The sequence below is a fragment of the Paroedura picta genome, chromosome 1 (assembly GCF_049243985.1).
Source record: "Paroedura picta isolate Pp20150507F chromosome 1, Ppicta_v3.0, whole genome shotgun sequence".
In the NCBI taxonomy this organism is placed as follows: domain Eukaryota; kingdom Metazoa; phylum Chordata; class Lepidosauria; order Squamata; family Gekkonidae; genus Paroedura; species Paroedura picta.
Genome location: NC_135369.1, coordinates 108802211 through 108874299, shown reverse-complemented (window position 1 = coordinate 108874299; position 72089 = coordinate 108802211). Strand labels below are relative to the sequence as shown.

General features: G+C 43.5%; 1 long non-coding RNA gene across 1 annotated transcript; it reads left to right on the top strand.

Moving 5' to 3' along the window:
• Positions 1-18799: 18799 nt before the first annotated feature.
• On the top strand, positions 18800-45626 carry LOC143844712 (uncharacterized). Its single transcript, XR_013234112.1, has 3 exons — positions 18800-18959; positions 19355-19479; positions 40082-45626. It is a non-coding gene; the product is annotated as an uncharacterized LOC143844712 (long non-coding RNA).
• Positions 45627-72089: the final 26463 nt, after the last annotated feature.

The following is a 72089-nucleotide window of genomic DNA, read 5'->3' as shown; positions in this document are numbered from 1 at the left end:
CTGCCCTAGTTTGGTGTAGTGGTTAAGAGCAGTGGCCTCTAATCTGAGAACCAGGTTTGATTCTACCACTCCTCCACATGCAGCCAGCTGGGTGACCTTAGGTGAGTCAAAGCGTCTCTCAGAGCTCTCTTGGCCTCACCTCACAGGGTGTCTGTTGTGGGGAAAAGAAGAGAAAAGTAATTGTAAGCCACTTTGAGACTCCTTCTGGTGGAGAAAAGTGGGGTATAAAAAGCCAGCTCTTTTTCTTATTCTTATAGTATCAGCTGAGACTCCCCTCAGTAGCCCTATACATTATAAATGTAAATGTATAGGGTGTGGAAATCTGAAGGGCAAGAGATCTGACTGGGATTGTAGTTGCATTAGGAGATCATGTTGCAGAATGTGATTGTGGCTTTCCATCACCCTCTCAGAAGAAATAATGCACTTTTTAGGGCTTGCAACTGATGGGGAAAGGGCATATCAAAACATTGATGGGACTTTTCTTAATGCTTGTTTATTTTGAACTTGTCAGCTTCCCGCCTAGCATTTCATTGAATGATCCCATCATCCCTGCTATGAGGTGACCCAAATGTAATCTCTTGTGGTCACAATCTGTGCAGAGCTCCTATTGTAAAGAGATGCAACCATCAACAGTAAACCTCTCACCTCTTGTTTATTTTGCATCAGGGACTGATGGCTGACACAACTGACTGGCAAAGAAAAACAAACACCCACTCAAAATTCAAAGATGTTGTTTATAGTAAAACTATTGTTTTGTGATGACAATGATGAGTTTTGGACAGGAAAGCATTTATGATCCATTAGTTCTGGACATTTCTACTCCAACTATTTGACAGTAGAACCTGAGCACTGCAATAAGCTGCTGAAAGATGGCAGAACCTGGAGGGCACTCTTGTTCCCATTGCCATGCCCTTGTCCTTGACCCAGCATGCATGCAATCCCTGTGGGGCAAATAGTGCCCCCCTGGGTCATTTCAGGTCAAGAAAATAGAGGGAAAGTCTAAGCCCCTACTTTCCTCATGCTGTGGTCCCCATCCTACTTTGGGATGCCCATGCCTGATAAGCATGGGACAGGACATACTATTCTATCCACTCTAGTGGCATTTGTGGGGAGACTATAATGTGTCGTTAGGCCCTCATATGCCTTGCCCTATCAAAAAAATCCAATAGTCTGAGGAATATGTAGAGCACTATTCTCCATACCTTTCTGCCTGAAAGCACTATGGAAAAAAAGAGATTGTCTTCAAACAGTATAAATATAGAATAATTTATTGCTCACCCTTTTATTGCAGGGTGAAACTTTGTAAAAGCAACAAATACATTGTGATTCGAACATCATGTTCTGGATTGTTTCCTGAACTGATTTCAGTATTTACCCATGAGTACTGAATTGGAGCAATACATGCATCATGCAGTTATATTTGCACAATACCTATTGCACAATTTATTAGCCTTTGCTAGTTTTAATCCTTCTAGTAGCATGGAGGTTGTCACCAAGGTCCATTATGCACGGAGTGGAAGGTCCGCATTCAGGGTGGAATGGCAGTGGCTAATATCACCAATTATGCATGCTGCAGGCGGCAATCGGGCGCAGAGTCAAAGTATGCTGCCGAAAAAGCCGCGTTAGCGAGACGCGGAAGAAAGTGGAGCTTCCCAGGCGGAGGGTGCAACCAGAAGCGGCTCCGGAGTAGCCGTGTGCATAATCAGATACTCTGGGTTTTGCTGCCATTGCGTTCTGTCCCGTGCGTAAGCGGTTTGCTTCGCTTCTTCCTCCTCTGCGTTCTCCATGCTGCTGTTTCAGCGGCTGTGCATAATAGGCCCAAGTGACATACCAGAAGATCCATTCATCTAGGATTTTTCCTTTGAAGTCCTAGCTTTTTGGGTGTATTTTCCCACCTTTCAATTAGATACAAATCTATGGAACTAACAGCATAATTTAGGTTGGAATATGCCAAGGAAGAACTGGAAGCAGCCTTGTCATTGCATTTGCCCTGAAAAGCATGCTCCTTAAACCTAAACATATTGGGGGCAGGATGTGGTCACCCTGCTCATGACTATAGATGTGGGTTTTTTCTCCCCAGCTTAACTTCACTTTGTGGAATATGAATCTACATCATCATTGGCATTCTGACCCTGAATTAGGAAGCAGTTAACCATGTCAGCAGCTTGCTGGGGGGTAAACGGTCATGACTGGGGAAGGCACTGGCAAACCACCCCGTATTGAGTCTGCCATGAAAATGCTAGAGGGCGTCACCCCAAGGGTCAGATATGACTCGGTGCTTGCACAGGGGATACCTTTACCTTTACCTAACCATGTCAGCAAAGGGAAAACACTGTATTCATTCTCCTTTTGTTGTCTCACTGTTCACCATGAATCTCTGAGTTGACTGTAATTTGAGGTTGCAGTGTTCTTTAGATCTCACCACCCTGAACTTCTGTTGTGGGTGACTTAAGAAGGGTACATACTCAATATGACTTGCGGGGAGGGGGGGAATCAAAAACCGAGCTACATGCATTCCTATGTAACAAGAATTCAAAGCACATTTTTCTGAAGTAGAAATGCTTGGTCAATTCTAAAGAGACTTGGCTTCTCCTCTGAGAAGCCCTACGCTTTTCAGACTTGGGCAGAGGATAAAAATCATGTACATTTCTTCCTCTTGGATGCCTTTTCTCACAGAACATGTGATACTGAAACATCTGATTTTATTCCATGAATCAAAATGCAGTCTTATGTTCTTTGAAACTTAAAAATGGTTGCAGAGATTGTTTCCTAGAACTGCTGTAGAGCCAACATGCTGGCACTGCAATTAATTTATTAATGTATTAATTATTGTTGAATTTTTAGCCCATCACTCTTCGGAGACTTGTGGCGGGTTACAATATATAAACCCCCATAAAAGCCCAATAACCATCAAACTCCCCACTCCCCCCTCTTAAACAAGATTATCAGCATAAATTCCCCCCTTAACCCCACAGCAGTCTACCCCAGGGTGGGGTGCACAAGATATTAATGCATAGCCTGAGGAGGTCCTCTATTGTTATTGTTATGAGAGCCAGTTTGGTGTAGTGGTTAGGAGTGCTGACTTCTAATCTGGCATGCCAGGTTCGATTCTGCGCTCCCCCACATGCAACCAGCTGGGTGACCTTGGGCTCGCCACGGCACTGATAAAATTGTTCTGACCGGGCAGTGATATCAGCGCTCTCTCAGCCTCACTCACCCCACAGGGTGTCTGTTGTGGGGAGAGGAAAAGGAAGGCGACTGTAAGCCGCTTTGAGCCTCCTTCGGGTAGGGAAAAGCGGCATATAAGAACCAACTCTTCTTCTTCTTCTTCTATTAACCCTGACCTCAATCAAAGACCTTGTGGAAGAGCTCCATCTTACAGGCCCTGCAAAACAGTGTTAGCTCCATCAGGGCCCTCAGCTCTCCTGGGAGCTCATTCCACTATGCCACAACCAAAAAGGCCCTGGCCTGGGTCAAGGCCAGGTGTGCTTCCTTAGGGCCAGGGACTTCCAGCAGATTAGCACCCGCAGAGTGAAAGGCCCTACAAGGGGCATAAGGAGACAGGTAGGTAGGGGCCAAACCGTGGATGGCCATGAAGGTAAGCACCAGAGCCTTGAACTTGATCTGGTCCACAACTAGCAACCAATGTGGCTACATTAGACCAGGCTGGAGACGGGCTCTCAAAGATGTACCTGTGAGGACCCTAGCCGCTGAAATATACATGAGAATATTTAGACTAGATTTTGAACTTTCAGAACTGGAAACTGTAACAGGCCAGTTCTGTGTAATGCTGATGTTTGCCATTTGCATCCAGCCACTATTTTCCAGTCCTAGAATGGTACTTCCAAAGAGAAGGAAGTGATTTCCAGTGCAGATTGTTACTGTGTTGTCCCATAGAATTTTGTGAAGATCAAGGTGAGAGTGAGGGGAGGGGGCGGTTAGCAGGGAAATCTCATTCTGAGAGTTTGATGCACTCATGGTTCATTGTATATAGCATTATTCTATTTGCTACTATACCTATTTTAATTAAATGCTACTTTTAAAAAATCATGTGTCTAATGTGTTTGACTTGCAGGCTGGCATTGTGTCAAGTAAGTCGTGACTCAGGAATGGCATTAACAAGTTCACAGCTTTATTTATGACCAACCCAGAACAGAGGGTTGGCCCCAATTAAGGCAAGAAGGAGGAAGTCCGTAACCCACAGCTGTCAGGCTGCAACAACCTGGAGCCCAGAGGCAACCAGGTACTGTCTTTCCCAGTCGGGAAAAATGGCCCTTGCCTCTGAAGTTCTCCACGCGGGACATGGCCCTTACAAAGAGCCAACAGACACCCATCTCATTTGGCTCCCCAGGCCAGTTGGCTTTGAGCCCCTGACCACCCAGCTGGATCAGCTGCACTCTTGTCAGCTGGCCCCTTAATGGGACCCCCAGCACCTCAGGGAGTCTGGTGCACAGGGAGTCTGGTGCACAAAGCTCCTCCTTGAAACTCGAACGAATGAACCAGAACAAACCCTCACCCAACAATGAGCAAACCAGGAGGGTGGGCAGGGAAGCTGTCCCATCGGCATCTGGGGGCGAAGAGGCCAAGCCTGCCACACATGGCACCTTTAAAGGCACCTGGTGGCCCCGTCCCCAATTGCTGCTGTGCGTGCTGCTGGCACACACGTTCCGGCTGTGACCAGCTGTGGCATCAACCGGCAGCCATTCTTAATGGCGGCCGCTCTTTATGTCCTTATATATTATATTCTATTGATCACATGTTTTTCTTCGAAACTCTGCCTGTGTTCATGGCATTCTGCTCATCTGAACACCCCCTTCCCCCAACACTACAAAAATTGTTCTTAGTTTGACCTATCAGCATATTTTATGATGAACATATACGTTTTGTTCAGATTGACCAATGTTATTTATATATGATTCATTCCATTCCCATTGTTCTTTGCTCATTTGTTCTACACTAGACAAACAAAAGCACCTTGTATTTTTCAAACACAGCAAATATTGTTCTTTTGAGTAACAATCTTGGACTACAGCTACTGTGATTCTGATTTACAGGAAGGCTTCCTATATGAGAAGAAAAACTAAAACCCTCAAAGCAACCACATAACCAGCATGTATATATTGTGGTATTAGCTATATCTCAAAAGCTCTCTGTTAGCATTGTGCCCAATAGTGTGTTTTTGCCTATGGCAGGACCTTTATGAAAACATCAACCATGTTAGTCTTCATGACTAACCATAATAGTCTTCATGAAGCCATAAACCTTTTCAAAATACCATTCCCCATTATTTAACCAGGCACTGTATCTAAAGGAGATAACCAGTGAGTTTTTCTGAAGCATACTTGGGACTTTTCTCAATGATTTCCCCCATTGGTTCTAGGCCCATACCTCTTCAATTTTTCCCAATCCCCACATACATTTATGTGCCTTTAGACTTTGCTTCATTCCTCCTCCCCACTCTTGTCTCCTTCCCCCCATTCCTTTGAAACCATTTTTACCATCATCATCTTCTGGAATCTTTGAGTTGCTTTTTCTTTGTGTAATTTTTTTGTCAAGTTTTCTTTATTGCACCTGATCCCACCCACCTCCAGCCCATTTTTCAATGATTAGATTGTCATCATTGTCAAACCTTCTCCCCCCACCCCAACCCTGAAGATGTGGTTTGATTTAAAAAATTTTTTTGCTTTAAAAGGTACTAAAAGATAGATTGAAATACTGTTGTATTGATAGGCCCAGCATGTTCCCTGAATTTCCCCTTTCACTTATATTTCCATGATATTTCCACTTCCTTTTTTATTTAGCCTTCTCTCTTCCAAATCAATGTGGTTTTGTATTATCTAGTTGAGGCTGCAGTGAAATGTGGAATGGAAGGTACTTAAACACTACAGTTTGTGTTAAGTAATTCCACAAGTGCCCCACTACCTATATCATTTTTAACACCCATGTCACAAATTATCTGCTCATGTTTGGCTATCCATGAGCTGTAGCTTCACAAGGTAGTTCTAAGCACAGATTCTGGCATTGTACAGGGGGTTGGATTAGATGACCCTGGAGTTCCCTTCCAACTCTATGATTTTATGATCCTATGATTCTAAAGTAGTTCTACCTCCATATGGACCAACAGACCAATTTTCTATGTCCTCTTTTATGGTTCCCTTCGTTTAAAAAAACAGAACAAAATACAATTGGTAGCAGTAGAAAAAACACAGTATGGCATATAAACATCACAGTATTAATGGGTGTGAATGGAATGTTTTTATTAACTCCTGTAAAAGGAGTTTACCTTTGGCCACCCTGCCCACCCGCTGGTGGAAGGTCAGGGGGCCGTGCTGGAGGAGCCGCGCCGAGCCGAGCCCAGCAGCTACCTCCTGCCCTCCAGCCCGCCCGCAGCCAGTTTCTCCCTCGTCCTGGCACACCCAGGTAGGCCATGGGGCAGGGGGGGAAGGACGACTCGCCGCCGCCTCACAGGCTGCCCACCGCCTGGCCTCGAGTCCGTGCTCTCACCCCGCGTCACCCCCAAACTCACCAGCCCCGCTAGCTAGCACCCACTGTATTTCGATTACAGCGGGCTTAGTTTCTAGTAACTATATAATAACTATAACTATTCATATTATTAACTGATATAACCGGGTAACGCTATAACATAAAAATCTTTTAGCAATAAAATCCCCAAATCTTACCCCAATAAAATGAAATACAGATGAACAATAAAAAACAACAGAACAAGATGGCGGTACAACTAAAAGATCTCCCCAGCCTCCAATGCAGTTGATTCAGTGGGAATACAACAGGGCAGTTCTATATAGGTCTAATACCCAAGAACCGGGGGTGGGTTGAAATTCCCTAGTACTCATTGTGCCCAGCCTCAACCAAATGCCTAGTGGAAGTGCTCTATTTTGCAGGCCCTGTGGAACTACGAGAGCTCCCCTTTAATCAGGTTGCACAACCTCACTGCGTTATTTACTCTGCTAATATTAATTGCCATTCTCAACTGTAGCCTTTGAATCTCCTATCATTCAGACTGGGTTTAAGCATTAATCATTTACTGTCCATTACACAACCATATCCCCTCATCCCCTGCCAATGGCCAGGGGGAACTGGGCAACCATTTCAGGAGAAGTTTTATTTTTGAAACTGGACTTTTAGGTACATACAGTGGTCTTGTGTAATCTGCTCCAGAGTTATCAAAATGGTTGTCTGAAGGCCTATGAAACTGGACTCCTCTTCTGGGCTCCATCTCCAGGCTCCACCATTTTTTTGTGATGGTGCTTTCAAGACTCTACTTAATGGTCAGGTTCTCTTCCCAGGCTGTCCTCCAAATGAGCAGTATAATAATTGGTACTTTAATTATTTAATTAGCCTCTCTGTGTATGTCATATAAGTGTTACAGCAATTGGGATTAAAGGAACAGAAACATGAAAGCACTGGTAATGAACTTGATGGATTTGCACCAGTCATGTGTAGGGCATGCCCCTACAAAGGACATGAACAAATGCTATTTTGGTGTAAAATGGGCCACAGTGGCAAAAGCCCCCTCACCAAAGGGGTTCAGATGCATTTGCCTTGCACATGGGGTATGCACGCCCTGACAAAGGACACCATGCCCCAAATCCAAATTTTTGGCAACTCTGGAGCCAAACCTGTAAAATGAAGAATATTAAAGAGGGATATCTGGCCGCTCAAAAGGCCTATATACAGCTGACTTCCACTGCCCAACAGCCTGCTGCTTGCATTGCTGCCCTTATCCTAAAGGAATGTAACCCATAATTTCTAGGCTACAGCCCAATTCTCTTCAAGGCTGCCTTCATAACCACCACAAATTAGTAGTGAGAGAGGCATTTCCCATCAGCATGTATAAAAAACAGATCCGCAATGTCAGGTCAAACTTCCATAAAAGCTTACACCCTACCTACAGAACAGGTCCATAAAAGCTTGCACCCTACCTACAGGACAGGTCACCCTCCTGCCAGTCTCCTGCAATAGCACATGCATTCATCTTCCCATTTGGTCAGTTTTTGATAGTCTTAAGTATATATGCAACTCAGTGCCAACCAATGTGCCATCTTCATGGGCTAATGCCCTCCCTTCGCTGCCCACTTTACTGGCAACCACCACCTCATTGCATCTAAAGGCACCATGGAACGACACAGTGTAGACTGCAACAAATAGCTTGTATTCGTGATCAGCTGAACACATCTCAGAAAGTTGTAGTAGCATATTCTGTAGGACATGCGATGATATCGGTCTCCTGCAGGCCTTTCTAGGAAGGGCTGACCATCTCCAACCTGCAACTGCCCTTTTCACCCAAAAGGATGATGCTGGGTCCCACCAGTTTAATCTCTGTTATATAAAAGATTGTCCAGATAGTGGCACCACAGTTGTCTTAGGTGTTGCCCCTAGCAAGTGCAAATGTGCCAAATAACACAGTATTAATTCTTCATTTGGGGGGAAAGAGGAGGAGCTTCCCCAAGATTGAACCCAGCACCTATAGTTTGCTAAAGCACCATAATTTGCTTGTTGCATTGCTGGTGCGAGGAAACTGGTCACAGCTTGCTCGATGCCAAGGTTCCACAAGTCTTCCGGGAAAGGATCCGGTGTCTGATTTGCTGTTGGAGCCAGTTACTAGAATCTGGTTTCCTGGAATAGAGACAAAGTATCTTCTATGCTGATATCAGTCCCCGGTATATGTCTTGCGCTAAAAGATAAATTATTCCTCAAGCACGCTAAAACAAATGCCCACACTGGTCGCATCATACACTCTGATCTGCTTGATTGTCTATTAATTATCCTTACCAACGATTGTTTATCACACTAGAATAATATCCAGTGGTTCCTAAATACTTCCCTCCACATTTTAACAGCCACCAGTATAGGAAAAAGTTCTTTGAAGGTTAAATCTCTCAGGATATTTTTCTCCTTCCACTGTGGTGGCCACCACTGAGCACACCAGCAGTCTTGAAAGTACACCCCAAAACCTAGACTTCCAGACACATCAGAACCTGAAAGGAGTTTCCTGGCAGAATTTGGGTTTGCCAAATTGCCACTCCATTGTAGTCTTCCAAGAACTTCTTCCAAGAACTTCTTCCAGTTTGGTGTAGTGGTTAGGAGTGCGGACTTCTAATCTGGCATGCCAGGTTCGATTCTGCGCTTCCCCACATGCAACCAGCTGGGTGACCTTGGGCTCGCTATGGCACTGATAAAACTGTTCTGACCGGGCAGTGATATCAGCACTCTCTCAGCCTCACCTACCCCAAAGGGGTAGGAATGGGAAGGTGGGGAGAGGAATGGGAATGGGAAGGGGAATGGGAAGGTGTGCTGCCCTAGGGTTAGTGCAAGGGCAAGCACGGTTACAGAGTCAAGCAAGTTCAAAGCGCGTACCAGAGAGTGGTCAAAAGTCCAGTCCAGGTCTTATCAGTAATTGTTAACAGACGAAGTCCAAAGGAGAACCGAAAGAGTTGTCATTTATCTTTGCCAAGGTCAAGCCGGGAATCTGTGGAGCATTCAATCAAAGCGTAGTCTAGTCGGGTGAAGCAAGGGTCAAGCCGGGAATCAGTCAAACAGAGCTTCGCTGAAGCGTCAGTGAGCAGGAAATTAGTCAAGGCAACGGGTGGACATGTGCACAAGGTTGTACCCACACTGAGAAGCACTTCTGCTGTGCTTAAGAACAAGCTGAGCTGTCACACCAAGTGGTTGCACCTGGCACTCAGCCTTCCTCCGATGAATGAGCCCCACCTGAGCCCAACCTAGCCTGATGCTTTAGTCTAAGCCGAGCACTTTGCCTGCGTGTTGCCAACGTTGTCCTCCTGCATTCCCTCCTGCGCTCTGGAGATGAGTCTGGGCTGTTCAGGGGTGTTGCTGCCGGCTGAGGTAATGCTGGTGCAGAGGGCATGGTGCTTGTCTGGCTGGGACCTGGTTGTGGCTCCCTATCGGGACTTGCCTCTCTAAGCAGCACCCTGCTGCTTTGCTCCAGCTCCTCCACTTCTTCCTCTGAGGGAGCTGGCAGAATGAGCTCAGGCAGTGGTGCAGAAGCACCCTCTGGAGACAGGGCCATGATAGAAGGCGACTGTAAGCCGCTTTGAGCCTCCTTCGGGTAGGGAAAAGTGGCATATAAGAACCAACTCTTCTTCTTCATATCCTTAAGTCCTCCTTAATACAACTAGTTAGGCCAATACGATGATGATGTGTCTGGACCTCTGCCATTGACCTAGCCAATCTAGCACAAAAAGCCCTCCCAGGGGAAATGGCCTTACATGCAAAATTTAGATGATGATGCAAAATCTGGAAGTCCTTTAACATGCATTTCCTATTCTGCAGCATTTCCTACAATAATGTTTGCAGCTTGTGTAATTTGTCTTGTTGAAGCTGAGATAAACCAGCTACCGAGTCTAGCACTATCCCCAGATATGTCAATCGAATTGAAGGCCCCTCTGTTTTTTCTCCCACTAATGGAACCCCAACTCTTCCATTAATGTCATGAATGCATTTTACCTTTCCTGACACTCCTCTGTATTTTCAGCCTCCACAAACATCCATTTAATATGTTATGTTAGGGCTTTGGGTTTTCTCCTTTACCATCTATTCTAAGAAAGTACTGAATGCCTCACAGACAGAACATGGTATGGAGCATCCCATAGGCATTGTCTTATCGACATCCCAGCACCTTTGAAATTGTCATCCCAAAAACAGAAATCTTCTGGATGCACTGGGAGGAAACGAAATGCTGACTTAATATTGCACTTTGACATTAACAAGTACACACCACATGTTCTCACTATCACTACCGCATGATCCAGGGATGCATACTTTACAGAGCATAATTCTGGATCTATCCCGTCATTAACTGACGACCCTATAAGGTATGATAGATGCTGGATCATCCAGTAATCCCCAGGTGTTTTCTTTGGAACCACCTCAAGTGGTGATACCCACAGATTGGGTAATGGTGGAGCATCGTAAGGACCCGCCATGTGACCAGCGGCACAATTCTTACCAATTGTTTGGGCTAGCACCTCCGGGAGATCAGCTGCTGACTTCAGGTTTCTGCAAGACATTCCTACCTTCTCTCCCAGGTATGGTATTCAGAAGCTAGTGGCAGATCCCAAAGCCAAATATGCTGTCTGGCTTCTGTCTGGATAATTCTCTAATACCCAGAGTAATACATTCAATCTAACCGGTGTTACTTCCAAAGTTCTTAATTCTGGGGGTGTTTAAGTTAGACTTTTGATTAGTGTTAGAGGCTGACCCCCCTCCTTTCTTTGAGGAGGGTCAGCCCCCATGAAAGGGCTGCTGGGCCCCAGACTGCTAATCACAGTCCTGTTTACCATGACTCCCACCACAGTTCTCACAGCAGTGCTCGAATCGGCACCTACGCCAAAGGCAAGTTCCCCTGTTATATTCCCAACATGCACCCCATCACAATCCTGACCATCTCCACTCCTGATCCGTTTTCCTAACATATAGCCCTACATAGCCCTATAGCCAACCATCATAGTCTTTTAACTCCCACTGTGCTTGGCTGTTGTTCCCTTTCCCTCGCTAGTGTATCGTAGGTTATAGCTGCCACTTCTCCTGCTAGAGCCTTGGCTTCCAACATGCTGGCCAGGTGCTGCACCAGATGGCAAGCACACTCTGGATATGCAGCAACTATCGAACCCAAGTACTCTGTATAGCCCTGCAACCAATTCAAAAACGACCATTCTTCAGGACTTGACTCCTTGTTTTTCCTCTCCTTTCTGGATCCAGTCTTAGGGGCATCCCCCTCTGGGTAAAACATTCTAAATACAGCAATATAATACCCATCCAGGGCTCTGTCCTGCAACTTCCGAGACAGATGGATCCCCAATGGGTTATCTCCAGCAGAATACCCAGTAGGTGGACACCCAGTGAAGCCCTCCCCTCTATGCTCTTTAAAGTACTCCTTGGTGGCCTCATGCCTATTTCCTAACCAGCAGGGTATCCCAGGGACTAAAGCCCCTTTTAACCAGTAGGTACTATCCCGCTATCGCTCAGCCATTTCGTTCACAGACAAAGATGACTCACAGAATGTATTGAGATCCCTATACGCCCTTTCTCGCTTAGCTCCACCTCTCCTTGTATGCTGTCTCCTGTGACTCATTTGCTGTTCCTCTCCTGTGCTCTGTGTTGCAGTGGGCACTGATTGCTTCTCAATCTCTGCTGCTTTCATGGTTTGTGAGGCCGCCACCCCACTTGGCTGGGCCCCCAAAGCTACAGGCTAGAACTGCCGATATAACAGTCCCCTTTGATCACCATAATCACACATTCCTGGCATTTGCCAGCTACATCCTGGTACTGCCCAGGGCCTCTCCATGGCTGGAGATTCTGCCTCCTGACCCATACCACTACTGTGATACTAGGAAAGTGTGGCGTGTCTTTGTGCCAAACCATTCGCAGCTGGCTGTTCCATTTGGGCAAACTGCTCTGGCACCCTCTGAACTATGCCAGGACACTTGCAAGGTTGCTGAAAGCCTGGACCCTGTGGCATGTGTGTTGGCCATTGCCCACTGTTACACATTCTGGATACACTTGGCATGTGATCCTCCCCTGTTTGACATGGCAAAGTATTGCCCACCACCATCTGCCATACCTACTCCTTGCCAGGCACCTGCTGCTGGATAATGGCTTATTGATGAACCATGAAGGGCCTTGTGACAAGTATCCATAAGGCATGGCTGGTAATGTGTCCCTATTCTGTGCTACCCTATTCTGATTGGCTGCCTGACCTAACCTACTATCAATATTAGGGTAGTAACATTGCCCAGGCATGAATCACAAATTGTAAAGCTCCCCACCCCCTATTGTCATGCCCTGCCTCCTGGAGCTGTTCAACATCTGCAGAGATTCCCCCTGCTGGCTCTTCCACATTACTTTGTGCTGCCTTGCTCTCTGTCCTATGCCTCTTCCCTATATTGTTGTAAGCCCCCTCCCTTCTTCCAGGGAGCTGGAATTGGCCTTGTGACAGCTCTCTAAGTTAGGTTTGCTAAGAAACAGTATATCTAACCCATGGACACCCATTCAGACCTTGAAGGGATTTGAGCCAGATGTTCCCACATCAAGACCTATCGCTCAGTTCAGAACACCACACAATATTCATTGTGCTTCATCTCGAATACCTTCATCTCAAATAATTTCTCATTTTCCCAGATTTCTTTAGAGAATTTCTAAACCCTTTCCAAAGACAATATTAAAAAAAGAAATGATTGCTACTCTAATTAATTTCCAAAGTATCTTAATCACAATTCAATAGATGAATTCAATGTCTGTTTCCATAGCAAACTGCCTTCATTAGCATGACCTATATTTGGTCATACTTAGAATTTTGAGTCAGTTCTCTGGAGAGGAATTTTTATTTGGGGGAAAGAGCCCTGCATTCATTTTGAGCTGGTGCTTCATTTCTGTAGGAAAATCATGCTTAACATTTTAATTGGTTTATGGTCCAATTCTCTATTCAGTTAAAGCAACATCCTTACCTTTAAGCTGCTGCAAGATCTATGGGATCCAACCAAACTTTTTGTTACTTAGTTTTTCAATCTCTTCTTTAGCACCTCATAGAATATTTATATAATCTAACTGAAAAAAATGATAAATAATACATAGCTGATTAAAACAACCAAAATTGAGGCCAGAATCCTAAGGATTCTTTCCTGGGAGTAAGCCAGAACATGGGACTTATTTTAGAACAGACCTATTTAGAATTGTTCCCTAATTCACTGCCCAGCTTGGACCACCAAAGGTTTCACATGTCCTTACATGACTGGAAATGTGGGGGAAATAGCCCTTACACTAGCCACTTGCACTAAGTTCAGCACTCCATTTCTCAGATTGCTCCCTGTTTGTTCCAGGTATTATGCAAGCAGCCTTAAGGCGCTATAAGACTCAGGCTGGAAAGCACAAAGTATTGCAAAAGGTCTTGACAAGCTATACTGTATGCTCATCTCTGTATCCAAAGTCTAATTTCTGAGAAGTTTGGAGGAGTGGTCAGTAATGAGACAGAAATAATGCTTTGACATTTTTAATTTCAAACATTTTGTTCATTCCCATCCTATTTAGAATAATAGAATCATAGAAACATAGAGTTGGAAGGGGAAACAAAGGCCATCTAGTCCAACCCCCTGCTCAACGCAGGTTCAGCCCAAAGCATCCTAAAGCATCCAAGAAAAGTGTGTATCCAACCTTTGCTTGAAGACTGCCAGTGAGGGGGAGCTCACCACCGCCTTAGGCAGCCTATTCCACTGCAGAACTACTCTGTGAAAAGGCATGTGTTTGTTTGCATGGATGCATTTCTTTTTGCTCCTACAAGCTTAAAAGTAGAAGCCTCCCCTCCATTTTTTCAGCTCCCCTCCCAACACCATCACTGTACTTGTTGTGTTTCAGGGAACGAGCACCCCTGCCAATGCTCCTTCAGCAGCATCTGAGGCTCTGTGCAACTGTTGCTACCAAAACAGCACCTGTGGCACTGGTGAAGACTGGGACAGGGAGGCAACATTGGGTTCTCTGTTCTCCCAGCTGTCAGCCCCCTGATCAGCTGGTGAACTGCTGCTTCACTGGCAGACTGTCACTGCTGCGTCAAGCGTGACACTCATAGAGTTACTAACCTCAGGGTGGGATCTGAAGTTCTCCCAAAATCACAATTGATCTCCAGACTAAAGAAATCAATTTCCCTGGCAAAAATGGCTGCTTCCAAGGGTTGGCTCTATATAGCATCATATCCTTGCTGATCTCCCACCCCTTCACAGACTCCCCTCACCAGGCGCTGTCCCTGAACCCCCAGGAAGCTCCCCATGCCCAAGGGGGCAATCTTCTTCTGCTTTAAAAGGGACAACAGAACAGGTGGAAAGAGGGGAAGAAGAAGGGAAATCTCTTTCCTTCCCAATGATCCAGGGACAGACTGGTCATCAAGACAAGTGGGGTAAAGTACTCGTCCATTGATTGCCTGGGACCCCATGCTGACTTCTCAACCACAAGCAAGGGGCAGGCACAATCTGTCATAAGGCTCAGTGAGAGACAGACTCAACCACACTGTTGTGCACAGCACAGCAAATGATGGGCTTTTAGCCAAACCTTATGTACATGGCAAGGAACAGGCCTAGCCAACCTCACTCACTTGTATAAGCAGTGAGGAGCCTCACTTGTGTATGGAGGGATGGACCCGGCTATCCTTGCTCGTGCTCACAGTGAGGGATGGGCTGAGCCTCACTGACATGGTGAGAGATGGACCCAACTACTTCTTTCTCCTTCCTTTCTTTCTCCAACTTTCTCCTTGTTTTTTTTGGGGGGTGGGGGTGGAACCAAGGTAGACTGGGAAGGGACTGCCCTCAAGGGATGATTGTTTTCCTCCCTGTCCCCCCCTCCCCTGTTTATCTCTAATTCACAACTAGCTTTTAGGGAAATAGTGTTTGCTCATTTATTTATTTTTATTTGTTTATTACATTTGTATACCATCCTTCCCATTTATGGGCGGCTCACAAAATCATCATTTAAAACATCCATGATGTAATTAAAATTAAAACATCAACAGTCAATTAAATAATTAGAATGATAAACATCTAAAATCAATTTTCCAGCATGTCATTTTTACAGATAATTCCAAGAAAAGAAGAGGGGAAAAAATAAAGGGGGATCTCTTGCCTTCCCAATTACTGTTTTTTGCCCTGTCCAGTTTTATCTTGATAAAACAATGCGACGGCTTATATTCTGTTTTCCTTTTTCCTTTATTTAAAAATGAATGCAAATCCATACTTCCCAAGTGATATACGTATAATTTACTGGCATTGTTAGGGGTGAGTTTGTGATTTTAGATCATTGTTGTGAGTCGCCTTGAGCTGACTGAGAGATTGGATACAAATGTTTAAAGTAATATTAATTAAATTTAGAAAGAATGGGTTCTAACACATTATTGAGGAATCCTACAAGAGAGGGCATGGTCTCAAACTGAGGCCATCTTCTTCTGGCTCATATTTGGAGGTTTTTGTTTTGATTTGAATGCACAATTGAGATGTGTGAGTCAGAGCAGAATACTAATAGTACAGCCCTAACCACAATTACATCTTTCATAGTCAATTAGAGTCAGTGATCTGTACCTGTGCTGTAACTGTGCTTACCGTGTCACTGTAAATGGCATAAAATACAGATTTGGCACTGATGAACAGACCAAAGCCACAGGGTAATTTTTTCCCATTCACATACAGAAGGTTGTTTTTTTAAATGCAAATTGCTATGTTTGGACAAAATCCTGTTCTGCAATCCGTCCTCACAGAACATTCTGTTTGAGGCATTCAGAAATCACCAAGGAACTGACTAGGCATTGACCCAATTCTTTGTGGAAGTGTATGTAATATCACATTAAGGGGGAAATGGAAAAGAAGGGCAGTGAGTTTCTTGAGTAGGAGAAACATAAAAAACATGGAATGATGCCATGGTATACTTCTGGTGTGCCTTTAATAGATCCAGGAATGACATGCAAAATATGTGCATGACTCAGAGCTGGCCAGCATTGCTGAATGCTTGAATATAATTCAATTCACATGGTACATAACCAAACAGAAGAACATGCAAGAAGAATACTTTGGATGGGAGATGAGAATGTTATATGGTTTCCAGACTTGGTCTGTGGATGTCATTTCCTGTCAAATAGCCAGAGTACCATACATTAAGGAATATCTGTGGGAAGAGCTAGTCTCCTGCACAGCAGACACATTGCAAAAATTGTTGTCTTGAGTGATATTAGGTATGTTTCTGTTTTGATGAACTCATTCCATACCCCTAGGTTCTATCACAGCCTTTTAGATCTTCTGGGAACAAGCTCACCTCCGATGTGCCAAGTTAGTGAGACAAAAGTCTGCAGGTGAGTATTCTTAGTGGCTACTCCTGCAATCTGTATTTCCTTTCCCTTGAAGACAGGCCATATTCTAGAAGCTGGTTCACATATTCTAGCACATCCTCCAATGACTCTGTATTTATGAATTCTATTACCAGTTATTCTAAATCCATCGTGCAACCCCAATGACCAGCAGCTAGGGCTGCCAAGCCCCCACTGCAGGTAAGGGATTCCCATCCCCAGTTACTGTTTTCCACCATTACTACTGTGGGCAATGGGAGAAAAACAATCATTTAAAAATCACCATTGGGTGACATTGCAGCATTACCTCTGGTGACAATCCAGAAGATGTCAGTCCTCTATAGGTTTTACCATAGGGTTTCTGGCAATTCTTAGAAAGGATCAATCTCCCTTCCAGGTTTTCTATGAAAATGGCAATGATGGCTCTCTTCTATGCCCCTCCCCCCAGGTCTCCTGGCAGCAGCTAACATATGAACTAGCTGAATTGAAAGCATCAACTATTTCTTTATTTAAAGTATTTACATTTCACATGTATGAAAAATGCAAAAAGCAGTCCAACAAATCTGACAAGAATATCAAAGCATAATGGCAGACTCTCTGCAAACATGTTGGCCTATTTTGTGCATGGTATAAGAGGATATGAAATGTTTATCTGCAAAGTGAAATCTGCAGTGGACCATTCAGATACCTGCAAGTTGTTACTAGATGTTACTAATATCCAATGATTAAATTCTTTGCTATTGCCTGTTTTATTTCAGAAGGATTTTTTACACTGTTTTGCTCCCCCCAGGGAGCTTACAAAATCCAGTTTATACAAACAAACAGAAAAACTAAAAAATGCAAAACTACATTCCAGTCACACTTTATTCTTGTACCCGCCTATGAGCAGAGCACTCTCCTTGGAGTCAGGCTAGCCCTGTGCATAACTGGAGGACGCCTCTCGCCTCCGCAGAATTTATAAGAGCATGCTGCTCCCTGTCACCGTACAGTGGGGGCCCAGTGCCCCCACTCCCCCCCCACACCGCTTCGAAGCGCTCCCGGCACCTCTGGCCCCGCATTACGTGCATTGGGCCATTACGCCAAGGCAGCCAGCATGTGCTGGGGACCCCCTTCCCCATACATATACGGGGAAATGTGGGGTTTTTTGCCCTACTGCTATGGAATGGCAGCAGCCTGGCATAGCTAACACCATGCACAATAGGTCTGTGGGTGGGCAGGTAGTGAATTTCCTGCATTCTGCATGGGAATGGACTAGATGATCCTTCAGGTCCCTTCCAACTCTATGATTCTGTGATTCATAGCACCTTCAGCTAAGGGCTAACTTTTCAATTCATTTTGCCCACACAACACCTGCAGGCAATGTTGTAGTAAAAGTCTGCAGAGGTCTGTTTCCGCTCTGGTCTATGGTTGCCAGGTCTCTGTTGACCACTGATGGGAGATGGAGGGGGCATACCATAGCATAGGAGGAAAGCAAGAGCCCCTCATTCCCCCTAAATGTGGTCTCCAACCAAACTGGGCCTCTTTAAAATGATGTTTCACACAGCTGCTGTGTGGCTCTGGGACAAGCAGGTCAGGTCATAGACTCCACCGTTTTCAAAGCTTATTGCGTAGTTTGCCCCTAATTATCCTCTTTATGTAATTCATTAATAAAAAACAAAGGTAATTAATTTTACAGATTTTCCTACACAAATAATGGCTAGACAGGACTAGACAGGACTAGTAAGCTGGTCCTTCCTCTTGTCCCTCTTAGGTTCTATGCAGACAAATGCAGACGTGCAGTATGAGTACTTGCTAAGCAAGGATGTTTATAACATAGATGACAAAATGGCTTTCCCATTGTTTATCCAGTGTAAAAGAGAATGATGGAGAACATCTGGCATCAAGGTCTTTGCACACAGCCCTCAGTTATACTGGAGAGAGATTACCCCTTTCACAAAAGAAATCTGCTACAGATGCATGCGTGAAAAGACACAAGGGTTGCAGAACAGGAAAGTACAAACTTAAGTGGTGCTTGAGGGAGGGAAAGAAAAGACCATTTGTAGAACTGTTTGTTTACAACTTATAAAAGGTTTCTAGCATTGGAATGCTGTAGAAGAAAGACAAGGTAAGACCTTTTCAGATTTTGCAGTAAAATGTCTCTAATTGGTTTTCTACAGGGTGGGGCAACATGATCTTCCCAGCAAGGCCAGATAGTATTTCTCCTCTGTTTAATTTTACTTGAAATATAGACCCCTCAAGAAATGTTTTAAGTAATTCAAAAGCTTAGTTTTAGCATTTTGAACCTCCATTTGTCCACTAAAACAACATGTCCATCATTTAAAAAGGGGGGGGGCAGGGGAGAAATCTACTTTGCTTTTAGAGCTCTGACCCAACTTAAAAGAAAAACCAAAACAAGCTTGAACTAGTTTCATGCTATTGTCCCAACTCAACTAGGCATGTTTTTCTGTCAGGAAACAAGGGTTGCTTTTGTAATGCTTTTGTATGTGACGTTCCTTCTAGCATAACTATGTGATGGGCATCATCAGTTAGAAGGTTGCGACAAAGTAAGAAGAGGATTTATGGTTTTGCTGAGGTAACCACTGGCAAGCACGCAGGTACATGCTGGAAAGAATGCCAACTCTGAGGTAAAAGATGGAATGCATGATGCACCCTTGTACAGCACAGCATGTGCACTTGTGTATTTACAGCTGTTCATTGTTGTGTATCTACAAGAGCAGGGAAAATACTTTCTAACTTGGGTATATCAGTTCATTGGCATATACGCATAGAAACTCCAAAACAGACTTGAACTGAGACAGAGGCTGACTTGTTTTTTAAAAGGAAGCCACTTGGCCCATTTCTAATCTGCCTTCCCCCATACAACCCAACACAATTAAGGCCAAATGAAATTATATAGAGGAAAATGCCTGGTCAATATTTGCTGTCATAACAAGCCATGAATTATACTGAGGCAAAAGTCTTGAAAGAGAGGGATCTGGCCATTTCCCTACATTCAGTCAAAGACTCCAGAGCTACCATTTGCATGATAGCCAGTGTTGTGTAATGGTTAAAGTGTTGGACTTGGATCTGGAAAACCCAAGTTCAAATCCTCATTCACTGCGTGATCTCTGGCCAGTTACAAACTTTAAGCCTAGCTTATCTTGTGAGGGTAAAACAGAAGATAGAAGAATGAAAGTTGTTTTGGGGAGAAATGTGAGATACAAATGAAGCCTTTTCAGCCCTGCTACAGTCTGGTGGAGTGAGCTGCCAGCAGAAACATGGGCCCTTACAGAGCTCTCAAAGTTCCTAAAGGCCTACAAAATGTTGCTCTTCCATCAGGCATTTGATTGAGGCCAGGGCTGCACCTCAACTATCCATCTAGGCCCCCTGCCTACCACCATTTGGGGGGGGGGGTTACTGTTGGATGAGTACCTCCCCTTTGGGCCAGGCTCTTCTGAAATATGTCTCAGTTTGTCTGCCTGGCCAGCTGGATTGCTTATCTAGAACAAAGTGATTTAACAGGATTTAGGATCTGATTTTAATTGAATTTTAGAACTTTTACTTATGTTTTTGTAATTTATATTTTTTACTGTTCTATACCACCACACCTGGGGACCAATTCCTAAACCATTTCCGAACAAGTAATTTTCCCCTGCACAGCCTCTTATTGCTCGTAGGTTTTAGTGCTGCTTCCACATGACATCAGCAGCAACCCGCGGCTGTGCAGAAGTTGGTGCCAGTTTTTTCCAGTTTGCTCCGCAATGAGGGAAATTGCAAAAAAACCAATTTCCCTTTCTTGTTGCACTACAAATCGAGGCACAAACAGGGGCAAGCCTGTCTGAAGGGAGAAACGTGTGGCAGTCTTGGTAGCGTTTTGCTTGCCCTTGTACCTGCCCTGCCCTCTCCATTTCTGGATCCCATTCTTTTTTTAATGGCATGGTCCACGTTACTATGGGACCGCAAAGCGACATGCCCTCACTTCAAATAAAATGTTCTTTTCATTCTGCACAATAATATTGGGATTGGGCAGCTAAAATATATTCCTTTTTGTGTTTTCTGGTGTTGAAGTATGAATGAGGAAAGGAGGGGGGGGGCTTTGATAAGGCAGCCCTCTCCCTATTAGCTTGGCATCTGTGCTCTGTGTTTTATATCGTTATCATAAACACACAATCATCAGGGTCCAGTTCCCATGGCCAGCCTATCACAAATCTACCTGAACATAAAGAGAGACCATTATACAAAGTATCCTGAAAAGAAATCTAAGGAAATGTTTTATTGTTGTGGCGTGATGCCGTAGCAATGTGGAAGTGAACTTAAAAAAAAAAAGTTTTAGTGTTGTGACGTTTCCCCACAGCAATGTGGAAGTATATCTTTTTAAAATTAATTTCAGGACACTGGGGGGTGGGGTGGAGGTTTGAGTCCCCAAAACAACTGCTGTGAAGGAATTGATGGTTTGCATTGATTGACATCCTGAGAAGGGGGAGAGAAGTGCAGGTGTCCACACTTTAGGCTTCTCTGCCACCTTGTCAGGAAGGGAAAAGCCATAACAAGGTGGCAGGATAACATGGGAGGGGTCTCCTGTTAGGAAGCATGCAAACACACACTTGCAAGTAGGAGGCACACATGGGGTGTGATGAATGGGAAGCAAACTTGGAGCCAATGAAGAAGAAGAAGAGCTGGGAGTTTGTACCCCATTTTTTCTACCTGAAGGAGTCTCAAAGCAGCTTACAATTGCCTACCCTTTGTGAGATTCTAGTCGATATTCCCAACAAGCTGACTTTGGTGAAGAAAAACTCTTTATTCAGGAACAAGTGAAGCAAGACATCCCCAATTTCTTGCTAAGACTAAAGTATGGCTACACAATCACCCCTATATCTCCAAATCCTCCTCCTTCCCTCACCAATTCCAAATTCAGGTACAAAAACAACAGCAAGAAAGACAAAATGGAGACACAATAGACATGGCAAAAAAAAAGGAGAGATATTGATAGATACATGGTTTTGACATCCAGACACCCCCCCCACCAAGCAGCAGGCTTATCAGGGAAATATTTGTGGAACCCCCAGGCCAGCCTGGGTGCCTTCACATGCCCTGCATCCACCCACTCCCTTTTAGCATCAGGGAATGTAAACCATGTCCCCCACTTGCAGGGGACGTTCAGGAGCCTGATTTTATCTTCCTGTTGTCTGTAAACCTCCTTGTCAGAGTTCAGAGTAGGCATCAGGTGAGGCCAAGCATTTTTTTCAGCCCATTTGCCAGGGTTGGCTAACTTGGCTTAAGAGTTGGCAAAGGTTTTGCCCCCACACTTTATACCAGTTCTAAGGGGGACATCCTTGCACTTTGATGCATGGCATTATTATAAGCATACCCAGCAAATGGGCGGAGTGCCACCCAATTGTCCCGCTGTTAATAAAGCATTGCAAAGATTGTTCCAGCACCTGATTAACCCTTTTGGTCTGGCCATTTGTCTCTGGGTGGTAACCTGAGAGGAGATTTTGCTCTACCCCTAACAGTTTCAAAAATGCCTGCCAGAATTTGGCAACAACTTAATACAATGATCTGAGATTATCCTGATAGGTGAGGAGTGCAATTGACATATGTGCTGCACAAATACACACATCAGTAGTAGGCAAAAAACACAGGGTATAAAATGAGCTTGTTTAGATAACAGAACCACAAAAATAACCATTTTTTCCATGACTGGAAGGCAGGTCAGTAATAAAATCCATAGCAATGACTGCCTATGGAAAGGCAGGAGTTTTTTTCCCCTGCAACAGAAACACTGTGAGGTACATGGGGCTGAGGGAGCTCAATGAATTGTAACTAGCCCAAGGTCACCCAGTTGGCTACATGTGAGGAATGGGGAATCAAACAAAACTATGAATGAATGACACATTGCTTCTTATTGAGAGTCACCCTACGATTGCTGCCCTTTACCAGACAGAAGATCTTTGCCTGGAATTATACCAGAATGTATGGGCATCAACAGATAAAGGTTAATCTGACATGATGGCTTCATCTGTTGCTTTCTGTTAGATGGACAACTCTTAAATGCATATCATCTCTATATATAGAAATGGGCAAGGCAAATATGACCAATAACACAATTAAGGGAATAACAGAGGTTACTTTATTGTAGATAGTCCAATGGCTACAGTCAGTACCAAAAAAGGGCCTCCCCAACTGCTGATGGAGATATTCTAGCAAGTCCCTGTTCCATCTTATCTCTTTACAAAAAGTGAAAATAGTCATTAGAAGGAAGAATGTGGAGTTATGGAATGGTCTCGCAAAAGATGTTGGCCAGAGTACTTTGATCTTGGCTTCTCTACAGAAACGTAAACCTTGTTCTGCAGGGCTGCTGGTTCACGCATAGCTGGGCGAGATAATTATAACATCTAATAACTATTACTGGCACGGTTACTTAGCCTTTTGAGGTTCAAAAGAGTTGTAAATATTTTGTTCTGCTGTATGTCCCTTCAAGTGCCTAGATTGGTGGGATAAAAACATGTCTTACATTAACACCAGTACGGAGGAGATTAAATATCAGAGATAGAATTGTTTTTCCTTATTACATCATTTCCTGTGCATGACTCTCTCATCAGTGGTCTCCTGTGTTCAGTGACTGAGAATGCATACTCACCTGCAGGCAAGGCACCCACCAACGTTTCCCCTCTAACCTGGAATATGCAAATCAAGAATTCGTCCATACTGCACTTGATCTCCTTGGGTATTCTATGCAAAGTCAAAATGGGCTAATGTTCTAATATGACATTTCCTCGTTATGCCTCTCTCTGGAGCCAACCTAGATGCCTTACACCAGTGGTCCCCAACCCCCGGTCCAGGGACCGGGACCGGTCTGTGGATTAGTTGGTACCGGGCCGCAGCTCCTCCTCATCCTCCTCCCTGACTGCTGCCTCAGGGGCTGCCCTGCCACTCTGCCCCTGGCTCACCAGCAGCTGCCATGGCTGGGCTCCCCCTCGGCGTGGCACTGCACAGCTGCTGCTGGCAGTGCCCTCCAGTGGGCAGCGGGAAGTCAGGGGCGCCAGTGGGAAAGCAAGTGGAGCAGGGGCTCAGGCGGTGGTGACGTCCTTCAGCAAAAGACTACCCCCCCGGGCCTCAGTAAAATTGTCAAGTGTTGACCGGTCCCCAGTGATAATAAGGTTGGGGACCACTGTCTTACACAGCTTTCTGCTCATTGACCTTTGCTACTTGATGCATATAAAGATGTTGTAAGAATACCCTCCCCATCACCCCAAACATGGTATCTTCACCTATACTGCTATAATATGGGCTCAATCTTATGTTAGATGGAAAAATGACAGAAGGGGAGGAGAAAATAGGTGCTTGATCATCTGAGAGATGCCAAAGGCACCTGACGATGCTTTCTGCTGCCACCTGCTGTGCCTCTGTATCCCAGGACTGGGAATGACTTGACACCCACTGAAGCTTTGGCTTTGTACACTGGAAAGCTTGTGTATCTCAAGGCTTAAACAATTACCTCATGATTCATGATATTATGAAGTATGAATGAAAGAGAATGTATAGGAACAAAGGTTGCCTTATTCCTCACGGCTGACATTTTGGAACCGTATTTTCAAAGAAATGAATAGAGAGAGCTTTCATTAACAATATTGTAGAAACAAATCCCAAGCTTTTAATGTGTTGATATTCACCACTGGTTTAACTGCATGTGTAAAATGGATGGATGTAAGACTTTGAAATCAAGATGTTTCCTCTCTGGCTGCCTGGTAATATAAAAAAAGGCTCTCTGGAATTGACACAGGCAATGAAAAGCAACAACCGTAAGAGAGCTTTTGAAAGAAAGCTTGTTACTGCCCAGCTTATAACAGGAGTTAAGTGGTAAGTTCCCAGAGGCCACTTTGAAATATCTTAATTTTCTACTCCTGGGAAGTTTATGGATACGTTCCCTGTACTACTGGAACCACACAAATAATTAACTAAGCCTCAGGAGCATCTTTTCTACAAACAGGTACTTTGTTTTTTCAGTGCCTCTTCACCAGTGCATAAACATAGTTTGCTTTTCCCTCCTGTGTCCTTTCAGTTCTGAAATAAACACATTAACATGATTGAAAGGAAATGTAAGAAGCAGTTTACTTCAGATGAAACATGGCCTGATCTTACAGCCAGAATCAAATTAAAATAGCTCCTGGCACAACAGAGTAAGGGAAGCCACAGCAAGGAGATGTCTGAGTCACTGAAACTTTGTCAAGATTTTTCCCATCTGGTTGTGATTACAATGCTGAATGCCAGAAGTGTGCCACTTCTCTGGGAGGGGTGGATAGAATTGGTGGAAATGGTGGTCAGAGAGAGAGGCATGCTGCATCTGTTATTCCATTGTGCAAGCTTATTTTAGGGGGTGTCTTCAGATCTGAATTTTTTGACCCATTCCAATGCTATGCTTCCATTACATTTCCTGGAAATGCTTCCATTACATTTCCTAGCTTGTATTCTGAATGCATAGTTATGGACTGGGCTGCCTCTGGAGATCAGTGAGAGTGACCACTTGCCCCTTAGACCCCTGTCCATCCTGGCTGCTCAAATTGGGCAACAGATGGATAGGCGGTCCCCTGAGGAAGATTGTGAACCTCTCCTTGACATCTGGAGAGTAACCCGATGAGCTCAAGGAGGCAGTGGTTCATCCTCTCCTGAAAAAGCCATCTCTAGATCTGCAGGACACTGCCAACCTATGCCCAGTCTTGCATTTAGCGTTTCTGGGGAAGGTACTGGAGCAGGCTGCGGTGCACCAGCTCCTGGCGTTTTTGGAGGAAATTTTGGCCCTAGATCCATAATAGTCTGGCTTCCATCCTGGCCATGGGGTAGAGACCACGCTGGTTGCTCTAACAGATGCTATCCGGTGCCAGCTGGATAGGGGCAGTTCATCCATCCTCATACTTTTAGATCTGTTGGCCACATTTGATGTGATTGACCACAAGCTGTTGGCCAACCACCTCATTGTGACCGGTATTAGGGGGACTGTGCTGAAATGGCTGGTATCCTTTCTCTGGAATTGGACTCAGAGGGTGGCAGTGGGGGAAGAGCTGTCGAATCCCTTGGCACTTCCTTGTGGGATGCCTCAGGGGCGATACTTTCCCTCACACTTTTCAACATCTACATGTGTCCTCTAGCCCAGCTGGTCCAGAGTTTTGGGCTGGGTTATCACCAATATGCAGATGAGACCCAGCTCTATCTCCTGATGGACGGCGGTTGGACTCCCCTGCAAGAAACATTTGCCAGTTGTTTGGAAGCATTGGCTGGATGGCTCAGGCAGAGTCATCTGTAACTCAGCCCCTCCAAGACAGAGGTCCTGTGGCTGGGTAGAAGGGGACAAAAATAGGCAGCATGCCTCCCATGCCTGGATGGGGTGCAACTAATACCTGCACTGATTTCTAGGAATTTGGGGGTGATCTTTGATGCCTCACTTACCATGGAGGCTCAGATTATGAAGGTAGCCCGTACAGCAGTGGTCCCCAACCTTTTTTGGGCTGCGGACTGGCAGGGCGATGGCTACGCCCGCGCAGCGCGCATGCGTGGCCGCGAATCGCGCACGCGCGGTCAGGCTACACATGCGCACATGTGCGCTGCGCGGCCCTGATTCCCTCTCCCCGCCCTCCCGCAGTAAGAAGCTTCCCGGGCCGCAAGCTTGCGGCCTGGGAAGTTTTTTACTGCGGGGGGGGGCGGGGAGAGGGAACCGCGGCCTGGCGCCCTGGGTTTCGCGGCCCGGCACCGGGCCGTGGACCGCAGGTTGGGGACCACTGCCGTACAGCATTTTTCCACCTGTGCCAAGCTCGGCTACTAGCTCCCTACCTGTCCATGGACCCCTTGGCCACAGTGATCCGTGCAAGGGTCACTTCCAGACTGGACTTCTGTAACTTGCTCTATGCAGGCCTACCTTTGACCTGGAAACTTCAGCTGGTACCGAATGTGGCCACCAGGGTCCTTACTAGGACACCTTGGAGGGCCCACATTCAGCCAATGTTGAGACAACTACACTGGCTACTGGTCTGCTTCCAGATCAAGTTCAAGGTCTTGGTTTTAACCTTTAAGGCTATAAGTGGCCTTGTCCTACCTATCTGAGGGACTGCTTCTTTGTTTTGCCTCCCACAGGGCTCTCCATTCTGTGGGTAGGAATCTGTTCATTGTCCCCAGGATATCTGCCTGGCCTCGACCAGGGCCAGGGCCTTTTCAGCCATGTCTCCAACCTGGTGGAACGAACTTCCAGAAGAGCTAAGGGCCCTGATGGAACTGTCTAGGTTCTGCAGGGCCTGCAAGACAGAGTTCTTCTACCAGGCGTTCAGTTGAGGCCGGGAGTGGTTGACCAGAGTTTTGATCGGGGGTCCCACCATATCTGAGCATCACAGGATTATAATTAAGATCATAAATAACATTGGCTCTGGCTGGAATCAGTAGAGCTGGACTGGGGAGAGTTTTGTCCACCATCTTATGATTGTGGGATATTGTGTTTATGCTGTTTTAAATGGGTTTTTACGGGATATATTGTTTTATGATTTTATTCTGCAAGCCGCCTCGAGGCAGGGTACAAATTTAAAAATAAGCAAATAAAATAAATCCCCTTCTGCTCTTGCATACTTTTTTTTTCATTCCGAGACATGTACGACTTATTTTGTTTATGAATTACTTTCCTGGCTGCCACTTCTTTGAACCATTGTATTGGAGGTTATAATTTTTACCCTTGGGAATGAAAAAAGAAATGCCCTTGGTAGGGTTTAGTCTTGATTAAGGAAATGACATTCCTTTTATTCTCTCTTCTTAACATCATGTAACCTCCCTCTCTGACTTCCAGCTGGAGACTCTTCCAAAAGTGAAACCTGCCTTCTCCTTAGCTGTTTGGAAACTCACTGGCTTTATCTTATCATGCAAATGGGACTATTGCCCATGTTAAAGTTAACTAATAAAGATCACTGTAGCTCTTTTCACCACCACAAAGCAAACATTCTGCAGAACTTGCAAATACTATTTGCCTATGCCCTTCCCTATGGCCTATTTTTCTTTTTTGTCTGTCTAAAGGGTCAAGCTACATGCTGTGTGTTAATATGTGGAACAAAACTATAACCATCACTTGGTCTAAAGAAAAGCACCTTTTCTGGATGGTCTGGAGCAGGTAGCAGCTAGGCTGCTAGAGGACAGAAGGTGTTCACTTCTTCACTTTCACTGCTCTGCTGAATATCTGCATTTGGATTTCCTACTGGAGAAAGGCAGCTGAGGGAAAAGATAACAGCAACAGAGAAACCTCTACCACCATATACCCCTCTTCTGAGCTCCAGAGTGCTCCATCTCCAAAGTTCTTTAGCTAGAAAAAGGGAAGATTGGGTTTATTCATTTGATTTATTTGTAGCTAGGGATGCCAGTCCCCTGGTAGGACTCAGGGATCCCCTGGAATTATAACTCATTTCCAGATTAAAGATATCAGTTCCCTGGAGAAAATGGCTGCTTTGGAACACGGACTCCTTAGCATTATACTCCACTGAGGTCCCAGTCCCAAATCCTGCCCACTCCTAGTTCCACCTCCAAAATCTCCTGATATTTCCCAACCCAGAGCTGGCAACCATATTTTGTAGCCCACTTTTCTTGCTGGGACTCAAAGCAAATTGCATAATTATTTTAAAGAATCAGACAACATAAGATATGACATGGATGTGTATGTCAAGAATGGTTCTGCTTTTTAAAGGAATAACTGCTGGTTGCCCATGGAAGGAAAGGCAGTGTCGCCACTAAGCAGCACTTACATAACACAAAGTGATTCCTCTAAAGTCAGAATATAGACAGTTCCTTCCAGAGTTAACTCACCTCCCCTGTGACTCCAACACCCTAGCCATCCTGCCACCCCCATCTGATTTCATTGGTCCTGAATAGATGTAAATACACATCACATATATGGAACGTTATTTGTGCTCTGCGCTGGCTCAGGGTCATTCCATATTGTGTTTCCACTTGGCTTTGGAAGGAAGGGTGGTAATGATTTTCAAAATAGGCTTGTTACCTTGAGCTCTCAAAGAAACTTTAAAGGCTGTTTCTTATATGTCAGCTTCTATCCATGTGGAGGTGCATGGACTTTGTGAGATAGCAACAGTGATGCATGAGAGAGTGGGAAAAGATACAGAGGCTGGTTTCCTGTAGTTGTTCTTGCAAAATATAAGCATCTGTATATAATTTTGACATGAGAAGCAGTCTGTCAATCCTTACACAAAGTGAATATTCACTGAAAATTCTGAGCTTATTTGCTCACTCAATTTGCTCCTGATTTTCTTGGCAGTGGACCCTCAAAAACTGGAATTGGTTAGAGCTGAGTTGCTTTTCATGTCTGCCCTCCTTGTACAGCACATTTTAACAGTTGTAGAGTCAATTTAGTTTCTTCCACATGTGCTTTCAATAATAAGAATTTTCTAGGGAGGGTGTTGTCGTTGGTGGCATCACAGCACCATCCCTTATTATTATTATTGTTTTTGTAAGGCTCTAAAATATTGATATATCACTGGAGCATTGGGAAACCAGGCTTGACATGTTCCCTGCATTCTAACTATCATTTTTAAAAAATGTAAGTCTCTATCCTTTTCCTTCATGGAGTTAAGTCTTTTCTCCTATTGTTACAGTGCCCTAGTGATATATCGATATTTTAGGGCCTTTAATAAATTGTGTGTGTGTGTGTGGGGGGGGGAGTGTTTTGCTTCCCACAGTCCAATCATTGCAAAGTGAGCTGGAGGTGAGTGGGAGTGGGTGGAACAAAACAAACAAACAAAAAAAAACCCTGCAGAAATGTTACACACAAGAAAAAAGCTGATTTAATATCAGCTTCCAGAAAAATAAATGTGGTCTCCAAAAAACCAGTGTGTGTGTGGGGGGAGGGGGGGAGGGGATGACACGAAAACTAGACACAAAAATGTATGCAGAAATCAAGGGATAAGCCAAATCAGTATAGGGCCAGAACTGATTGGGGGGGGGGCATGCCTAAAAGCCATCTGTTCATTTCTCTAATTGCATTATTTTGCTGCTACTCCCAAAAAAGGTAGCCAGTAAGGATATGCCCTTGACTCTTCAAACCAGACCTGCAAAACCGGACAGAACAGGATGGGCTGCAGAGAAAGGATATCTGATTTCCATCCAGTGTTTATGAATTTACAGCTGACTTATAGGGAAGCAAACCCGTACTCACATGCCCCAGCCAGGATGCAACCCAATCCCTTCCTATTTATATTTACCAATGTAACTGACACTGCCACATGGTTTCCATTTATATAACATTGGACAAGAACTCACAGTTCAATTCTGCTGAAGAAGTCTATGTTCTGACAAGTATGCAGGACAATCTGCATTATAGCCACACACCAACTTGCCCTTTCGGCCACCACATTTCACTTGGCATTTATTTTAGTGGCATAGCTTCCAAGTAAGCAAGTAAGCCATGGCCTCAGAATGCTGACACCACAATGCCCTGATGATGACCTGCCAAGCCGAATACTGCCCATCAGCCACACGTCGAGCCCTGCCAGGGGCTTGACACAGCCCTGTTTTTGCAGCCACAGACAGGCAAGCAAAGAGCTTTCCCAAGCCCTAGTGCATTGGAGGGCTACGTTAGGCTTTGTTGCAGTGGCACTCACAGTGTCAGACTGGAGAGCAGAAGGGCTGGACTTTAATCCTCATTCTGCCCTTAGGAGAGGGCCCGACTAATCAGCCCCTCCCCTCCTAATCTGCACCACAGAGCTTGTGTAAGGTTATCAAAGGAGGAATGGAAAACGATGTATAAGGAGGACAGGGTAACAATGCCCTGATAGGTTGGTTGCCAACAATTGCTTTCCATCAGAAAGCTGCGTGGAATGAGTTGACGCAAAGCTTGAAGAAGCTGTAAACGCTGGTAATAACTGCTCCAAGTGTGTAGATTGATCCTTTATGAAGCAATCGTAAAGAGGTCTACTCAGAAGTCCAGTTTTATTTGCTTGCTCCCAGGAACTGTTCTTAGGATTGCAACTCAAGCCTTAGGGGAGGGTAATCTATAAACCTAATAAATAAATAAATAAATAAATAAATAAATAAATAAATAAATAAAATACCCTTATGAAATGAGGCTGCAAGAAATCAAGATGCAATAGAACAGCAATACTACAGTGTTGTTAACCCTGGGTTATCATGTTAGGAACAATTTTATGCATTCCCTGCTCCATCTAACCCCACCACATCTGTGCTGCTTTGCTGTACTGGGGAGGGGGGTCACTCCCAGGCCCTGTGGGGTAATGATGATCATAACCAGAGGTGCAAAATAACACATTTTATATAACTCTCTTATTAAACGTCTTCCTTTAGTCCTGGTTGTATTATGTCCTACAGTGGACAGCAGTTTGTTTACCTGAGGCCTGTATAAGGTTGCCAGTTTTGGCATGTGAAATTCCTAGAGATTTGTAAGGGGAGTGTATGGGGATGGCACAGCCTGGGGAGGGGAGAAAGCTCCAGCAGAGATGTAATGACAGTCTATCCTCTGAAGGGGAGTCCAGAAGGGACTTCTGTATTTAAGGTGCCTCAGAAGAGGCAATAGCTTTGAGTGTAGGCCGACCCAGCTGCAAAGGAGCCAAAGCACTCAAGGAACCAGGTGAATTGGGTTGGGCAGAAGGAGGTCTATGCCTCCTGAAGCAACCAAGGATTCACTGCTTGGGGGAAACGCCCAGCGGCAGGGGGACCCATGGCTCAACAGGGGATTGTGACAGATTCCCCAGGGTGCCACTAGGGGGTTAGGTTATGAGGGTCGGATGACCCAAAATAAAACGGCCCTTGCCAGCCAACAAGTTGATGTTTGGTTAATAAAAAGCTGTGGCCTGTTTGCCAATAAACAAAGGTGTGAGCATCATCCTTTATACCTGCTTGCAAGCTAAAATAATTATGTGGTCTTGAATTTATTTTACATATTTAAGTGCATTAATGTAACAAAGTGTCAATAGATTTAATTTTAAGCAGTGAGGAATATTTTCTGAAATAATGTTTAAAACATTGCAAATTACAGATAATAGCAAAACTTGTAAAATGAAAAAACAGTTTGGTTAAATGTTTCTATTTTGTTTTAAGGACCGTTGTGTGAATTTATTTCTCTGGCTGATGATTTTACTGATGATTTGTAAAAGCATTCAAAGTACATTACTGTATTCTCATTGGAGACATAGCTCATTATAAGCCTTTATGAAAGCTGACATTAACAGCTACACTGTCAGGCTAAGTACTACAGCGTGGGAATCAACAGATCACTGTAATGTGAGTTGTACTTCATGAGCAAGGATAGGCAAGTATCTGAACAAGTAATCATTAATAACAATTTTCATAGATATTTATAATTGGTGTGGGAGGAGAGATGGACCTTGTGCCCTACACTAATAGTCCATGGGTCAGACCAGATTTCAGGATCAGAGAAGGGGGCAAAACCTCTACATATATTTTTCTGTGTGGTGTATGTTTGATGTGATAACCCATTATGGTTGGTAGTTTAAGGTTTTTATGATGTCATCAAGTGGTCCTAGTTTTTCTCATTTAAGCTATAACTAATTAGCCAAATGACAAATTTCAAATTTTAAAGCACTGCTGGATAGCTAATAAATTCTGCTACAAATAATTGATACTAATAATGCCTTTATCTGCTACTGTTTTTGTAACATAAGTCCTAAATCAAAGAAAAATAAAGATTTCCCCACATTTTGAAAGTTTTACAAAGGTTATGGTGCCTTAAATGGACTTCGAGGAATGGTAGAGGACAGGAAGGCCTGAAGGATCATTGTCCATGGGGTTGCAATGGGTCAGACATGACTTCGCACCTAACAACAACAACATGGTGCCTTACCTAATCCAGATAGTCACCTAAAGTATTATTAGGCAAGCAGAAGGTCCCAAATTCAATCCCAACCATTCCAGTTGAAAATGTGAAAGACCTCTGCTTTAGATCCTGAAGAGCTACTACTAGTTTGGGTAAGAAACTACCAGTTTCTTCTTAAACACTGTTGACCTCCTTCTCCTCTGCCCCCCCCCCTTTTTAGAAAGGAGGGTAGGAAGGGGATCTTATTATTGTGCCGCCATGTTGTGATGGTTTTTAAGTCTTTTGATGGGAGTTTTAATGGGGTTTTAAGACACTGTAACCCGCCATGACCCATTTGGGAGTGGTGGGAAATAAATCGAAATAATAATAATAATAATAATAATAATAATAATAATAATAATAATAAGAAGAAGAAGAAGAAGAAGAAGAAGAAGAAGAAGAAGAAGAAGAAGAAGAAGAAGAAGAAGAAGAAGAAGAAGAAGAGGAAGAAGAAGAGGAAGAAGAAGAGGAAGAAGAAGACGACGACGACGACGACGACGATATCGACTTTGATGGACCAGTGGTCTGCTTCAGTCTGAGGCAGCTTTATCCCTGAAATGGGATGACCTTGTCCTCATTGCATATGGGTACAGTGCTTAGTAATGCATGGAGAATGAGAGCAGTCTGTCTGGGCATGGGCCACATTCATTCCCACCTTTCAAAGCAATTCTTATCTTGCTAGCAATGAATAATGAATAAGGAAATCAAGGTGGCTCCATAAGCAGCTGTCAACTGATTTGAGGAATAAAATGAGTCATTTAGGAAATGGAAGGAAGGCCTTATTACCAAAGGAGTATAAACAAATAACCAATGATTGAAGGAAGAGTGTTAGAAAAGCTAAAGCTCAATATGAGCTTAGGCTAGCAAGAAGTGCTAAACATAGCCAAAAAAAAGGCTTCTTTAGTTATATTTCAAGTAAGAATAAGAGTAGGGACTCTGTAGGACCACTGTGAGGAAAAGAAAGTGAAATTATAACAGATTATGAAGAAAGGGTTGAACTGCTTAACTCCTGTTTCTCCTCATTCTCCTCTTGTGAGGGAAACCGTATTCAATGTGGCAAAATCACAACAGGGGGGATGGCCTAGGATCACTGTGGGGGCAGTTCACATACACCTAGTTTCTTTAAATGAAACAAAGTCTTCTGCGTCAGATAAATTGCATCCAAGAGTACTAAAAGAACATGCAGATGTAATCTCTGAACCTCTATCCATTATTTTGACACTTCTTGGAGGTGCCAGACGATTGGAGGCGGGCAAATGTTGTCCCCATCTTCTAGAAAGGGAAAAAGGAGGATCCGGGTAACTACCGGCCCGACAGTTTAACATCTGTAACTGGCAAAATTTTGGAACAAATCATCAAACAGTCAGTCCTTGAGCAGATGGAAAAGACAGCTATGATTTCTAAGATTCAGCACGGGTTTCACAAGAACAAGTCATGTCAGACCAACCTTATCTCTTTTTTTGAGAAAGTGACTACCTTGCTGGATCAGGGGAATGCCGTGGACATAGTCTATCTGGATTTCAGTAAAGTTTATGATAAGGTTCCACATGATATTCCTGTTCACAAGTTGGTAAAATGTGGTATGGATCCTAATTCTATCAGGTGGATCAATAACTGGTTGACAGATCGTGCCCAAAGGGTACTTCTAGTTCAGCATCCTCCTGGCGAAGAGTGACAAGTGGAGTGCCCCAGGGATCTGTCCTGGGGCCTGTGTTGTTCAACATATTTATAAATGATTTGGATGAGGGATTAGAGGGGGGTAGTTATTCAATTTGCAGATGATACTAAACTGGGAGAGGTAGCAAACACAACAGAAGACAAAATCAGAATACAGGATGATCTTGATAGGCTCAAAAGTAGGCTGAAGTGAATAAAATGAAACTGAATAGGGGCAAATGTAAAGTTCTGCATTTAGGTAGGAAAAACCGTATGCACCAATATATGATGGGGGAGACAAGTCATGGCAGTAGTATGTGTGAAAAGGATCTAGGAGTCTTAGTAGACCATACATTGAACATGAGTCAGCAGTGTGACTTGGTGGCTAAAAAGGCAAATGGGATTTGGGGCTGTATCAGAGTACCATGTCCAGATCACGGGAGGTGATGGTACCACTTTACTCTGCTCTGGTTCAGCCTCGCTTGGAGTATTGTGTTCAGCTTTGGGCACCCCAGTTGAAGAGTGATGTAGATAAACTGGAACATGTCCAGAGAAGGACAACAAAGATGGTGAGAGACCAAGACATTGTTCTCTCTTGCCCTGGAGAGACAGATCAGAACCAATGGGATGAAATTAATTCAAAAGAAATTTCATCTAAATATCTGGAAGAAGTTCCTGGAAGTTAGAGTAGTTTCTCATTGGGATAGACTCCCTCGGAAGGTGGTGGGTTCTCTGTCTTTGGAAATTTTTAAACAGAAACTGGATAGCCATCTGACGGAGAGGCCGATTCTGTGAAGGCTCAAAGGGGTGGCAGGTGAATGAGCAGGGTTGTGAGTGTCCTGCACAGGGCAGGGGTTGGACTAGATGACCCAGGAGGTCCCTTCCAACTCTATGATTCTATAAACAGGGCTAGTTGTCTCATGCATTTTATTAACCACAACTAGCACCCAGACATCCTTGATCCTCATTGCAATATTTTCCCTAATCATTTTACTTTACTCGCACACCCCAGGCAAAAGAGCTGCTCCCTTATGATCCCAGGCTCTGAACCAAGCCTGCTCTAAGCTGCATTGTTTCATTCTGGGTTTTGTTTTCTTGATCATACCTAAATATTATAGAATATTGGAGGAGTGTGGCATATTGTTGGGAACTGGCATTTATGCAGTTATTAAATGCCCTCCTCAACTAAAGCCTGGCATTTAGATAGGTCATGTGGATAAAACTTGGTGAGTTCTCTTGCAAAGAGAGGCTTAGATCCAATATATATCAGTGAAAAGTGTGACTGGTCATGTCACAGACCTTTTCTATGTTCTCTTCTGCCCAGCAGTCCTTTCTGACCTTAGGAAAGTTTATTTCAGTAGCTGCAGGATCTGTGGAGTCTGATAGTCATGCAGAGTCAAAGGCTGCAGTAGAGAAAAGTACTCCCTCTTGCCTCTTCCATGAGCAAGGCTTTGTCAACCAAATAAATAAATTTGACTGGAAAACCCTTAAGGCTACTTCACACATGATATTTTATTTACACTGTTAGGAAAGCACCAGTGCTTGTCTGATGGTATTATGTGTGAACTTAAAGAACATGGACCTCCTTTTCCCCTATGATCCTGCACATAAAGGCCATCAAGTACCTTTCTTCTTATGGTCCCTCCTGTTCAGGAGATCCATTCAGCTGCAGCCTGCGCAAGCTCATTTCAGGCTGCAGCCACACTTTGCCTGATAAAAGTGCAGAGTTAGAATTGTTGTTGTTGTTGTTGTTGTTGTTGTTGTTGTTGTTATTACCTGCCACTCCCTGACGACTTGTAGCATGTTACAAAGATTAGGATGAAAACCCATGAAACCCTAATTAAAAACCCCAATAAAAATTACAATCAATAATCAGATCAAAAAGGAAGAAGAAGGTATGGCGGAAAAAAACATCACTATACTCAATACCCTGACAATTTGGGGATGTGCGGATGTCACTCATAACCATCTCAGAATTACCTGGAAGGGGTGGCCATGTAGATCTCTCTGGCCGTACTGGCCTCAACCATAGACCTGGCAGAAGAGCTCTGTTTTGCAGGCCCTGCGGAATGTTGAAAGCTCCTGCAGGACCTGCAGCTCACCCAGGAGCTCATTTCACCAGGTTGGGGCCAGGACTGAAAAGGCCCTGGCCCTGGTGGTGGCCAGCCGGACTTCCCTGTGGCCAGGAATGACCAACAAGTTGGAACCCGCAGAGTGTAAAGCCCTGTGGGGGGCATAGGGCAACAGCCGGTTTGTGTGTTTGACATGCCTGTAGTAGAAATAACTAACAGATATCTGTGGCCGCTGATTGTGATAACAAAGCTTCAACATGATATATTTTTATTTATCTGTTTTTATCTTGTATTTTGTAAGCTGCCTTGGGCAGCTTACCAAGGCTTTAGAAGCTCTAGAGCAGTGGTCCTCAACCTTCCTAATGCCACGACCCTTTAATACAGTTCCTCATGTTGTGGGGACCCCCCCCCCAACCATAACATTATGCAAGTGTTCTTTCACAGAAATTAAACTGAAATTGACCAATAGAATGAAGATCCATTGTTCATGATTGTGTATAAATGGTTTTTTCCCCAGGGTTTTTCAGTTCACTTCTGCCTCTTGTCCCACCATGCCAATCTCGCTCTTTTCTGCTGTTCCAGACAGACAAACGCTCTATCTCGATCTACCCTGCAAGGCTGTTGTGCAGATGGAGCGCCCCCCGGGCAAAGCTGCTTGCCCTGCCACAACCCATGTGAAAGGGCCATTCATCCCCCAAAGGGGTCCCAACCCTCAGATGGAACCACTGCTCTAGAGAGCTAAGTGTGGTACAGTGTGATGTAGTGCTTTGAGTTTCAGCGTATTATCTGGGAGACCCAAGTTTGAATCCCAGTCCTACCATCAGAGCTTGCTGCGTGTACTCTTGTACATCATCATCATCATACCACTTAAAATGTGAATGGTACTTCCAATGACATGCCAGCCCTCTAATTGGCCCTCAGGGGGAGGGCTTTTCCCAGTATATGGCTATTTTAATGTATGTGCACATGTATTCATATTCATTGGGCAGTCATGATCTGCAGGAGATCCGGAAACCCGGTAGACAAAATAAAGTAGACGTGTGCCACTTGATGATCAATTCTCTTTAGTTATTTGAGGTCAAGGTATCAAAAATAATTTGAAAAATTTTTTAGACACAGTGTGTACTTCCCTTCAAAAGCATTTCGATCCCATAAGTCCCAAAATAAACTACTGTGTATCTAGGGGAAAGTGCCAAAAGGATTATGGGAAGATGGGAACTTCCCATCACACATGCAGAGAATATATCCCAATTCATTAAAAGTTTCCAATTATAATTCTGACATTGATAGATGAAGCATTGCCTTATTACTTGTTTTAGGAATTATTAAAGGTATTATTAGGAGAGATATAAAGGTGCTCTTCCTTGTGAAAGCAAATGTGCTCATTTTGCTAATGTCAAGAAGAGTGGGAGGTTTTCAAGAGAGCACTGGATTGAAAATGAGATACTGACAAAACTTTCATGATTAATATTGCAGAAAGGATGATGAGAATGAGACTCCTTGTACAAAAAAGTGTTCTCCCATTTAACCTTTTGCAACAGGAAGCAAAATGTGAGCTAGAACGCTGCCCTTGCTTTTCTTGGTACAACATTGTGATTTTGAAATTTCTTTTGCTACAGAGCGCTGTTTGGTTGCATCTTATCTCTTTGTGGTTGTTTGGAAGAAAGAAGGAAACTGAAAGTACTGGAATGTGGCACAGCTTGTTACATATTAGTTCCTTTCAAGGGCTTTCTTCTGTCTTCATAGATGACATTCCTAACAGGAGCTAACTGTGCCACTTTACAGCTGAAGCAGCTTATCACCCAGTGCGTACTATATGCAGAGCAAGCGACCAGTGATGTAGCACAATGGCTAAGACACTGAGCAGCTCAAATCCTGCTTCTGTCATGAACACACATGGTAGCCATGTCAAGCCATTGTGTCCCAGTCACCCATCTGTAAAGTGAGGATATTATCAGCCCATCTTTCGGGGCTTTTCTAGTGAGTCCAGTATGTGTGTATGAAACACTGAACAGTGAAACACTGTGTGTGTTTGCATGTGTGAGCAAAAGGTTCATGTGAAACTGAGAGGTTAATTGCCAGAAAACTAAAAAGACTGCACATCTCCCTCCCATCCCCGAACTATTGCTGGCAATCATCTGTGTTCATATTTTTTCAGGTGAAAAGGAGTATGAAGCAGCTCTCTGGGTTGGTTGGTTTGTTTGGTTTTTTGCTACAAAAGCCTGGTTAATAATAAAGAGAATCAAGCTTGTCTGACTTCTATATTTGTTATCCTGACTTCACACATCCAGATTGGAGTTGACAGGGAACGTATGAACTTAGAAGTTCATGTACACAGAGCCCATTATAAATTACTCCTAGACAGTTAAAAAGTGGACTTAGTTCAAAATGGATTCCCTATGGGTTTCCTTCACCTTCACTTTCTAGGACTATCAGATTTCCCAGATAGGCAGGAGAACCCCTGACACAGGCCTTTCCCCCAACTGCTGCTTAGTGACACAGTGGGAGGTAGGAAACTGGGGGAAATCATCATCATGGTGGGGATGCCATTTCTGGTGTAATTCAGAAGTGGTGTTATGTTGTAGGGGTGATGGTCTATCATTTGCTCAAGATTCTATGGTTAAATCATAGAGTTTTAGCTGAATGCTAGAGCATTTTTTCTGGGTCACTAGAGTTATGCTTGAGTTGATTATGTTACCTACAGGTTATGCCAGAAGTGATGTCACTGTGGCAGTGGTGATCACTACAGCACTGGAGAGGCCCCGCCCTAGGGCAGTAAGTCTGCCAGTTGCCAGCCTAAGATTGGCAACACTTCCTCATTACCTAAGGCCTTGCTGCAGTTCATCCATTAGACAATAGTGCCACTATGTCCAAACAAAAAGGAACCAATGGAAATGTAGTTCCAGTCATTCTGATAGCTCCAGGTGGCATGTCAGAAACTATGGGAACTAATTTCAAATAGGTAATGTCACACTGGATGCTTCCATAGCAAGACCTGTGAAGTAATGGAGCCCCTACTCCAAACCTTTGTTACCACAGCTGCAGCAAGGTGAATTTTATGGTCAAGTAAAGGAAAGAAGGGGGTGGTAACTGAGTAATCCTCAAAATTCTCTAGCTTTATATAAGCTTTGATTTCACAATAGGCTTGGGTTAAAAATAATTTTAAAAATAAGATATTTTATTTTACATCAAAAGTGCATTCCCTTGTGTGCCAGAAAAAGCCTTGTCATTGCAAAAACAGGGGGGAGGGGACTTTTTATGCCTACCTGTTGGGCTGATGCAATATGGCTGTTATTGGATCAGCAATTTTCAATGGGCTAGTGTTGAAGTCTAGTGCAGGAATGTGAGTGTGTGTGTCGGGGGGGGGGCTGAGATAAACCACTGTGCCACTGTGGTTTATCGCTGTTCCTTTTTAAAACATTTATTTTTTCAGGATTTTTCTTTGTCACCCAGCAAGCCTTTAGATTTTGATATTGTACAAAAGAGCATTCCACTCATTAATTTGACCACTGAAGAAGACCCCTCAGGGTCAAAATACATTTGGTCTGTTTGTTCATGTGCAGTTAGATATGTGTTGTTTTTATTATGTTTTTAATGTATATCAGTGTACTTTGTTTAATAAATATTCGTAAGAGTTTTTAAATATTGTTTTTGCAGCTCAACCTTTGGGTTCCTGACAGGATTTAAGAGTTGTCAGCCTCCAGATGAAGCATGGAAATCTCCTGGAATCAAAACAGATCTCCAGACTACAGAAAAATGGCTGAATTTGAAGATGGATACTATAGCATTATAACCTACTGAGAACCCCCATCCCCAAATCTTATCTTTCCTAGGCCCCAGGAAATTCCCAACAGAGCCAAACAGGTGGTTTGACACTGCCTGCCTCTACACAGTGACCCTTAACCTCCTTGGCCTCCCATCTAAGTTGTAACCAGAAACAATCCTACTTAGCTTCAAAGATCTCATGAATTTGGGTAAGCATGGGCCATCTGGGTCAGGGCTTCAAGCACCATAGAAAACTCTCCACCTCTTTGCTCTGTACTTTTTGAGCTATGGGCTAGAAGAGAAGCACACCTGCTCACATAGCATGTAGCCTCTGCAATCAGAACTACATGACATACAGTTTACCCTTAAACAATTGAGATCCACCCAGCTGTAGGTGAGCAGGAAGTTAGCTCTGTAGATCAACCCTTTTACACTGTTACCTCCTCTACCATTAATCATAGGCCCTCCCTAAATTGTAGCCTGTATAATGACGCATTTTAGAAAATCCTTATGACAATTGACTCCATCTTTGTTGACAGTATGAAGGAATCTTGTTTAACATAGAGCAATGAGTACAGTGAATATCATACAGCCTTTGTGACATGTGCTACCGCAATGCCTGTTGTATTCAGCCTACAATAATTATGCTGCTGGATACTTTAAATCTTTGTTTCATTCTCCTTTTGGTTATTTTTCTCCAGTCATATAAGCTCTGTTGTCCTGATTTGAAATGATATTCTGCATGGTACTCTGTGGAACTTTTGTGGAGTTCAATTTGCAGTTGGAAGTTACAGATGAAGGTCCCACTAAAGGCAAATCATACCTCATTTTAAAAACACTTTTCTAGCTGAACAGTGCACAGGATGATTCTTCTCCCATTCCTTGAAAGTACTTTGCTGAGGGATGTGGAAGGATGGGAACACTGTTGTAAATTGTGGCCTGCATGTGACAGTTTAAAGGAAAGGAATATTTTCACCATTGTTTCATGTAGGCCTAAATTTCACCAAAACAGGAAGCTTTCCCTTTCTTTAGAATGGATTTAAAGAACATGCCCCTATATTTTAGCTTAGCACTAATTGTGCACCGATTTCGCTTCAGAACCATATATTATGGATTGCTCAGCACTGTTTTTCCTCCTTTTGTTACCCCTTCTTATAATGCATTGTTATTTTTAATTTTTGCCTTCAGTAATAAAAACGTGAAGAGGTGTCATGAGTTGTTTCTCTATACAACTCCCTGCAAGTAATTCTCATTTTCACCACACCACTTTCAGAGAAACTTGAAATTCATACAAGCTTTGCTTTATAATGTTCAGCTGACTAATAAAGGGGATAAATGTTCACTCACTAAAACTCTGCAGGGACTCATTCAGTAGCTTCTAAGCATTGTGTATTTGCAAACAAATCAGAACCAGCAGACCTGGCCCATCATTGTATTGCACAATGATGCTATATTAGGTGAGATGCTGCTGACATAACTGTGGAGCAATACTATAAGCAAGGTGCTAAATATGTAATCCACAACCCACTTACACCCTTGACTTCAACAAAAAATACTTCAGAGTAATTGAGGAGTGGGTTGTAGCATCAAGTTACTTTTCTCTTGACAGCATTTACATCAGTCAAGCTTTGATTTCACCAGTACAGTTTATTCAAATTTATTTACCATATAAAACTATGGGAAGACATTACTGATTTGGAGCAGAGGTTACTTCAAATGCTTTTATATATATATAGGAGCTTGGGATGTTTTTAAATTGACTTCAATTATTGTCAAACACTCTGTAGCAGCACTATTAGTTTATTGGGAGCTGAACTTTCTATCACATCATAGATTCATTTAACAGCAAGGGCAAAAGTGAGAGTAGCTTGTTCACAGTCTGAGCCCTATTGCATGAATCACAGCCACTCTGAATTTAAGATTAGTATCCTGTGCTGCAACTCTCTTGTTTGGGCCTCCTTGAGATACACTGTGAGAATACCAGGGGCCATTCCGCACAAAGGGCAATGTGGCGAAATCTGTGCGCAATTGAAAAGCACTGCAGACAAAAGTGGCAGATCGCGGTAATGCACAGCCATTTCTAGTGAAAAAAGTATATCCCAGTAGCGCTGTTCTCATAACACACAAGTTTCCAGTCTCGCCCAAATCGCAATAGGGGAGGCGACATTTTTCCACGCTTCCTCCCGCCCCTTAACAGCCAATTAACTGTTGTGTTTGTGTTTCCCTTTAAGAACTCTTTTTTAGAAACCCGAAAATACCTGTAGCAACGCATATTCTTTCCTTCAATGCATCAGAAAGACCTTTTCCTCAGGCGTAGGAGCTGGTGCTTAATCGTTTACAGGCTCTTCAAGTTACTTTTCCCAATTTCAAGTTACTTTTCCCAATTTCCATAAAGCACTACAATGAAACACTTTTTGCGGGAGTGTTGCAGATTGTGTGCGACGTCATGCGGAACCTTGAATTAGTAGCGTTTACCAAAGGTAAGACTTCTGCTACATTTAAGTCGTGCGGAATGGCCCCAGCTATACATCAGAAGTACCAACATTCCTAATCATAGAAGGGATCTCCAGGGTCATCTAATTCAACTCCCTGCACAATTCAGGAACTCACAACTAACTGCCCACCCACAGTGACCTGTCCTTTCTTCTGGCAACAACCAAGGTACTGGTGGGGGAATTTTCAGATGGTGTCACTTCACCATCAGTCAGATTGTGGAGCCACTACTGTTTGGCCACAGCAGGCCCCAAGGGGCACGGCAGGAGGCCAGAAGTAGTTTCTTCAGATCCTAGAAGCATTGATCCCACCTTAATTGTTCAGGCTCTCTTCCAGTCCATCTCTCCACCTAGCTACTCGACCTAATAATTGAATGTAATAGTTTGGTCTCCTAGCAGCAAAGGCACTGGTTTGATAAACCTGCTTCAGTAAAGTTCTTTTGCAACATTTGACAACTTGGGGGCAGGGAGGAGAGGAGTGCTGTTAGGTTTCCCAACTTCCAGGTGTTGTCTGGAGCTCTCTCAAGATTAAAACTAATCTCCAGACTACTGAGATCTGTTCTCCTGGAGAAAATGGCAGATTCAGAGGGCAGACTCTGTGGTATACCATTGATTCTAGATGAAATCCTTCCCCCAATCCCCTCCTCCAGAGACACCCCTCCTCAATTTTCAAGCATTTCCCAACCAGAATTGGCAACCCTAAGTGATGTAGATGTAGTATTAGGCCCCGGTGATTCAGTTTCCATTAAAGTTTATTATATAAGATTTTAGTACCATAAGATCATTCCAGATAGACTGATTTTTTAAAAGAAAAACATTGTTGTGTGAATATGCTTATTTGTATGGTTATATGTACCATGCTGCTTATCCAATATTCTGAAGCTGGAAGTCTTAGCTGGCTTGACTGTGCCCTGAAAACTATCCAAGCTAGATCCCAGTTCCCCTGCAGCATGTGAATATCAGGATTATGCCACCAGACATCTCAGATGTTTACCTATTGTGCTTCTATTCCCAAGGCAGGTGAACAAAAAACAGAGCAAGGATTGTTGACAAATAGAGTCAATAACCAAAGTTGCTCAGGTTATCTCAGTGACTATCTGTGATGGTTAAACCCCAATTTATAACACATTTTGATACATAAGCTATCAATATTTTTTTAATTGCCACAATCACATGTCTAATTGGCAGAAGTTGTCAAGCCTGATGTCAAAATGGGCAGACCAGGCTACAAGGAAAGAGGGCTTAGAGGCCAATCTGTTTGCTGTGATAAGAGGTAATCTTTACATGTAGACTTAGCTGTGTGGGAGCTGCTTCAGCACACTGTTGAGCCCAGGCTGGCTGAGGAACAGGAGATAATAGCAACAGAAACCTAGTCTAGAGTTGTTTGTCTCTCCTGCGAATAAGTAGATCCTGCCATCCTCTAAACCTGTAAGCAAAGGACAGAGATGGCCCAAGTAAGTCAATATCATTGCTGTGGTGCTGAAAATATTGTGCTTCCATTGGCCGCTGCCCTATTTTTGTATAATGGTAAACTCAAACACACAGTGTATCTATTCTGATCTTTGCCCACATTAGAGGGTACTGTGTGAATCCACCGCACTCTGCTTTTCTCTGTTTTGTGTGTACAAGTGTGTGTGTTTCCTTGGGTGTTTCTTTTATGAGGATTTACTCCAGTCAGATTGCATAAATCAGATTTTACCATTAAAACTGAAATGGACATTTGCAATTCAGCCTGTGGCTTAGTTTGTTCTTCTATTTATGATTACTGAAAGCTTTAGTTAGGCAAATTAACCAATCCAAGTGATAAAGCTTTCATTCACTGGGCTTTCTCTCTTTGTATGTTTCCCCCCCCCCTCCTTCCAAGGGAGAATAAGGAGTTCTTAGAATGACTATTACAGAAATTTACTTATGTGTAACTGCAGTGCATCCCTCAGAGTAAGAGGGGACTGCCAAATGGACACCCCATTGTACTGATGTAAAAACAGGTGCCATACCCCTAAATCTTCCTTCATGGCCTTTGTGACCCTAATGTGGTGGCATGCTAACCAAACACCTGCTGTGGCTCCAGCCATCTTTGCATAAAAGGCCCTGCCTGTGGCCACCACTTTGCAAGCAAGGTGGTGGTGCCCCAGAAGCACCTGCAGGTCCTTCAGTGTGCATTTCTGTTTTCCCCTTATGTCTTCTATGAGGCTTGGTGATGATGGTCTGTCCACCCTTCCTGGGCCTACAGACCCCCTACTGGAGTGGGACCTGCCTGACCATTTTTATCGCCTCCCACTTTGTCCAGGTGGTGCCTGCCCTCAGCCTTGGGGGCCCTTGCATGACCCAACGCTCCATCTGGCTCTGCTCTGGCAGAGCTGCCTTTTCAGGGTATTTTTTCAGAACATTTTTTCAGAAAACCAGGGTATAACTATTCTAATACATAAATGAACATAACGCTAATGCTGACCTATAACACCTCCTGGGAGGGCAGTATATAAATATAATAAATAAATATAGTTTCCTAGTTCTGTGCAGCTTATAGTAGAAACAGTGTATAAAACCCAACAATAGTTGTTGTTTTTTAAAGCTCATGCCACTCATCATCAAACTACATTTGGTACTTGAGGGAATGGAGACAGAAGCTGGCTAGTTCTGAGAAGAATGCCTGCAATCGTGCTCCCAGAATAGTGGCCTGCATTATTTTTAACAATGTGGTTCTACATATGTTTGTGATGGTATGGTTCTGTATCTATTGCTATTTGACAATAGTTTGTCTATAGGGGATTGGTAGAATATCGATTCCAGTGGATAGCCATGTTGGTCTGAAGCAGCAGAATGACATTTGAGTCCAGTGGCATCTTCAGATAGACTGTCATCACTCTTCTGTAGCTAACCCTCTTTATTCACTTTAGCTACTTGTTAGATTTTTCTTTTCTAATTGAGAGTTTTTATTTTTAATAATCTGAGAGCACTCAAAAATCTCATGAAGAATGCATTATAAATTAATACATGCAAATGCATCTTTTAGCCAATCCCTCAAAATGTACTTGTTCCTTAAATGAACCTTATTTCATATGAAGAACATTCCTGAATTATGTAGCAAAAAAAAAATCATGGCTTATCATCACATAGATCTTAACCCATGGTGTAAAATGAACAAATGCGAATCAACTGCAATCAACCAGCACTTCAGTCACTGGATGAAAAGCACAGCTGGAATCCCCAAGTAAATTTGGTAACTTTTCCTGAATTGAAAGAAACAGTATTAGCTAGAAGTGATGTCAGGTGACATGCCACTGATCATTTCAGGAGTATGCAAGCATTCTGGTTGCAGAACACTAATTAATTCAGTTTGGTTTAGTTCTTTTGCTTCCAAAGAAAAGCACCTGGAATCATTGTAGAAATAATAGGAAAACAAGCCTGTCATAGGGCCCTGCACCTAGGATGAACATCACATGTACATTTTCATGTAGAAGATTTTCACAATATTATTCTAAACCAGATGCTATTTGTAGTTGGCCCAATTTTGAGTAAATTGATACCATGGTGGGGGTTTCATATGAGGACAACCAAGCAGGCAAAGGGAGTCCTTTTGTATTCCATCCATATGCACATATAGTATATTACACACATATAGTGGTATTACACACTGAAACTATGTTTTCATGTACCCAGTTTTCAAATGCCTGATTTTATTTCTGATGAATGATGCCTGCCATAAACAGAGAACCTTAAGTTCAATCATAAATAGGACAGGAGTGGTGGTGGTGGTGCGGGGTGTTCTGGCATAACCATGATTAGGATGTTGTACTTGACATTGCAGCTCTCATGATCATCCTGAAGTTGGTTGCCAGTTCTGAGATGCCTGACTTTCTCTGCTGATGAGTTATGCCTGACAGAGTAAATGTGCTTTCACTGCAAATAACAAAGTAGGTAGAGTAGGGTTGCCAGTTTTGGCGGGGGCTAGTCTTGGCGGGGGCCCTCCACTTTCTCGATGTACTTTGCACCCCCTTGAACTCCCCCAAACCCCAAAGAACATCATGCTGTGTTGATGACACCCAAAAGTGACATCAGCATGCTGAGATCATCAAGGGAGAGAGACACTTTGTTCTTTGGGCAAAACTCTATGATCTAAAGCAAATTCTATCATAGAGTTTTGGCCAAGAGACAGAACATCTCTCCCTGACATCTCTGACATGCCAACGTCACTTTCAGGTGGCATCAGCACATTGTGGCACTCGTTCTCACTCCTGGAATACTCCCTCTTCTCCTGCTAGCAGTGTCAAAGGACCTGGCAACCCTAGGTGGGGGAGAGTCTAGATATTCCCATCTCCTTCATTCTTGGATATGCTGTGCCCATAATCATCCTGAAGGCAATTGAGGCACTTTGCTTTATTTTCTAAGGAATTCTGCTGATGAATCCTGTTTTTTTTCCAGTCAGTATGCTATACAAGATTTGACTCTATGCCAAAAGTGGTGAAAATACAACACAGGCCTACCTACAGAGGTTGTGATATGGGTACTTTTAGAGAACAGTTGCATAATACTAAAGTAAGTGCTCTTTGGCAACTGGGGCAGTTTCTTTCTATTTTTTAATCAAAACAAAACCTTTCAGAAGGATAAAAGCACCCACTGGCTGCAGGGTGAAGATAAGAGGGAAATCCAAATTGCCTGTAATAGAAAATCTTTCAGGCTTGAAAGCACAGGCAGCAGCTTTTCTTTTCAATTTGCCATTTCAAACAGGGGTCAATGAGGGTCTTTAAAAATAATTAAGAAAAGATATTTCTTTCATTTTCCCCTGCCCTGTGTTCACATGGCGTGGTATCACTACAGTAGAAGAATATTACTATAGCTGTAAATGTTTTCCAGGCTATTGATTATAACAGTCCATTTTAGGAGAGCTTCTGAAACATCACTTGTCTCTCTAGTATGCTTATTACTGTGGAGAAAGCTTTGTGATTCTAGAATTGGTGCTCCTATGCTCTGCTACTCTAGAGGCCATTAGACACCCTGTACTAGTTCAGGAACAAATGGGGCCTTCAAAACACCACAGACAGACAACAAGCAAGAGACTCCCAGCCTTCATATAGTAATTAGTTTCTTCATCTCTAAGATTTTTTGGACCCCACTGTCGTCTCACAACTGAAAGCAGGGTGCTGCATTGTTGAAACAGCCCTTAAGCAAGCTACACCAAGTAGCTTTTGCTGCAACCACCCAGTTTGGAACTGTGCACTGGCAGTGACACGTATGTTCTCCCCTCCCTCATGCTGCTGAAAAGTAGTGGTACAAGAAGGGGCAACAAACAAGTCTACTCCTGCTACTTGATGGCTTTGAGCTAAGCAGCCCATGTGGTGCACCATAATCTGCTTTTATGCCCTCTGATCATGCACAGAAGGGTTTGAAAGAAAGAACTACTTTCTGTGATTGGCCAAAGAGCAATTGTTTCCCCAACCTGCTTCCTCCCATGCCTTCCTCCCCCCTGTTAACTTGGCTGAAGCCTGCAAAAAGCTGTGAAAGCTTCCAGACCTCATTGCAATAACTTGCTCCAGTTCCCAATAGGGGCTTCTGCCATTGGTCTGTCAGGATGCCTCTCCTCCCTATCCCTGTTGCCCTAGAAACCAGGTGAAAGGTGGAAAAGACCAGGTAGAGAAGAGACATACAGAGCGGGAAGAAGGTATATTTCCATTCAAAGTTTAAATGGTTCAAATCACACAAATCACTGAATCCGCCATTCAGCTAGCTTAAATTGATGGGATGTGTGATTCAGATTGGATAAGTCTGCAAGTATTTGAATCAGCACTGCAGATTCTCCAGAAGGCTGTGATTGGGCAGATAACCATACTGTATGCCCAACATATATTGGATCACGGGTGTCCAATCAGATTAGCAGGCAGCATACATCAAGGAAACTCTCCATGGCAAGTGCTCATTCAAACAGTTGTGTGGAGTTTCTGGTTTCCTTGTTACTTTGTTTTCACTAGTAGAAAGGGCAGCTAAGGACTTTTTGTCTCTTTTTTCTGATACTGCATGTCCTTCATAGGAAATATGGAGCTAGGAAAAAAGTGAGTAAAAAGCCTGCCCTGCTGCCCTTTTCACTGGCAAAAGCAGTGTAGGAGCTGGAAACCAGAAGCTCCTCTTTTGCCCATGCAGCATTCTTCCCCAACACTATGTGAATTAGTGTTTTTTAGGTTGCTTTTCCCTAATGTACATTGGTTTCATGTCCAATCACACCCTAAGGACACATGATAAAACTCTTGGGGCAACTAATTGCTCAAGTGCTGCCCATAACTGGGAAACTCCTGTCTTACGTACCTGCTAACTTAATCTCTGTTGGTGAAGGCATGCAGTGCTGGGCACTGGAATCTGGTATCAGCGGTCCTTGGGGGTATTCTGGTCCTAAGGTATTTAGGGTTTTAAAGAGTAGGTATGATTACTTTGAATTGAGTCCAGAAACAAACTGATATCCAGTGCACTTGGTACAAATATGGAGTTCTACGGTCTTTCCCTTGGCTCCAACAAGAACCTCTGTAGCCACATCTTGCACAATAGACATTTCTGGATATTTTTCAGGGGCCACCCCATGTGACATACATTACATTACATTAAGCCAGTATGGATTTTACCAATGGATATATGCCAAGAGTGGCTCCATTTTATATGGCACCACTACAAATATCACCTATTTCAAGATGGTTCAATCAAAATTTCTTAGGGTCATTTTCCAGCTTCCTAAATGTGTTTCAAATGCCCATGTGTACCTGGAAACAGGAATGCAAAGGGCAGAAGAAAAGATCGGTACACTTTCTATCTCTCAATGGTTAAAATTAAGAAATAACCCAAAGAGCCCATCATCACCTATTTTAAGTGATAATTTCCAATCACTTTGGCTGAAAGCTCTGCATTCTAAGCTAGTTGGGTTCTCAGAACAACTATTAATCAACCTAGGCCGAGATCAAGCTCATCTATACTAAAAAAAAAAAGATCTAAGGGCATTAGCCATCAAAGGGATCTTGAAAGAATTCCTAACTTCCTGCTGACAGACAAGATTAAATACAGGCTTGTCCCAGCTTCTTTAGAGATCAACTTGTCTTCTCTAGAGATCAACAAACAGAGAGGAGCCTTTTCACAGGCTAGATGTTCAGCCCTGCTCCCAGCTGTTCTGGAGGGCCACTACAAGAAAAGTCCTCTTTCACAATGTCCATGTGTTAGTGGTCAACCAGAAATGATAGAACATGTATTATTACACTGTCCTATCTATAACACCATCATAGGCAATTTAATACAGCCAATTCTAGACAGACTCTAAAGTCTTTCCTCAGTGGATAAAGTTAAGAAACTTCTTAATTATGAATACAGTCAAACAACTCTCCACACTGCTAAGTTCTGTGCTGCTGCTATTAAATTGCATAGCATATACATAGGACAGAAAGTCCTATATGTCCTCCAGTATATTGACTCACTTCTTTGCCTATGGTGTTTTAACAATGAGCTTTAATTGTGTTTTAGGTTTTATACTGTTAGTTTAAATATATTTCTGTAAACACATTTTTTTTTGGCATCTACTGATATTTTTAATATATCTTTACAGTTTGGTCTGAAAGACCATAAATAATTTTGTTGTTATTGTTGAATCAGTTTAAGCTGGTACAGGGCATGTTGTTGTTGTTGTTATGTGCGAAGTCGTGTCCGACCCATCGCGACCCCATGGACAATGATCCTCCAGGCCTTCCTGTCCTCTACCATTCCCTGGAGTCCTTTTAAGTTTGCACCTACTGCTTCAGTGACTCCATCCATCCACCTCATTCTCTGTCGTCCCCTTCTTCTTTTGCCCTCGATCACTCCCAGCATTAGGCTCTTCTCCAGGGAGTCCTTCCTTCTCATGAGGTGGCCAAAGTATTTGAGTTTCATCTTCAGGATCTGGCCTTCTAAAGAGCAGTCAGGGCTGATCTCCTCTAGGACTGACCGGTTTGTTCGCCTTGCAGTCCAAGGGACTCGCAAGAGTCTTCTCCAGCACCAGAGTTCAAAAGCCTCAATTCTTTGACGCTCGGCCTTCCTTATGGTCCAACTTTCGCAGCCATACATTGCAACTGGGAATACCATAGCCTTGACTAAACGCACTTTTGTTGGTAGGGTGATGTCTCTGCTTTTTAGGATGCTGTCTAGATTTGCCATAGCTTTCCTCCCTAGGAGCAAGCGTCTTTTAATTTCTTTGCTGCAGTCCCCATCTGCAGTGATCTTGGAGCCGAGGAAAATAAAATCTGTCACTATCTCCATTTCTTCCCCATCTATTTGCCAGGAATTGAGAGGGCCGGCTGCCATGATCTTTGTTTTCTTGATGTTGAGTTTCAAGCCAACTTTTGCACTCTCCTCCTTCACCCGCATCAACAGGCTCTTTAGTTCCTCTTCACTTTCTGCCATTAGAGTGGTATCATCTGCATATCTGAGGTTATTGATATTTCTCCCTGCAATCTTGATCCCAATTGGTGACTCCTCTAATCCCGCCTTTCTCATGATGTGCTCCGCATACAAGTTAAATAGGCAAGGTGACAGTATACAGCCTTGCCGAACTCCTTTCTCAATTTTGAACCAATCCGTGATTCCATGTTCAGTTCTCACTGTTGCTTCTTGACCTGCATATAAATTTCTCAAGAGACAAATAAGATGCTCTGGTATTCCCATCTCTTTAAGAACTTGCCACAATTTGTTGTGCTCCACACAATCAAAGGCTTTAGCATAGTCAATGAAGCAGAAGTAGATGTTCTTCTGGAACTCCCTAGCTTTTTCCATGATCCAGCGTATGTTGGCAATTTGATCTCTAGTTCCTCTACCTCTTCGAAATCCTGCCTGTACTTCTGGAAGTTCTCGGTCCACATATTGCTGGAGCCTAGCTTGTAGGATTTTGAGCATAACGTTGCTAGCATGAGAAATGAGTGCAATGGTGCGGTAGTTTGAACATTCTTTGGCATTGCCCTTCTTTGGGATTGGAATGTAAACTGACCTTTTCCAATCCTGTGGCCATTGCTGAGTTTTCAGGTACAGGGCATAGAAATTCTCTAACTACTGATACAGTTTGCATCAGTCCAGAGTTACAGTCTAGTCCAGTATATCGTTATTCAAAAGTGTCACTGATTTCAATGAGACTTACACCTATGTAAGAGTATGTTTTATTTTTAATCACATCTGTTTATTTGGAGATAATCATCACTAAAGCCATCAGGACAAATAGCCATCCATAGAATGTCCTTTAGACTTCAGATTCAATCATATGGATATCTGCTTTGAAGTAAGTTCTGTTGGTTGTTTGAGAAAGCATAGAAAGCTTCTTATGTACCATTGATAGAATGATATTCAAGTAAGAGCAGCCATCCCTCCATAACTGCTATGCAGATCCTTGTATTGTCAGACTGCAGCCTGGGCCAGGTGAGACCAGGAAACAACAATGCCATTGTTCAATGACCAAGCACTGTGATTTTTATGCTGTTCATCTAAATTGCTGTGAAAATTCAGGTAATGGACTCACACAGAGCATACTGAATATTGATGCTTCTCATTTTTGGAATATTTTGTGACACTTTGCATTATCTGTATGCCAGGATGTTGCCTCACTGTAATAAGTGGTGAGTTTTCTTTGGTCCACAGGAAGGAAGCTTTGGTGACATTTCAATCAAATTTGCCTGGAGACATGTGAGGAACATACAATATGATCTATCAGGGATTTAAAGTATCAGTACTTTTCAGCCTGCCTAATCACTACTGGGCAACAGGCCGCTTTTCTGTAGCTGGCACAGTAACCTCTGGAAACATGAAAGTGGCAGAAAAATAGAATCAGCTGCTAAAGCAGTAAAGCCTTCTGCATGTGATGACTATTTGGCAAATCCTCCTACAGTTCAATGATAAACTACCATGGAAGAACACAAGGGAGGAATGGGGAGAGAAAGCCAGTATTGAGCCAAATCCCATTTCATATAATGAGACTGATTGGCTGTTGGAAAACTCTTTGAAGGGAAGCGTTCATCAAATCAAAGTCCATTGAGTAATGTCAGCTGACATTCTAATGCCTTGGTGCATTAACTTCATAGTACGGAAAATTTTTCATCTAAATATTGCTGGCTTATGGCCTTTTAAAGGAATTTAGCAAAAACAAGAAATGTATTGAGGCTGAATAACCACTATTATGAGAGAAGCATAATTCTCCACCTCCCCTACTTCCATTGTTTTGTATTTTCACCTAGTAGAAAGACAGCATAAAACATTTATTAGCTTGACTGAATTAGGAGTTCAAGAACACTGAACAGTGAAATATGAGCAATGCATTTTAGACAGCTTTCTGTAATGGTTACCTTTTGAACTGTGAAGTGAAGTGAAAAACCAAGGGAAAGATCTAGAATATAAAATGAGGAAGATGGTGAAATATAGGTAAACTAGAAAATAAGCCCGCTGCAGGCAAAATGCAGTGGGCGCTAGCAGGGCGCGTGATGAGGGCGGCAGGGCTATGCGGCGGGGCTTTGGAAGTCCGGGGTAGTGCGGGAGGGGTGGGACATCGCGGCCTACCTGGTGTCCTGGGGGGTGAGCGGAGGGCAAGCTGGAGGGCAGGAGGAAGTGGACGGGCTATAGTAACTTGCGCAGGATTCCTGAGCTGCGGCTGGGAAGCTGGCTGGGCACTCAGGCTGTGTCTGGTGGGCGGCGGCGCGGGCGATGCTTGGGTGGCAGGCGTGAGCGGCTGCATGTGGCACCGCTGGAGGTGACCAGCTTGGGCCATGTGGTGGAGTGCGCCGCCTGCGCCACCGGGTGCCCCGAAGCTTCCTCCACCGGCTGCTGCTGGTGGGCTGGTCCGGTGGGTGAGTAGTTATGAGCGGCAGCGGGGTGTCCCGCGCGTGCGCGGCAGGCAGGAGCAGCCTCAGCCGGCGTCATGGGAGCTGGCCGGCTGGCGCTCCGTGGTGGGTCGCATCAGTGCTGGCGGCGGCGCCGAAGCATCCCCCACCGGCCGCTGCTGGCTGGCTGGGCCGGGAGGCAATGTGTTGGTAGTGGCAGCGGCGACCTGCAGCCTTGCAAGGCTTGCAGGTAATGGCGGCAGGCGGACGGCTGTTTGGGAGCGCGGAGGGGGGCGGATCGGGAGGCGCAAAGCGCCTCCCAATTCGTCGGTCTGGCGGCAAGGGGCCAATTGACACTCGGAGCTTGCTTGGCGGGCTCGTTCGGTCGGTCGGCGGCCTCGCTCGGTCGGCGGCCTCGGAGCTCGCACCCCCGGGCTCGCTCGGCCGGCGGCCTGATGCGGTGAGAGGCGCTTCACGCCTCTCGCCGTGTCAGGGCGCCAGGCAGGGAGCGACTGCTGGGGGCTCACTCGGGCGGCGGCGGCCAGCAGCAAAGGGAGCAACTGTGAGCCGTGCTGCGTGCGGCTCGCAGTTGCTGGGGCTGGGAATCGGAGGGAACAATCGGCAGGCGCGCAACGCCTGCCGATTGGTCCCTCCGATTGTTTGTCCGGAGGAAGGGTCCAATCCGGACCCCCTCATCATGGACACATCCCGCCCTAGAACCCCTTAGCCTTTTATTTAGTCCGTGGCGCCCATGGCGCCACGGGCGGTTTAAAGATGTGTAATCCAACGACATGAAAGATGCAGGTCCCAATCCAGTTTTAGTTGCACTTTTCTGAGTGTGTCTAGTGGCTTTAGACAGGGATGTGCACCACATCCATATCACATGCATCCATCATGCTATGAGCCGCTGCAGGCTAGCTGGCTAGGGGCAACAGCATAGAAAGTAAATTAATAAATAATAATTTGTTCCGCTTAATATTTCTAGTAAGGGCTTGGAGGAGGAGCTGGTCTCATGGCTTAAGTGCCACTCAGCACTTAAAACCCACTCAGGGCGGCTGTCCCACCTCTTGAGTACCTCTTCCTCCAACTGGATTTCCTGTCTGTCCAGCAGCCAGCCAATTGCCTTCCGTCCCCCACCCCTGACCACCCCCTCCTCCTTCCACTTCCCTCCAAGGCTCAGAGGCTGAAGATCCCTGCTGCGTGAGAGCTGCTCTTGCCGATGAGTTCCCTGCCTGGGGGCTTCCATCCTGCAACCTTTCCAGGTTCTGGGGGGAAAGGAAGGCCATCCGCAGACTTCTTCCACCCTCTCCCCCAATCTAGCACCCATTGTATTCCTGAATGCAATGGGCTTTGCCCCTAGTTCATTAGTAATGTTCAATGAATACATATTGCACTCGAATCACTTTTACTAAACAGGGACAATAACAGTGAGGAACTAGATAGTGTCGAGAAAATATTTATTACCTCTCCATGAAAGAAGATGGACTGATGTCAAGTTTAAACTGTGAAGCTAATCTTTGATGAACAACGTTTAATTTTATTTTGAGACTTGATGACGTTGGTTAGATGAAGAGATAACAGCTAGCTATCCTTTGAAGTGGTTCTCTTATCTACATAGATCAAAATTTGTTGGACTCAAAAGCATACCGCAGGGTAAATAGGGATGAAATGGTAGAGTACGTATGAAAGTGACTATATTCTGCTTCAAGACCTTTCAAGAGAGAACTTTAAATTACTTTCACCCTGGTAGAAGAAAAAGAAACAGAGCAATAAGATAGAAGATTTTTATTCAAGTTCAAAAGATAATTATAATGGTTCCAGTTAAGAGTGGTGGCCTCTAATCTGGAGAACTGGCTTTGATTCCAGCTGGGTGACCTTGGGCCAGTCATAGTTCTCATAGTTCTCTCAGCTTTACTTACTTCACAGCCTCACCGACCTCACACGGTGTTTGTTGTGGGAAAAGAAAGGTTAGGCAATTGTAAGTGACTTTGATACTCCTTCAGGTAGTAAAAAGCAGAGTACAAAAAACTCAGCTCAGCTCTTCTCAGCTTTTCTCTTTAATTGTACCTGAACAATTGTTGCAACAGCTACTGATTCTATATATACTTTCCCTACTTGTACCCTCAGACACTTTCTGCATTTTCTTTGCATGTGCAAACCTGCACACATTTTTAAAAAATGGCTGCCACATACTGAGAAAACTCTGAATATGGGTTTATGAAGAAAAGAATTTTCCATTCTACATTTGATGCAGGTTCACTATAAACAAAACACAAGGGTTATATAAAGTACAGAAGTTGCATTGGACATTGGGTATTATGATTGACTTCCAATTCATGTACTTGAATATTACATAACAGATTATAAATGCAGCAGCCTAAGCTGTTTTTTTTTGGGGGGGGGATGATTAAAGTATCAATGCTTGTGGAGAGAAAGGAATTACACCTCCCCAACCCAGCATATTTATTAGTAGGCAAGGGCAGGAACCAACTTACAAACTAAAGTTTAATCATGACAAATTTGGGGCAGTTTGTGGTGTGCAAACTGAAGTTTGTGGTGGGTCAACTGGCATGAACTTTCCATGAACGTTCAAGCAGTTTGTGGAGGTTCAGGTCAGTTCATGAATGGGTGCATTTCCAGTCAGACTGTCTCCACACAAACAAAATGTTTATCAATCTTTGGAGCAATAGGGGGATGGAATTCTCCAGCCTTGGAAACACTGTTGTCAGTTTTAAATTAGTCATGTCAGTTTCAAGAGGGGTCCTTTGCATTCCTTGGTGTCCACTTCCCATTTTTTTGCACAGAGCTTGCAAACTTTCACCCTCCCTTGCTTGGATTTGTGACCAATATTTTTACACATACAATACAAATGGCACTAGATTCTGCTGGGTACTGTGTGATTCCATGGGTACTTCTGGCCACTCTGTGCTTTGTACTGGCTCTGTTGGGCTTGCAAAAATGGCCCCACACCTTCACTTTCCATGCAGAGATTCTCTGTTTAGACCTTAGTCCTGTTAGTTTTGCACTGCAATAGTGGCACTCTGTACATTCCACTGGTTCTGCTGGGCCTGCAAGAATCCCCCCCCACACACACACACACATACCATTAATTTCTACTGCAGATATTCACTGGAATTTTGATTCTGTTCAGACTGGTGTGTGTATACACACACACACACACACATATGTATATATATATGTGTGTGTGTGTGTGTGTATACATAAATATATATATTTATATATATATATATATGTATACACATACATACATACATACATACACACACACACACACACACACACACACACATATATATATCTTGTACAATAAGTCTCTGCTATACCACAGCCTGATCCAGGAAAAATTTACCTATAAACTGACTTTAGGTCACTACATTGCTTTGTCTTTGGTCCAGCTCTCTCAAAAAGGAGATTAAATGATATATCTGAGTTTGAATTATAGTACTTTAAAGTGCATGCTGGTTGTATTGTTTTCTTTAGTTTTCATTCTGATTAGTGATTCCAAGCTCCATTTTGCTGCTAAACCCAAAAAGCCCCTCCTTTGTCATCTGTCAGAAACCCTCTTGGAGAAGTACTCCAGCATGTGGGACTTTGAATCACAATAAATATTGAATGAAAACACAGATATAAAGTTTGTTTTATTAAACAGAACATATTTTAAAGTTTATTTTTACATATAATACAGATTCCATTTCAGCATGGTACCTGCCTCCCTTGTAGCCTGGAAGATATCAAGTTAATACCTGCATGTTTTCATCTACTCTTGCAACAGTATTGGTGATCTTCTATGGTAACATTGTTCAGTTATGTACAGGTGTCTGAAACACTACAAAAATAAACTTCTTTAGTTGCTTTACCATTTTCAAACAAATGTGTTAAAGTATGTGACCACATTTGGTAGCTGTACTTATTCAAAGTTGTAAAATTTTTATGTAGACACCCTGTACTTCATTTTCCTTGTCTCTTGCTTTCAGGCTGATTGAGTACTAATTTTTGCTGTCTGCAGTAATGCATTTAAATGACAGATATGCTTTATGCATATTGATGCACATTTATAATTTTCAAATAAAAAATTAACACGAGAGTCCACAGTTTGGTATTTCTGTTATTCTTTCTATCAAAATCTGGGTTTCCCCCCAGGCACGATTTAGTCCCAGATGCTGGATTTGGGACTTAAGTACACAGAAATCCCTGGAAGGACACTGAATTCTACCACTTTCGTGTTACATATTATGATGAAACAATTACTTATTCATTTTTTAATCAACTTCAAGGATAAGAAGATTTTGAAAAGTAGGTTAAGATTAAGGCTCACAGATCAGACCACGAGTATGAAGCAAATATGTCTGGGAAAATTTTTAGCTCTTTTTGCTTCTGACTAATTCTGTATTCAAGCTTAATATGGATTCTTTACATTTGAAAGATTTACATTTACATATGTTTCAAAACAAAATTGCTTCATTCATGGTGATCACAAAGCCAAACCAGATGAAATCAATGTTTAGTTACCTCCATGCTTGAGAGTATAACAACAAACAGTGACCATATAAACTATGCTTGCTATTCCTGTCTTTGCATTTGTTAAACTTCTTTATTGTGGGCCAGTTTGGTGTAATGGTTAGGCGTGCAGACTTCTAATCTGGTGAGCTGGGTTTGATTCCGTGCTCCTCCACGTGCGCCAGCGCGGCAGCTCCGTGCATGCACCGCTGCCAGCTGTCCCCCACCCCCGGACGCGGTCCTCAACCAGGAAAAGGTTGGCAACCGCTGCTATAAAGTTCAGCATTTATATAATTTGAAAGTTGCCCCTAACATCCAACAAAGCTTCAGTGACTCAAAAATAGAACATTTCTCACACATGAGGGGATTTGTCATAGGAAATTGAATTTTTTTCTGTATGTTTGAGTTATTGTTATTGTTATTGTTATATTTTGATTTATTTCCCCACCATTTCGGAGTCGGCTCATAGCTGGCTACAAAGTCTTGTAAAACCCCATTAAAAACCCTGTTAAAAGACATAAAAATCCCAACATGGAGGAAAAAATCCCACCTATCCCTCACTACAAGAGGGGTGAGGAAGGAGCACAATGATGTACTACTTATACTCAGGGTGTGGGGGGTGTTGATCTACCTCACCGACCCCAGCCTCAACCATAGACCTGGTGGAAGAGCTCCATTTTGCAGGCCCTGCAGAATGCCGAAAGCTCCCACAGGGCCCATAGCTCACTTGGGAGCTCATTCCACCAGGTGTGGGCCAGGACCAAAAAGGCCCTGGCCCTGGTTGAGGTGAGCTGCACTTCCCTGGGCCAGGAATGAATTTGAATCTTTAAAAATTGAAACTCTGATATGATGTACAGAACAGAAAGAATGCCATCAAAATTGAAAGGATGGTTATCAAACAATGTCAAGACATCCATAAAAGGCAAGAAAGTTAGATACTCTAGCACTGAAATAGTGAATATTTTGGGTTTTTCATGTTCACTTCGTACACATACCCAGAATTCTCAAGGTTGTATTCTCAAGGACAGCTTCTTAAATGTCTGGATAACTATACATGATATATAGAAATTCTTCATCATGAAGAATGAGGCGATGCTTAATGTTAATTTGAATTCAAAATAAAGCAGTGGAACTTCTGGTTATCAACATTCTGGAACTGTTAAGTAATATTGATGCCTATTCTACAGTATTTCTGAATTGTTAATATAGTTTTAAATAACTGGGAGTCCCTGGATTAATCCAGATAACCAAAGGGTCCTATTTAGCAGGCAACTTTCGTGGGAAGAGTCTAAACAATGGCCTCTGGGATTCTAATGCTTTTTCACTTTATTTAAATATCTATTTTTATTAGATTTGAGAGTTGTCTCCACATTCACATTGTAGGTTTAATGTCTATGCTATTTCCCAAATAGCTCATTAAATAGGTTATGTGTACATGCACATATAAAACATCCTGGGTTCATATTTAGTGCCACTTACATAAATAGAAAAGGATACACTTGAAGAATTGTCTATGAAACAAAGAGAACTATTGCTTCAGTTTCTAGAGGCTTCCTGTGTGGTTTCAGATGGCTAGAAAGATATGCAAAATAAAACCAAGGCAAGAGAACAAAATACTCTAGTCTAAGGCATTGAACGTGTCCTGCCCAACTTCCACTTATAGTCAATATGTTTTGTTACAACTGGCAAGCTCTTTGCTTAGAGTTTAGGGTGGGACTGGATGTAGGCAACTTGGGTCTCTTAGGGTTTGGGCATCACAGAGACAGACAAGCAGAGAGTCCAACAAAATAACAAGAACTAAAAAGGCAAGGCTTTATGCAGTTAATAGTGCCACTAGAAATACCAACTATAAAGATAGGTTCTACATATGCTCTTTTTTCTCTGCATATAAAGGCCTGAATTGCCTTGCAGGGGAATATTGACCGCCTAATGAGGACACTGACAACCATAATTTGGCGTAAAATATTTGGCCACAGCCTTTATTCAACAATGAGCGGGGCAAGCGTGGGAAGAGAATCTTGCCATCTTGTGGTCACCCAACCACAAGGCAGCCCACTACAGCCTGCCCCTCAACGGGTTATATTGGCTATCCAGCCCCAAAACCCGGACACAATGGCAGGCTGAAAAAGGGGGGAGGCAACATGGAGTGACCCCTCTAGGCGCCAGCCTCTGTTGGGTTCTCCTGCCCCAACTTCACTCAGGCTCTGCATCCTCACAGCCCCCTAGGGGAGGCTAGTGCACAAGCTTGGCCACCCCAAAATTGGCCCATGCTATCCTTCTGCCAGCTGTGACAATTAAACAATAATACAGTCCAACATCTAACAAATAGTCCAACAATTCATAAATAGGGGGGGAGGGTGGGTTTAGCATCTTCAAGCACCTTGAGGGGGAAAAGAGGCCGAGCAATGTCAGGCCATCCGTTTAACTGACGCCTAGCTCAGCCACACCCCCTGTCGCCATCCCAACACACACCCTGCCCAGAGAATGCCAGTGCTGGGAGTTCTCTCCCACCAGCCAGGTCCCTGTCGGCATTCCTCCCTCACAGCGGCAATGGCCCCCTTTAGATGAGTCTTGGGGGCTTTTTAGAGTTGCAGAAGCCAGATCTCAAAGAATATAAACAAGGACCAATGTAAACTCAATCATACTAAAATGTTCATTAAGTAAGGTGATTGAACAGGTGGTATGCTTGATCTGTGGGTTCAGAGGCCAGGACACAGGGAATTCATTTAAGCTTTTATTGTGACCCCAGCATGATAGTGCTGAACTAGAGAACCCCCATGAAAAACCCAACATAAATGCAGCACAATAGATCTTCCCACCTGTGTGTGCTATTGGTCAGTTTCACTTTAAACTGACTGGATCTGGCAGTTGGCTGAGTACTATGCAGGATTGTGATCCTGCCTCAGACCTCAAGCTCGGTCCTCAGCAGAACTGCAGACTCAACATGGTAACTGGATAATTCCAAGCTTTCCTAATGAGACTGATTGTTGATATCCCTTCCAAACTGGGATTAGGCCTAGTTATGGGACTGAAGCAGCCTTGGTTGCCCTGGTGGAGGACCAGCACTGGGAGCTGGACAGGAGGAGTACAATTTCTCATTAAACATGGTATCCTTCTGGACCACCTATCTGGGCTGTGATTAGAAAGCACTGTTTGACAGTGGTTCCAGTCCTATCTATTTCTGAATTCTGAATAGGATGTAGGTTGCTGAAGGTGGTTCTGGGGGATTGCTGCTTAGACCTTTGGCTCTTGGCCTGTGGGGACCTGCAAGGTTCCATCTTATTCCCTATGTTCTTTCCCCTGCTTCCAGATCTTACCACCAACCACTTTACAGACAGCGGGTGGAACTTACGGCATTCTCTCATGATCTCTTCTTCCTAATTAATGTTTTACTTGCCATTTTTATGTTTTGTATGTATTTTAACTCTGCTTTCTATGTTTTAATGTGTATTGAGGGGATAGTTTTAAAATGTGGTTTTATTATGAAGATTTTAAATTGTTAGCCACTGGGTGGTTATTATAAGGGCATAAAGGTGGCATACAAATTAGATCAATCGATGGACGGATGGACAGACGGACGGACGGACGGATGGACAGACAGACAGACAGACAGACAGGGAAGCTGAATGAGATTCCATATCGCTATCCAGTTCCCCCACCCCAAGGTACAGGATTTATACCATTCCCCCACTTTTTTTTCTTTTTTTGGTCTGGATACAGCTTTAATCAGCTTGTCTATCATGGGCACATGTGAAGTAACTGCTGCTGAATAACTGAGTAGGTCAGAATTCCCCCAAAAGGAGATATTGTCTATCACTAATTTATCAATAAGTTCTGTGTCTTAGATATGTGTACACTGGTCCTCTTACACTTTCTGAACATGTATAGTTATTAATTCTGTCTCATTACATCTTAACCTGCTTTTCTTTCAAAGAACCTAGGGTGACATGTTAAGCCCCCCCCCCCCGCCCACCACCACATATTTTATTCTTGCTGCAAACATGTCAGGTGAGCGATTGGGCAACCGTCTTGACCCAATACAGTTAGTTAATCCAACAGTCTCAATAATATGACTCTGCTGACCTATAACGGCTACACCAGCACTGTCTTGGAGTCTGTCCACACAAGGAGATTATGAGTTATCCTGTCTTTATCCAGCAGGAGATAGTCAAAGATGGGTTTTCTCTTTAAGATCCCCAAATGCATATCTTATAAAGAACATGAAAATACAGGGAACTGATCCAGGTAATAATAAGCCCTGAAAGTGAAAGGAGAAACCAAAAATATTCCAAAAATGGTTGGTAGTGGTGAAAGAAGCCACTATGGGGAGCCCTACAATGACTGTGTCTGAAAGGCTGGCTGCATGGCAGGAAGTATCAAGGAACAGAAATGTGGCACAGCAGCCATATTATATCAGTGTAATAAAAGTTGTACAGTGCTAAGTTGCTTCCTTGCACTCTCTGGTCTCCCTTTTCCATCTTTTTATAACATTTGCAACAGCAGATATTACAAGACCTGTTTACAGTAAGAACTCTTTTTGAGGGCATTTTGTTTTCTGTTACAAATTGCTGCCTCTAGAGCGCTGAAATTTGGGGGGAGGAGAATAGGGGGAGGAGATGGGCTTAAGCCTCCCCTCTGGTGTAGCTTCCTCCCTCCCAAATTGAAATTCACACATGCCTTTACTCCTACCTGCATTTTTATTCTTGCATAACAGACTTTTAAAATGACCGCAGGACTATATCTATGGGTCAAAAAGCAGTCTGAATCAAATATCCCCTTCATTGTGGTATAACAAATATACTATTAAGATAGTGTTAGCAGAGGCTTTGCCTGGAGTGGCTGGGTAAAAGTCGAAGGAACAAACAAAAAAACAAACAAATATACAAAGTGGTAGAACTCCAAGCTGCTTAAAGAATGAATAGTTTTATTATGAAGAGAGAGAAGTGAATAAATAGCAAAGAGACAGATATTCCTAAAAGTTCTTCATCTGAAGGCAAACAGGGAGAAAGTATGCTCAAAGGAGCAGGAAGTCTCCAGTTTAGCCAATCAGGACACAGGAGAGTATTTGAAAAATATCAAAAAGTTCCTGGTCTAAATATGCTAACTACACATCTCCTCTGATGCCTCCTGTAGGATATTCTTCATATATGGCGTTGAATCATGCATACTTCAGATCTGGCATATTTTAACATATAGAAAAACAGAGCTAGAAGGGATCCCAAAGTATATCTAGTTCAACTTCCTATACAAAGCAGGCAACTCACAGCTACCTCCCCATTATTCCCCCAGTGGTCCCTGTTCTATATCTAGATACAGGATATTTTATTAACATTTCTACAGAGCTATATTTTCTCAGAGTTAGAAAGTTGTTGGCTAAGAGAATGTATTTTGCCTTTCATGTGAAAATAAACAGTATCAAGGGAAGGCATCTAGGCCATTTGCAATCCTTTGGAACATGCATATTAGAAGAAAATGCATTATTTATGAAATGTGCGGCTTAAGGTGAAAAACTTTAAATTGAGTTTGGTAAGTTTTGTAATTTGGGGTTATGCTCAACACAGGCTACAAAATACTATGAATTATTCAAAGCAGAGCAGCCAGTGGGAACAGCCACAGAGCAGATATGGAAGCTGAAATGTGCTTTCATAATATTAAAAAAATCTTTTAAAAATTAAATAGCAACATTGAACTCTACAATATTTAAGTTTGCTTTTCCTTTAAAATAGTAGAGGACTGGTACAAAGTTGTGACTACTTTTTATCTGGCAGTTTTAAACATATGATATAGATAGGGTTGCTAACCCTCCTTGTGGAAGCAGGGGTCCCACATTACCCGGCCCCACACCAATCCACCACTAATCAGCTGGCCAGCAGGAGGGATTTGTCAGGAGAAGAGGGAAGGCCAGTGTTACACTGGAAGTGACATCATCACACCAGCAATGTCTGGGTAACATTCTTGTATTTGGGCAAAATCTCTATGGTAGACTCCATTTTTACCACAGAGTTTTTGTCCAAATACGAGAGTATTGCAGAGACAGTACAGCATGATGATATCACTTCCTGTGCAACATCAGAAACATGGTCTGGGCTTTCCTCTTTCTGCTGGTAAGTCCCCTACTTTAACCGCTGCTGGTTGCCAGGGTTTCTACATACTTCCTGGAAGGGGGCACCCAATATTCAGGGTAAATGGCTGATGAGCCTCTTAGGCCCATTATGCACAGCCGCCAAAACGGTGATTTCGGGTCACATGGAAAAGGCGGAGGGGGAAGAAGCGAAGCAAACCGCTTATGCCTGGGACTGGACGCAATGGCGGCAAAACCCAGAGTAACCGATTATGCACACGGCGATCCCGGCGCCACTTCTGGTTGCGCCCCGGTCACCTGGAAGCTGCGCTTTCTTCCGCGTTTTGCTAATGCGGCTTTTCCGGCGGCATGCACCGAATCTGCGGTTGGTTGCAGCTGGCACTGTGCGTTATCGGTGATTTTAGTCGCTGCCATTCCACCCCGAATGCGCCCTATTCCCCCCATGCATAATGGGCCTTAGAGATGATCAGCTGCTACAAGGAGGGTTGCATTATGACTTTTATGGTCCCAAATCATCCACCATAATAATATCAATCTGAACAATTATTTTTATATAAATTTAAATACTCAAACATCCCCCCTTTTTTGGCAAAATGTAAGAGGTTTTCATATGTCCTAAAATTCCACTTTTTCCTGTTATGAGAAAAATTAAAATATTTTTTACTCTAAAAGTTCATTTCCCCACTTCTGCTTTTAAAAGAAATCAAAACAGCTTGGTGGCCTCCTAAAAGTACCATGGACCCTGGGCACTGTGCCTACTGTGCCAAATGGATATGTCAGCCCTAGCTACAAGGGGCTGGTGGGTGTCATTGAATCCAAGCACATTCCTCCCCGTTCCAACAATAATGCGTCAGTATCATTGTCACTAAGTAGAAGAACAAATGTTTTCTTATCTGATTTTCTCAAATTATTATTGTATATGGTAATTGTGATTATATATGGTCTCAGAAATGTGGATTATTTGAGGACTGTCAGAAGAATGTACTTAAAAATGCAACTCTGTTTAAGATTGCAGTGTAATTATACTCAAAGAAAAACAAAACAAAACCATCATTCAGAAGAAGAAAAGTTGGTTCTTATTTGCTGCTTTTCTCTCCCTGAAGGAGTCTCAAAGCGGTTTACATTCGCCTTCCCTTTCCTCTCCCCACAACAGGCACCCTGTGAGGTAGGTGAGGCTGAGAGAACCTTGATATTACTGCTTGGTCAGAACAGCTTTATCAGTGCTGTGGCGAGCCCAAGGTCACCCAGCTGGTTGCATGTGGGGGAGCACAGAATCAAACCAATCCAACCACACTCCAAAGACAGAACCAGGGGTCCTGAAAAACCCTAGCTATATAAGCAACAAATATGATAAGGTATGGAGGTGAGACAGCAGTCCTGTGGCTGGGCAGGAAGGGTCCAAGCAAGGGAGCATGCATACCCACCCTGGATGGAGTGCAGCTATCAGTAGCCCACTCTGCCAGAAACCTGGGTATGATTCTTGATGCCTCCCTGAGGGTACCTGAGTGATCACCTCTCTGCTTACACCCCCCAAAGAGCCTTACACTCCAGCACTTCCAACTTTCTGGGGATCACTGGCTCTTGGGAAGCTCATTTGACCTCAACCAGGACCAGAACTTTCTCCGTCCTGGCCCCCACCTGATGGAACAAGCTCCCAGAAGAGATCAGGGCCCTGACGGAACTTCAAAAATTCTGCAGGGCCTGCGAGAGCGAGCTCCTCCACCAGGCATTTGGTTGAGGTTGGCCTGAACCACCACTTCCCACGAGCCCTCCCCCTGAGGCTCCCTCCTATGTCACTCACTACAACTCAGCTGAACCCACTGGGCTATCAGTATGAGTTAATTTAATGTTTTCCATATTTTTCTACTGTTGTATGTTGCTTGTTGTTATCATGTTATTATTGTTAATCTAAGTTATCTGTATTGTTTCAGTTTTATGTGAACTGCCCTGAAGGTGGTATATAAATATAATAAATAAATAAATAAATGAGTAAGCTGCAGGACCTCTTTCCATGGATTAGGGTTGCCGGGTCCCCCCTGGCCACTTGTAGAGATAGGGGGATCAGACAAGGTTGGGAAACCCATGGAGATTTGGGGATGGAACCTGAGGAGGACAGGGGGCTCAGTGGGGTACAATATCATAGGATCCATCTTCCAAATCATCCATGTTCTCCCAGGTAATGATCTCTGCCATTTGGAGATTAATTCTGGGGGATTTCTCCAGGTCCCACTTGGAGGCTGGCATCTCTACCAAAGATGGAAGTGAAGGGCCCATCCTCTCAAATGATACCCCCCTCCGCCTACACACACACACACCTTTTCTATTGCCTCTGAACTCTCATCCCAAAACTGAGTCAGTTGTCAGGAGGAGAACCAGCAGGCAGCAGAGAAGAAAGTATAAAAGCCGCCCCTGCCACCACCACCACCACCAGTGCAGCCATCCAGGAAAAGAGAAAAGAGAAAGCTCGCTGCAATGGGGTGGTGCGAGTTTTTACTCCGGTTCTCCACAACCTGCTTGCTCTTTTCCAAGAGCCCTGAGAAACTCATTCTCTTGCCTCAACTGCCATGTATGTTTGGGGTGGGGGTGACACCCAGAGTATACAGTAGTCTTGCTGCTCTTTGGGTTGACTGTAATCGTAAATGTGGCTTTTTGTCCAACAAATATAGACTTTGTCTGTGCTACGTTAATTGAATTCTCAGGCTGCATGAAAATTAAAAACCCTATTTGAGAATGTGCATGATTGTGTGACCAACAGGCAAGAGTTGGTGGATGAGGTGAAGGAGGTGGGGACCCTAGGGGGAAGTGACCATCTCCTCATAGAATTCCTTTTGAGATGGAGAGCCAAGGAAGCTTGTAGCCAGACACGGATGTTGGATTTTCGTAGGGCAAACTTCAATAAACTCAGAGACATGATGAGTGTCATACCATGAACGAGAATGCTGGAAGGGAAGGGAGCATGTGAAGGGTGGGCGCTACTCAAACAAGAGCTATTGCATGCTCAATCAATGACTATTCCAGAAATACGAAAACACTGCAGGAGCTCTAAGAAGCCTATTTGGATGAACAGAGAACTTCAAGAGGAACTAAGAAAGAAAAGGAAAATGTTCAGGAAATGGAGGGAAGGACAGAGCTCTAAAGAAGAGTACCTACAGGTTACTAGGCACTGTAGATCAATCATCAGAAAGGCCAAAGCTGAGAGTGAGCTAAGATTGGCCAGGGAAGCCCATTGTATCAAGAAAAGATTTTTCAGTTATGTGAGGAGCAAACGTAAAGTAAAGGAGGCAATAGGCCCACTGTTGGGTGTGGATGGACAAACTCTAACAGAAGATGCAGAGAAAGCAGAAAGGCTTAGTGCCTATTTTACATCAGTTTTTTCCCACAGGTCAAAGGGTTTAGGCACATCTAGAGATGGCAGTAGCCAAAGGATAGTGTCTGGGTGGCAGGTTAACATGGATAGAGAGGTTGTCGAGAGGCATTTAGCTGCACTGGATGAGTTCAAATCCCCTGGGCCGGATGAAATGCACCCGAGAGTGCTCAAAGAACTTTCCGGAGAATTTGTACAACCCTTGTCCATCATCTTTGGGAGCTTTTTAAGGACTGGAGATATCCTGGAGGACTGGAAGAGAGCAAACGTTATTCCGATCTTCAAAAAAGGGAGGAAGGATGACCCGGGAAACTACAGACCAGTGAGTCTGACCTCTGTTGTGGGGAAGATAATGGAGCAGATATTAAAGGGAGCGATCTGCAAACATCTGGAGGACAATTTGGTGATCCAAGGAAATCAGCATGGATTTGTCTCGAACAGGGAATTAACCTGGTTTCCTTTTTTGACCAAGTAACAGGTTTGCTGGATTGTGGAAATTCGGTTGATGTCATTTACTTGGATTTTAGTAAAGCTTTTTACAAGGTTCCCCATGATGTTCTGATGGATATGTTGAAGGACTGCAGTCTGGATTTTCAGATAGTTAAGTGGATAGGGAATTGGTTAGAGAACCGCACTCAAAGAGTTGTTGCCAATGGTGTTTCATCAGACTGGAGGGAGGTGAGTAGCGGGGTACCTCAGGGCTCGGTGCTCGGTCCAGTACTTTTTAACATATTTATTAATGATCTAGATGAGGGGGTGGAGGGACTACTCATTAAGTTTGCAGATGACACCAAATTGGGAGGACTGGCAAATGCTCCGGAAGATAGAGACAGAGTTCAACAAGATCTGAACACAATAGAAAAATGGGCAAATGAGAACAAGATGCAATTTAATAAAGATAAGTGTAAAGTTCTGCATCTGGGTCAGAAAAATGAAAAACATGCCTACTGGATGGGGGATACGCTTCTAGGCAACACTCTGTGTGAACGAGACCTTGGGGTACTTGTGGATTGTAAACTAAACATGAGCAGGCAGTGTGGTGCAGCGGTAAAAAAGGTGAATGCCATTTTGTATCAACAGGGGCATCACATCAAAATCACAAGATGTCATAGTCCCATTGTATATGGCACTGGTCAGACCACACCTGGAGTACTGTGTGCAGTTCTGGAGGCCTCACTTCAAGAAGGACGTAGATAAAATTGAAAGGGTACAGAGGAGAGCGACGATGATCTGGGGCCAAGGGACCAAGCCCTATGAAGATAGGTTGAGGGACTTGGGAATGTTCAGCCTGGAGAAAAGGAGGTTGAGAGGGGACATGATAGCCCTCTTTAAGTATTTGAAAGGTTGTCACTTGGAGAAGGGCAGGATGCTGTTTCTGTTGGCTGCAGAGGAGAGGAAACTCAGTAATGGGTTTAAACTACAAGTACAACGATATAGGCTAGATATCAGGAAAAAATTTTTCACAGTCGGAGTAGTTCAGCAGTGGAATAGGCTGCCTAAGGAGGTGGTGAGCTCCCCCTCAGTGGCAGTCTTCAAGCAAAGGTTGGATGCACACTTTTCTTGGATGCTTTAGGATGTTTAGGGCTGATCCTGCGTAGAGCAGGGGGTTGGACTAGATGGCCTGTATGGCCCCTTCCAACTCTATGATTCTATGATTCTATGTGTGTATGAAGTACCAGGAAAACTGAGTCAAGAATTATAAGCTGAAGGAATTTTTTTTTGGGGGGGGGGGGACAGCCCAAATTAAAAATGTCTTGCAAGACTGCAAAGCCAGCCTCAATCTTCCAACTGTTGGAGTTATATTTTCTTTTGTCAATTTCTGTATTTTTTAGTTGCGAAGGATGCAGAAAGGATTTGTCAAGGGAAATCCCTCCCTCAGTTTTTCTTTACCTTCTGAGCAAGAAAGTTGCAGCATTCCATTTCAAGAGTGAATCACTAATTATATCATTTAATATTTTATAAGCAAGGAATGAGAATATGAAACAGTGCTGAAGATCCATTCCTAATGCATGAGCCAATTATTTCCTAAGTTGCTTTCTTGTGATCATTAAATGAGTGACTTGTACTGTAATTTAAGCATACTGCCTTTTTCTGTCTCTCAGAGTAAAGGTACCCAGATCTTGTAATGTTCTCTGGGTGAAAGAGCAAAGGAGAATGTGGAATAGTACAATGGCTGGAGGGAACAGGGTAAAGCAGTTGTTTCCCAGCTCTTGGTCTCATTCTGTTGTGGTTGCTTCTTATCAAATATTTATTTTATGCTCTGTTATCAATATATATCTTTAATAAAGACTGCTGAAACAAACATGAGTGATCAATTGACCAACTAGGAAAAAATAATTAATTAATTTCTGGTGTTCAAGTCAACAGGGGCCATATACCTTTGCAAGTGAATTCTACATGCCTGTTCCTAGCTGTACTCATACATCACCCTGCTGACATTAAAACTTTTTGTCTCGATTTGGCATATTTTTCTAACAAAAATAGTCACTGTCATTATCAATTAGGAGGGTGCAGAGAGGGAGGGCAGAGGGAGATGTCTAGAATTTATCTTTGTTCCCCCAGGGAAAGACATACATATTTTGACTGGAATAATTGGAAATATCCTTTGGAGGAAAAAAATCCAGTTTGGTTTGCTATTTCTTGAGAAAATCCAGTTTGGAAAACACTAATGAGAATTTCAAAATTCAGCTCTAAGGTTGCATTTTATAAACTACTGCTGTTTCAAAAACACACGCCATTGGTTTATGCATGTGCCTGTGAAGACCATCGCTCAAAAGCTCCAATTACAGGGAATTAAGAAGATAAGAGAATATTGTTTTCCGGGTGCTGCAGAGAGAGGTGAAACCTCTTAAAATTGTTGCATTCACTGAAATTTTCCTTATAAGGACTACCAAGAATCATTGTTAGTAATTTTTAATAATTAGGGCTCTAGCAAGCAAGAAGAAAACCACTTGGAGCCAAGGAGAAAGGTGAGGTACAAATATGTTAATAAAATAAACCAATCAGACCCCATGGAATCCAGAGGTACCAAATCAGGTCACATCTTTCCTACAGGTATATTCTCAGTTTCAACAATATCCAAAAGCAGTGCTGAACACACACACACACACACACAATGAGGACAGGAGCTTTGGTGAAATCAAGGATAAGCCTTTGATAACCACAGCCCATTTCATCAGCAAGAGGACCTGCTGGTTCATCAGATGCATTAAGTGAACCATGGTGTATCACTTCATATACCTGGTGACATGGGCTCTGTGCCACGAATGCTTAGGCTTCAATAAATGTGTTAGACTAAAGGGCCACAAGGCTTCCCATATCTCAAAACTCCTGTATATTAATTTTGAGTTTGTTGCATTTTTTAAGTGTGTGGATTTGTCTGAAAGATAGTTTATGTTGCATACGTCAGGAACTAATGTTAGGAGATGACATAAAATGCTCACATCATATTTTTCTTTTATATTGGCAAATGAAACCTCTAGATGCGAGGTGAATATTTAATTTCACTTGACAACTTTTCAAAGATTTTTAAAGGAGATTTAACTGGAATTTCAACCTAACCATCCAGGGAAGAAGGTTTAGCAAAACCATCACTAGAAGCACTTGTTTGGTTGCCCAGTCTTTCTGATGGTTATGCTCTACTTCTAGTAATCAGGGAGCTGGAGTTTACATCACAGAGCCTTCCTGCACAGTTCAGATAGGCCTTTTTGTTTAATCTTGTGTGCTTAATGCTGAATGAAAAACAGCACGAACCATCTCTTTTGTAATGGGCTGCTTTTGCAGCCATAAAGGCCCCACTGAGCCTCTATTGTGCACAATGCATGACAATAGTCAAATTCAGAAGTTCAACTAGAAGTCAGCAGCAAGCGGAAATGCCATATAAAGCACGGTGGGTCATCTTGTCTTCTAGGAGGCATGCCCACACACTAAGGATTTTTCCTTTCTGAAACTGGAGCCCCAATGTCTGTATCTCTAGAACAAAAGGAAGCATTGCTGAAGTCTGTGCCACGCTATTCTATAGTTTTACAGTATTTATTTAAACCATGTTGTTCCTGTCACACCCCTCCTGGCTTTATGCTGTGAGAAACACCACGTTGTAGGAAGGCACTAGGCCAAACTCCAGCTGGTGGTGAATATGCTGGTGGTCACTGGCCTTAAAGAAGTGTTACTGGCCCCAACCTTATGCTGGCCAGGCAGGTCATGTGCTGGTGCCACAGCAGCAGTGCTGGTTCAGAGGAGAGACTGTGCACTGCAGAAGCTGCTGAATGCAGTTTGGAACTGGAACTGGAGATCCTGCAGCCACCAGCCGCACTGAAAGGAGTGTCCAAATTAGCAGAATCGTAAACAAGCCAAGAAGTCAACACCAGTGGACTGCCAGAGCCAGGATGTCTGTGCAACTATTACTCGAGTTCAGCCCTGACAAGCCAAATCCATAGTTAAGCAAAGGGTTAAGGAGATTGGCTGGCAATGGGACCCAAATAAATCTCCAGACCTTTTGTTAAACTTTGTGTTTGTTTCAGCTACCTACCTAGCCTCCCTAGAGAATGACACACTCTTTGGCCAGGTGCTATGTTTTGCCCTCAGCTGTCTTGGAGGGCCGTTATAAGGAAACTCCTTCCTTGCAGAGGGGCTGACCCTGCGCTAAAGGCCA